Below are 72089 nucleotides of genomic sequence, written 5' to 3' on the forward strand. Positions count from 1 at the left end.
ACTCTTTGATAGAGCCTCAGCCACTGCAACAGGTCACGTGGGACCTGAAGGGTCTTCAGAGTGTTCCTAGAATCCGTCTCTGAAGCAGAGAGTTGCCATAGAGACTGCTTTTGCTTTAGGGTTGTCTGTGAGGAAAAGGACGGGAGAAATGGTGAACATGTTTGTGAGAAAGTTTCTCTCCACCCCTTGAGAGGGGCCCAATGTCTACACTTATCTGGGAACTTGACTTGCTGTCTCTGCTGGCTCAGGCGCTAAGGAAATAAGAGATCAGCCTTGCGCTTCTCCAGTCCTGTAGCTGTGACCCAAGTCCATAGAGAAATGGAAACAGATGCCCTAATGCATAACCCACTCAAGGCAGCTGAAGACAGAGATTCAGCCCAGTTAGCCATGGAGCACTTACTGGGCACGTCCTGAACGCCTGGTGTGATGTCAGATACCATGGGGACTTGTCACACTAGGATAACAGCTGACATCTGTGGAGTCCCTACTGAGCACAAGGCACCAGGTTGGGCTCTTCGCAAACAGGAACCTCTCAAGGGGGCATGGGTACCTCTTGATCGATGAGGCACAGAGAAGTTAAGTTCCTTGCCCAAGGCCACACGGTAGCAGGTGGGACCCGAAAGCACCTCTGTCTGTAGCCGTCTGTGCTCACCACCACCACTCTGTGGGCACGTAACAAGTACCCTCCAGCCTCTAGGAATTAAAAAGCCAGGAGATGAAACACATAGCTGCAAACGCGGAAATAAGGATGCAGATACCAAAGAACCCAGAAAAGAAACACAAAGAAGGAGAGGCAGTCAGGGGTGACTTCATGGAGGAGGCAGTGTCGGCATGGGATCAGAGAATGTCTGGGGAATGGGAAGGCAGCAGCAGGAAAGCAAGTGGAGAAAGGGAGAAGGGGCAAACCTCAAGGAGACTGGACTCAGTGTGGTGGCACGTGGGCTCCTCAGAGGCCACTTCGGGTTGCCTTGGAAGTGGGGACAGAAGGCCACTGGCCTGGCCCTTGGGTGTCTCTGTCACCTGCTGGATTCAGGGTTGTGGGAGTCTGACCATCCTGCTCCTTCCAGTTTGGCTGGTGGGGTTTGATGAGGGTGTCTGGGGGTCTGATGGTTATCTGGGCAGCTTCCAAGCAGAAGGGCCAGGCCCCCGTCCTGATTGGCCGTGGTGCTTGCTGCACTGCTAGTGAATTATCTACATCACCCCTGTGGACACTGGCCTTGCAGCAGGGCTTTCCAGTCTGCTGAACCAGGTAGGTCAGGTTGGAGCAGTGGGCGCTGCAGAGGAGAGAGGGAGTGGGAAGGGGGCTGATCTGCTCCCTTCCTGCCCCATGCACCCTGGAGGGGTGAGGGCCAGCAGAGGTTGGGCACAAGTGGCCCAGGGGTGGGGGTGGGCACACCCTCTGCTCTTGTGGAACGGGCATCACCCAGGCTCCCCAAGGACTGGCAGCCTCGGCAGGGGTCAGGGCCCAACCTTACAGGGCCATGGGCCTTCCCCGGGGCGGGGGGGGCGCTGTCCCAGCAGCAGCACTGAGAGCCCCTGCAAGCTGCTTCAGGGCTACAGAAGTCCACAGTGGGGACAGAGCAGGAGAGGGAAACGCTTGGCTTCCTCCAACCTGTTCTTCCTCCCATCTGGCCCCATCTCAAGCAGCGGAGGCTCAGGGGCACAGCTCAAAGTCTTATCCCGTCCACCTCCAAAATGACCCTCAACTGCCCACTTTCCTGCAGGGCCACGGCCAGATGATTTCTCAGCCTCAGCCACTGCAGTGGCCTCCTACCCTGTCCACCTCTCCATTGCCATGGTTGGTTGTTTCCAAGCCATTCCGCCCCAAACAGCCAGATGACCAGTGGTAAAAAAAATCAAATCACTGTCTCGCGTGCTTCTCTGCCTCCCGGGCATCAGGGCACAAGGGGCCTCCCTGACTGCCCTATTCTTTCTGACTCATTCATTCATCCATTCATTCATTCAACACACATTGATGCAGCCTGATCACATACTGTTTATGGACACTGGGGACAGTGACAAAACACAAAACCTCTGATCTCATGGAACAAAGTATTTGTGGAGGGGAGGGTAGACAGTCAGTAAACCAGTAGGAGGGTAAATAATGAATCTGTGGAGAAAACAGAGTAAGGCCAGGAAGTAGGGAGAGCGGAGGATGGGGGTGGGCGTCGGGGAAGGCGTCTTCAGGAAGGTGACATTTGAACAAAGACTTGAAGGAAGTGAGGGAGTGAGTCATGGGGATTGTAGGGGAAAACTTGTTCCTGCAGAAAGAACAGCAGCTGTGCCCTGAAGTGGGAACACCCTCGGCTGCTCAGGATATTTTCAAGGAATACCCTATCTCCTGTTGGTCACTACCAGGTTTTTATCTTTAACAAAGCATTTGCACAATTTGTAATTTGTGTGTTTTCTGCAACAAGCTGTCAGCTCTCTATGGTAACGATGTGTCTGTCTCGCTGACACCTGAATCATTCATGTCTGGCAAGGGGTCTTGAAGGTGCTCAGCAAATGTGTTAAATGAGGTGACGAAGCGGGCAGCTGGCATACCGCCAAGGGCACCTGTGAAGGGTCCCTTTGGGGCTTCTGGGAAATGGCTGGGGCACTCTGAAGGAAGTGCCGTTCTACTTCAGGTGGTGTTCTGGGGGGGGTGGGGTGGGGTGGGGGTGAGTCACTGTGACCTGGGCATCAGCGCGACCCTACTGTGTGTCCAGGCTTGTGACCTCTGGGGTTCCTGGCCGTTGGGCTAGTTTATTCAATAAAAAACGAAGGCATGCCTCCATCTTACTCTGATACCTTGTTTTGAAGAGCTGTCTTCCCCTCCTCCCACTGTTCCTCTCCCTGGGGATGGGATAAAGCCTAGCAGAGCAGATGACTCTTCTCACAAACGTCATTCTCATTCCAACAGCTCTTCCACCTGGGGCTGTGGGGGCAGTTCTTGTATATTTACAACACTCTTGCTCTCCCAGCCAGTGGTATGGAAAACTTGAGAAGCAAATTCTACCTTTAATAAGAATTTCTTGCAGACACTGGAGACTCGCTGATTCTTTTTCACTGTGACTGGCCAGCTCTGGTTGTCGGAATGTTAAATACTGATAAGGAGAAGATAAAATTCTGTTACCCTCCCAGGCCCAGAACTTCCCCCATTCCTGAGCCCAGCCTTCCTTGTCTGAGAGAGACTGCCGGTAGCCTACTCTGTACCCAATTTCCCCTCTGCCTTACCGAAAAGTACCTAATTGGAGGAGGGGCAGCAACATAGCCAGCTAAAGGTCTACATTTCCCAGTGCTCTTGAAACTATGGATAGCCTATGAGGTACATGGGTGGGGCTTCCTAAAAGCTTCTTAAAGGGAGCTGGGAAATGTGCGCTCAACTGTCTGCTCCCTGTCCCTGGAAAACTACTATGATTGCTGGTGCTCCAGCAACCATATTGGACCACGAGACAACCTTGAAAAAGGAAGCCACACTCTAAAACACTGACTCTCGGTCTTTAATGTTGCGAAAGGAGAAAGCAGCTCCTGACATCTGGGAATTGGCCTGATACTTTCAGCTAGGCCTTAGCTTGTCTGAAGCTGGCCTAGATGTTTTCTGGTTGGACATAAACGATCTCACAGAATGCCATCAGTCAAGGTCACTCTGCAACTGTGATGAAGTGAGTCAAAATGGACTGCCTCATAATTTTATTTAAGCACAGACAAAAACAACCACAAACTCCTAAATGTCTTCCTTTCCTTGCTCATAGGAGTGGTGGCTGCCTCTTTACCAATTACACATTTAGCTTGGATCTGATCTAACCCTCCTTATCGATAAGATTTACTAAGATACTCAGTGACAGAACTGTCCCATTTCCTGACAAAACCCAATCCAGAGCAAATGCCGGCTTTCTTGGGCCCTCCCGAAATTCACCCAACCAAATGCCAGGTTCTGCAAGTCCTGTCAAACCCCTTCCTACTGAGAGGGTCCACCGTTGCCCAAGGTGTGTCGTCTCCCTCACTGCAGTGAGGATAAGCCCAACTTATTCAACCACAGGTGTTTAAATCCCCTGGGGATTGATTATAATGCAGGCTGTGGTTCAGTAGGTCTGGAACAGGCCCTTTTCATTTTTCTAATAAGTTCTCACACTCTGAGTAGCGATGTAGTCAAGGATAATGGATTCAAACGCCAGAAGGGCCTGAGTTTGACCACGGCCCCCATATGAATCCTGGACTGGTTTTTGGAGAAAATATGACTGGTTTTCAATGAACTCACTGCTGTTTGGTTCTTTATAAACTAGTAACCCAACCCAACCCATTGTCCTTGCTCTTAGGCAGACATGTGGTTTCAGCCATAGGAGCCACTGGTGAGAACTTGTGGCGGCTAGGTATGTGCAGGCCTCAATGAGGCTTGGGCAATTATTGACCAAACTTGGTGCCTTTGAGGTGAAATTATAAGCGATAAGAGAAACCAAGTCTTTCCACTTAGTGGATTGGTTGAAAATCCTCCAATAGTCTTACGCTGGCTCCATGTCAGGCTCTTGGGCTGGAGGACCAGAGATATGGGAGGTTCTGAAATGTCCTTTCAGCTCAGGGGGTCTACATCTGGTCCACTTCACCCCCCAGCTCCATTTCTCACCATCCCATATCTGACAGCACCAGGATGTCTCGGGCCCCCTGGCTTTCACTGTTCCTTTTGCTATGGATGCCCTTCCTATGTTCCTTCACTGGCTAACCGCAAACTTCTACCTGGCTCAGCTTCCCCCTCCCATAAGGCCAGCTGAGTGCCCTTTCTCTGTGCTCCCAGGGAACACTGCCTTCCTCTGCCCTGCTCTTTCTCAGGTTATGAGCATTGATTTATTTTGTGTTTACCTCCCCATCATCCATCAGCTCCTAGAGGACAGGGACCACATTTCATTTACTTTTGTATCTCCTTGACACCGTCTCCAACACTCAATAAATATGAAACTGACCTGAGGCTCCAATCCCCCACAGCCTGCCCCTTCATCTCTAACCAACTGGAGCAAGGTTATAAGAGAACAGTGAAAGAAACCCTCACATAACCCTCCCTTTTTAGGTTATGTGAAATTGGGGGTTCCCGGGGGCTTTAGGTGTGAAGTTGTAGGTCCTACCCCACCCGGAAACTTGGCCCCCAAGAAAAAGGTAGGCTTCTGAAAAACCACAGAGGCATGAGTTAGTGTTTAGTAAGTGACTCTTATTGAAAGTTAGGGCATGTCTCTATCTCAGCTTCTCTAACTTGAATGGGCCTACGGGTCACCTGAATAGCAAATGCATTTTAGCTCCCAGGAGAGTCTTGCACATTGAGACCTGCAGCATTAGTATCATCTGGCAACTGCTCAGAAATACAACTTCTTAGAACCCACCTCAGAGCTACTGAAGCAGATGGTCTAGGGGTGCGACCCAGGCATCAGTGTCAAACTCCAGCTGAGGAGAGCCGGACTCCCGGAAAGAGTTACAGGAACAGCCCCTACCTGAACAAGAGGGTTCACCTTGTTCTAGGTGAGCTCCTGACTTTCCAGTCTCACAGCTGGACCTTTGAGAAGCGGAGCTGTTGAAAACAGAGACGTTGAAAAACCACAAAGAGAGAAATGCACCGACGACAGCAGGCTGCTGCTGGCTGGGTGCGCTCTGGGTGCACTAGGGCTACAACTATGTCATGTGTATTGGGGAAACATTTGCAAGGAAATAAGCTAAAATCCTCATAGCAGCTGCAATATGAACAACTTCCCCCTTTTCTCTAATTAAAACAATAAGTTCTTGTATAATAGAAAGATAGATGTATTCAGTTTTAAAAATACATTCTCACTTTATGCCGTAGGGGACAAAAGGGGCTGTGGGTTGGACCATGGGATGGTTCCCACAGTAGCCCTGTGGCACCTGAGAAAAACCAGAGTTAGAGCCTTTCTCAGTGTTGTGGGGGGAGGGGAAGGGGGAAGGGGAGGAGGAGGCACGGGCAGGCATGTGAGGTGGCAATGCCGTTAGGGTATTTGTGAGGAGGAGGAGGAGGAGGAGGAGGAGGAGGAGGAGGAGGAGGAGGAGGAGGAGGAGGAGGAGGAGGAGGAGGAGGAGGAGGAGGAGAAGGAGAAGGAGAGGGTGGGAGGGAGGGAGGAAAGGAGGAAAGAAATTTGCCTCGTCTGTAACTGAAAAGACCAGCTGGGGCCAGGTGCTCCTAGGAGGCTGTGGTCAGAAGTCTGTCCACCCCTTAGCTTTCCTTCCTGCGGCATCAGCTCCGTCCTCAAGCAGGCTCTGCCCTGGACTCCAGCCTAGCAGTACCTGCCCAAGGCTCTGACTGGCTCAGCCTGTGCCCATCCCTGCAGCCTGGGCCTGCGGAAGCACATGGACGGGAGAGAAGAGCCGCTACCCCAAAGGAAAACCCAAGGGCTGCAGTCAGAAGAAAGAGATGCTGGGCAGGAAGAACTTTAGCATATCTGCTCCTATCAATGGGGTTATCGGTGCTTTTGAGCTCACCCCCAGGTCTGTCCTGGGCATTTTTCAGACTTCCACAGAGGGTTTGGATAAGACCTAGAGGTTTTGGATAAGACCTAGAGGCTTCCGAAGAGAGAAGCGGCCATTGGGGTCGCGGGGGGCAGGGGGATTCTTACCCACCAAGGTTAACACTGTGCACACTATTCTTGGGAGGAAGCGGGAATTTCCACAGGGTAAGTTCCCTTCCCTGTACAATGAATTACTATCTTGATGAGAAACCCGTGGGCAGCTGGTTGAGAAGAGAGAGGCATTCTCTGAATGAGAGGGAATTTACCACCTTCCTTCACGGTGGCGGTGCTTCTGCTGTCACGGCAGGGTATGGATTGATTCATCTACAAATACATGTATCTGTTAGACACTGTACTGCTAGCCTCTGCAAAATAGAAGCCTGGAGATAACTTCTGCAGCCCAGAATACGTCACCTCTTGTCACAACCACTCTCTCCACCACCCCAACACCCTGTGGGCAAAGGCATGTGGGCCTGGGGTTCCCCAGTTGGAGGCCAGATGAGAGTCTCTGTGTGCAGGGATTGGGGGGTGGGGGTGGGGAAACGGGGCTGGTGCACTGGCTGGCAGTGGCCCCAGTCCCTTCCAGGGCCTGTTGGGCCTCTCTCCTAGGGTGTCTCTTCCACCACCGAGTTTCTAACCTGAACCTCCAAGGTTTTTCAATCTCATCTCCCCCCCCCTTCCTGGGGTGCTCAGACTTGGCTCTTCTTGGAGCCCCCCGCCAGGGCTTAGAGCTTTGGCTACTGTCCTCAGAGCTCTGTCCTCCCAATGAGGGGACGGAAGAAACAGAGCCCACTGTTCTGGATTCTGAGTTGGAGCCAAGCAGCTCCACCTGCTTCTTCCTTCCCCTAGAATTCTCCCCCTCAGTCACCATCAGCCCCCAGAGTCCCGTTGAGAGGGCTCCAGCTGCCACAGCTTCCCATGACAGACGTCTGGCTCCTTCCTACCCAAGGGAAACATGGGCTCTTCCCCAGTTCTGGAGTTCCCCATTCTGCCCAGGCTTCTGTGGGCTGAGGAGGGAGACAGTAGGAAGGGTGAAGGCTGGGGTGAGGGGCCATCCTTTCACAAGCACCAAGGAGTTCTGCTGGAAGAACAGACCTGACACATAGGCCATCTATGAAAACTCTGCCCTGACCTCCACAGGTCCTCTGACTTCCAATGAGGCCTACGGAAACTGAATTATGGGTAAAAGTGATGTTTAAAATGACACGAGAAAAGACCCAGTGGAAACTCCAACAGTGAAAAAAATTGTCAACATTTGCTGAAAAAACTAAAGAACTTGTGATATTTTGTTTTCTATTGGATCATTCCCACCAACATACAAATGTGCTGTTATTTTCCCATTTTTTTAAAACAAAGTTTTCTCTGTAATAAATGATTCAACAAAGTAATCAATGAAGGAGAAGGGGAAATCTCCCCCAGAAAAGAATTACAGGTAACACATGTAGATGCTACCCACTCCAGGAGGTGGGACTTGAATCCCCTCTCCTTGAGGGTAGGCTGGACTCAGTGACTGGCTTCCAGAAAGTAGAGTATGTAAGGGGAAGGACACCCGGCGGACACCATGCTAACCAAGTGATGAGGGTAATGTCACCAGTGATAAGCCATGTTGCTGTCACGTGCCCCCTGATGCGAACCACAGAGAAGGGCACTTCAGCTCTGGGGCATTCTTCTCCCAAACCATCACCTCAGACAAATCATCAGAAAACCTCTGATAAACTCAAACTGATGGACATTCCAGGAAATACCTGACCAGTACTCTTCAATACTGCCAAGGTCACAAAAACCAAGGAAAGACAGAGAAAGGGGCACAGACTGGAGACACTAAGGCCTGACCCAATGTGGTCTCCTGAGCCAGAGGAAGGTCATTGGTATGAAAACTGGTGAGATGTGGGTAGAGACCATAATGGGGCTACTTGAATTGTGCCAATGTCAGTTTTGACAAATACAGTATGGCTTTTTTTTTTTTTTTTTTAATACTATGGCTTTATAAGAAGGTAACATTGGGTAAAGCTGGGCAAAGGGTGTACCAGAACTCTCTGTTCTGTCTTTGTAACTTGTCTATGAACCTAAAGCTATTCTAAAATCATAAGTCTATTAAAAAAAAAACAAAAAAACAAAAAAACTTCACCTACAATTTAAAGACTGACAATACCAAGTGTTTGTAAATCTGTGAAGCAACTGGAACTCATACACTGCTGGTGAGAATGTAAAATTATATAGTCATTTTTGAAAACATTTTTGTAGTTTCTTATAAAATTAAACACACATTACTATATGACCCAGCAATTCTACTCCTAGATATCTATCTACCCAAAAGAAGTGAAATTCATGTTTGCACAAAGACTTGTATACAAATATTCTTGGCATCTTTAATCATAGTAGCCCCAAACTAGAAACAACTAAATGTCCAACAACAAGTGAATGGATGGTCAAATTGTGGTATATCTATCTGTACAACAGGAGACTACTCAATGATCTAAAGGAAGGAACTACTGATACATGCTGAGCAAAAGAAGCCAGGCACAGGAGTACATCCTGTATGATTCAAGTTATATGAAAAGGTGAAACAAAGCTCAGCAACAAAAAGCAGAACAGTGGTTGCGTGGGGCTGGGGATTGGGAGGAGGGGGTGGGAGAGTTTGACTATAAAGGGGCACGAGGGAATTTCTGGGGTGGTGGAAGTGTTATATATCTTGATTGTTGTGGTGGTTACATGGGTATATACATCTGTCAAAACTCATTGACCTGTATACTTCATACATAAATTTAAATTATGCCTCAATAAAGTTGATTTTTAAAAAAGCTTTCTCTTGCTCCCAATCACCCTGCCAGCTGTTTTGCAAGGCTCCTGAGTTGGCTGCAGTTCTGCCCCACAGATTTTCTCTTATGTCCACACCCATCTCGTTCCATCACACATGGAACTGCTTCATCAGGACTGCCATGACCTCCATGTTGCTAGATCCAATGGTCAGTTCTCATTTCTCACATCTGACCTGACCTGTCAGGACATCCCATCCGGTTTGCCATTTCTTCCTTGAAGCTCTCTTTTCCTGTGGTTTCCAGGACACAACAGTCTCTTGGTCTTCCTTCCATCTCTAGTCACTCTTCCTCAGTACTCTTCCCTGGTTCTCCTGATCGTCCCCACCATCGACTGCTAGGAGTGCCTCAGCGCGCTCTCTTCCTGTACTTACTCAGATGATTTGATTTCATTGAATCTCAGGGCTTTAAATTCTATGTATATGCTGAGAACTCCCAAATCTATATCTTAAGTCCAGGCTTCTCTCCCAAATTCTAGCTTTGTAATTCCAACTGCCTACTTGACATTTCTATTTGGATGTTGAACAGACACGTCACACTAAACACATTTAAAACTGAACTCCTGATCTTCTCCCATAAGCCTGCGCCCCCTGCAGCTTTTTCTATCTCCATAGATGGCCCTGACAGATTATCATTTATGCAAACCAAAAACCTAGGAGGCATCCTGGACTATTCTTTTTCTTACACTTCATTGGCTCTACCTTGAAAATTTATCCATAAGGCATGTATTCTTTGTCTTTTCACTACTACCTTGGTCCAACTGCTCTCATCTTGGAATAAACTCCTAACTGGTCCTCCTACTTCCACTCTTGCCCTCCTACGCTGTATTCTCAACACAGCAACCAGAGTGACCTTGTTCAAATTAAAGTCAGATTACGTCATTCAAAATTCTATAGTGATTCTCTCTCAGAATAAAAGCCAATATCCTTGCAATGGCCTGGACGGCCTGACATGATCTTACCGTCTTACCTCTGTGATTTCATCTCCCAATACTCTCCCCCCTGCTCATTCCTCTCCAGACACACTGGTCTTTCTGCTCTTTCTCAAACATGCCGGGTGTATGCCCGCTCACCCGAGGGCCTTTGCTCTAGCTGTTCTGTCGGGATGCTCTACTGGCCAACGTCTTCATTTCCTTCAACTCTCAGCATACAGACTTGCTCAAATCTCACCTTCTTGGAGACCTACTCTCTTTAATACTACAACCTGACCCACCCCAGCACTGATTTCCTAACCTTGCTCTATTTTTCCTTTGTTCCCATAGCACTTACTTTCTAATGGACTCCTGCATTGCTTTTGGTTGTGCCCTATGATCTCTGACAGACGCAGGCCTCTGTTTTGATGGGCTGCAGCTGTGTTCTCAGAGCCACTGCCCACTCGCCAGGATCATCTCCCACAGGGAACTTTCCCAGGAGAGATGGCAGTTGCCTCTAATTGCACCGGCCAGCACAGCAGCCGCTAGCCCCATGTGGCTACTGAGTGCTGGAAAAACGGCCAGTCCAAAATGAGGTATGTTGAAAGGGTAAAGTTTCAAAGACTAGTACCAAAAAGAATATATCATATCTCATTAATAATTTTTAAAATTGACTCCATGTTGCTGTTTTGTATATATTGGGTTAAATAAAATATACTGAAGTTCACCTGTTTCTTACTGCTTTTTAAAAATGTGGCTACTAGATGATTAAAGATTACTCAGTTGGCTTGCTTTCTATTTCTGTGGGGCAATACTGATCTATGACGTAAAACTAGTCATGTCTAGAAATCAAATCCCAGGAGTTTAAAATCCACATTTCCTAAACGTGAATTGGTATGTTTTGGTTTTTTTTTTTTTTAATTTCAAGTACTATTGAGATATAGTCAAATTCCATTAAGACAAAAGCCCCTTCAGGATTTGACTAATTGGGTTAATGGGGACTTTTTTTTTTAAAGATTGTGTTTATTTATTTGATAGACAGTGAAAGAGGGAACATAAGCAGGGGGAGTGGGAGAGGGAGAAGCAGGCTTCCCGCTGAGCAGGGAGCCTGATGTGGGGCTTGATCCCAGGACCCTGGGATCATGACCTGAGCTGAAGGCAGATGCTTAACGACTGAGCCACCCAGGCACCCCTAATGGGGACTTTTTAAGAAGCTTTGGCTTTGTTTTTATTCTTCTATCATTTGGTGATGCTGTGCCCCCCCGAAAGACACATGCGGCCTCCTCCCAAGGTTCCTCTGACACTGTACTTGCACCTCCTCCAGGAACTGGACTCTCCAAGGGCCTGAACCTGTGGCCTGGCGGCGAGTCACTGAGGCTCACAGGGTGGAGGCAGGAACCGGGTTGTGCCTGCCACACCTGGGGCAGTGTCTGCACCACGATGGCTCAGCTCAGACCTGCAGATGGGCAGCTGGTGGGGCTGCGGGTATTTGGGGGCAGACCTGTGTGGGAGGCACCCAGGCTAAGGGCCAAAGGGAAGGGATTCCTCTTCTCAGGACTAAACACAAGGGGCTCACTGTCTCCAGGAACCAATTTGGGGATGGAAATCAGAAGCTGTGGGTGAGTTTCTGGAAAAACCAGCTCCCATAGTCTGGGAACACCATGGACTTCTTGGAGGCCAGGCCCCAAGAGAAGGGCACCCCAAAGCTGGGGGCTGTGGGAACAGGGAAGACAGAATAAGGGGCTCGGTGACCTAGGGACCTGGCACCAGGAAGACACAATGATGGAGGGACAGGCTGGAATAGGAAAACTTTCTCTGATTCCCCCAAATTCTCTAATCTTGCCATATTGTTTTTATATTATTGAGGCAGGGGGAGGGAAGGGGATGAAACATCTCTTGAAAACTTACCCCCAGTTCTAAGCTCTCTGCCTCTGGTCTTTCCTGGCAGTGGTTATTCCTTCCTGACTCAGGCCTGAGGATCTGGACTAGGAATTATACTCTTAAATTTCTTATGAAAAGCAAAATGGAATTTCATCCTCTGTTTTCTCCCTCTTTCTTACTGTGCCAACTGTAGGAGAAAGAGAAAAGAATATGCAAAGTGAAAAAGATTCAAAGAGACTGCAAGGCTAGAAAGTGAATAAGAAATGAAAACAACAAAACAAAATGTTATTTTTAATTTGCTTTCGAGCTCAGAAATGCAGGTCAACCATTTAGGGCAGGGAGGTGGACACAACTGTGCCAGATGCTCCAGGGATGAACCGGGCAGGAGGCAATTTAGGATGAGAACCAGGGAAAATCTGTCCATAGCCAACTTGCCACTGGGGTATGGAGTCTCCTCAGCTGATGGAGCGATTGCTCTCGATCTTGCCAGAAGTTCGGGAGAAGCAGGGCCGCTGCTGGCTGGGGGTGGAGGGGGGTGGGGGGGTGCGGGGGGGTGAAGGGCTTGGCCTCTTGAGAGGGCTCTTCTTCCATCCCAAAGCCATTGTCTGCCTGTGAATGTGCTTTCATCAGCTGCAAACTGTATTTATGGCTTCTCGGAATTTTCCGAATGAAGTAACTTTTTTCCCCAGACCATCTTTCTTCACAACTGAAATCAGATCCCCACAGTCCATGGAGACAAAACAGCATGACATCACCCGCCGGGGAGTTGTCATTTCAGACACGGTCGCAGCCTTTGTTCAGGATCAAATGGCTGTGATCTGCCTTGTGGAGGTCGCATCCTGCCCCAGCAGAGGGGACGGTCCTCTGGGCTCAGCTTGAGGAACTGGGAGGGCAGCAGGTGTGCCAGGCGGACTGCAGGGCAGGACTGGACAGGAGGGGCCTGGTGGCAAGATCTCTCTGCTTCTCTAACTCCAGAGCTTTGGAGATGCAGCTCCATAACACAGTCATGATGGGGACATGGGCACAGGGATACTGATGTCTGTGTCCCTCCTTTCTTTGCCTCCCATGCTCAGGTGGTAACAGCCAGGTACAGAAAGCACTGACCTGGAGGTTAGATGGACTGGACTCGGCTTCTGTCTTGTCTTGCAAAGCTTTCGGCTTCAGCTTCCTCCTCTGTAGAAGTGGGGAGGGTAAAAAATCCCAGTTCTGCTACCCTACAGAGATGTACTGGGACTAAATAAGAGAATGAATGTCTGGACCTGGCAAGCACAGGCCCTGCTTCTCCAGTTCTTGCCCTTAGATCTCTTAACATTTAGAGGGATGTGCTCTGTAGCTCCTCAAATGTCCTGGGCTTCCTGCAGGGAAGGTTTGGGGAGATTGGCAGTGACTGTGGTCAACCTCCTCTTGAGCTAATAATTAAGGTATTAAAGAAAGCTCAAAGAAGAGAGGAAGCCATCCAGTCATCAGGGAATCCAATCAGCTAGTGCCTGAGGGCCTGACCAATTACAAGAGAACAGAAGTTGTCCTTTCTGCAAATAAATGCTTCCTAAAGTATAGCGTGGGGGGCTGGCACAGTTCTAGGTAGTGATTGGCCTACAGGGAAGTAATCCTATAAATACACGAATAACTGAGAGTTACCAGACCCTGCATCCAGCATTTTACACACTTGATCTCATTTGAGCCTCTGGTTAGTGTTACTATTTTCATCTAACAGATGGTGAAGCTGACGCTAGGGGGACGAGTAGGTAACCTGCTCAAGGCCACTCCACTACTGTGGGAGGCTTGGGATGCAAAGCCAGGTCTGACTCCAAGGCCCGTGTGCTTACCCACTAAGCCATTTTGTCTCCCAGTCATAGACAGAGGGTGTCTGTGGAAAGGTGTGCCTCATTATTTTCTTTTCATATAAACCTGGCAAAGAGTGAGGCAGAGAGACCATGTTGTGTGTGTGTGTGTACTTCCCTTGGAATGCTGAAGGTGGGGCATCTTAGCTCATTCCTTCATATCCGTTCTTGCAACTCAGAAGCCCCAGAAGCAACAGACGGTCTGTTAAAATTTATTTTATCCAAATCATCAAGAAACATCACACATCCGTACGTATTTTTAAAGGCTGACATGTGAAATAAGTTGACTGCCTATATTTATGACACAACTGCAAATGTTATTTGAGCAGTTGTAAGCCAGCGGACCAAGGCTAGGCCCCAGTGTGAGCAATAGGGCTCTATGAACGACAACGAAGAATCTCCATCAGCGGAGAAACGGGGCTTAGCCATTTAACTCTGGAATTGAAATGATTTCTTTCTAATAAAACTTCTGATTAAATAGAAGCTATATTCTGAGGAGGGTCAGATGTTTAGTCTGTCCAAAGAGAATCATAATTTTGTGGGATGGGAGCTCCAAGCCCCTTCCATTTATAGCATTCTTTGAGTCAGGACCAAAAGAACAAGAGCTCCTTGCTTTTCAAGTCTCTCTTCCAACTGCAGCTCAAGACTAGGGCAGGGCAGGCCCTGGAAAGTTATAGGGTTTGTCAAAGGGGAAATAAGATAGGGCAGAGCCCCTGTGTTGTGGCCTGGGACTGCCCCTTTCCAGAACGGGGATTCCAGTATGGCTGAAGGTTTAATTGAAGATCTAGTGCATTCCCAGTTCATGTGACCAACATATACCTTTTGAAGATCATAAGAAGTGTAGTGGGTTTCTAAGCTCAGCCATTAAAACATTTTTGTAATTAGGCAAGATGATGTCACCAATCTCTGGGGATCTGACACGGCCAACATAATCACAGATAACAAAAATCATGAGAGAAAAGTATCATGTTTCTCAAACAGAAAAAAGAGCTCAACTAGAAAGAAAATATAAGCTTCCATAATTCTCATTTACTGTTATCTTCAAAAGAAGTTCCATTAGAAGAGCCCCTTTTCAAAGAATATAGTCAATGTGGCTACCCCCATCCACTCAATGGAAATCATCCTCTACAGTCTTTAACATGGTGTGCGTTTGGCATTTTACAACTTCGCGATTGGTTTAAAAGGAACACTTCCCTTTCCAGTGTCAGCTTGAGATTGGTCAGTCCAGCAGTCACGAGCCTGAGCATCTTCCTTTTCCCTGTCACTGGAGAGATCTCTGGACTTCCTCTTGGTGGCTGAGAAGTTCCTTTATCGAAAAGGGGCAGCCAGAGCTAATGAGATGATGCCTGGGAGGTTCTCGAGCTCTTACAAGGTTGCAGGTATGAAAGACCATGGACAGGAGTTTTAATGAATAAAGCAGTTATTAAAGCTTCCTCAGCGAATCAAAAATTGTGTGATAATGTGTAGATCATTTGCGCATAAAAAGCGAGGATTCAGTCAATAAACCACACAATTTATTCTAATGAGAGAAAAGGAGAACTTATATTGAGTCCCTATATTGAGTATCAAGTACTTTCAGATGTGGTGACTCACTTAATGGGAGAAGCACCGTGTTCTAACGGCTACACACAAAACTGCCACAATTAGACTCCTGGTTTGGTCTACTCCATGACCTCAGGAAACATACTAAAATTTTTAAGCCTTGTTTTCTTTATGGGATTAACAACACTATCAACACTTAAAGGGCCAGGCACATATACCTGCAGGCACACAGCCCTCAAAATAAGTTTTTTTTAAATCACTGTTAAGTCTGTGAGGTAGGTATTGTTTTACAGATAAGGACAGAGGCTTAGAAAGCTTACATTATTTGATCAAGGTCAGTCCACACTAAGTGCAGCTGAGATCTATCGCCTCCCAGGTCTGCATGCTTTTCAGTATAACCAGAGCCTCCACTGTCTGATCCAGAACTGGGACATAAGCTAAAATAACAGATGAATTGCGAATAGTTCAATAAGGTGAAATATACAACTGACATCTGATCAAATACATCTCCACCCCCCAGGTCAGGGGTTCTACTAGAATACAGGAGAATCCAAGCCTAAACGTTCACTACAGAGTAAGAATTTGGGGATCCCTCCATTTTATTTTCTCCTAAACTTGAGTCACAGGCTAAAAGAACAGCCTGTACTGATGGAATTGTACTAACTAGGACTATCCAAAGTAAGTTACAGCTTTTTGCCAGCTTTCTGTGCCAGTGACCTAGAAACTATTCCAAAACCTATTTTTGTTTCTTAGGGGCTGAAATTTCAGTGAAACAGCCCAACCAACTCTGACCCAGAGTCTTCAAATTTAGAAATTAATCCCCAAAGAAAGGGAATATTAATTTTTATTGTGACAGAGAATAACCTTCTCCTAGCCCAGTTATAGGAATAACGAACGCTGCAATGCCACACTTCTAAATACTTGCCATTTACACCATAATGAGGCAAGAGAAGTAGGCTGACCATTATTCTTTCACCTCCAAAAAGGTTTTCTGGCTTATGGACACATACAAAAACGCACAAGTACTCTGTAGAGCTAACATTGCATGCCATATGATTTTAAAAGCACATAAAAGAATACTGTAAAAAAGAGGGGCACCTGGGTGGCACAGTGGTTAAGCGTCTCCCTTCGGCTCAGGGCGTGATCCCGGCATTATGGGATCGGGCCCCACATCAGGCTCCTCCGCTACGAGGCTGCTTCTTCCTCTCCCACTCCCCCTGCTTGTGTTCCCTCTCTCGCTGGCTGTCTCTATCTCTGTCATACAAATAAATAAAATCTTAAAAAAAAAAATACTGTAAAAAAGAGAAACAACTGAAATTTGCTGAAATAGATTTGTTCATAAAATAATATATGCACACATTAACTTGTGATGATTCCTACAAACAAAAAATTTATCCATTTAGTATTTTTTTTCTTCTCAAGAATAGATTAACTACTGTACATCTCAAATTGGAATTACCTTACGTCAGAGCTTATAATTAAACTGATCCTTAGACTAATTTGGACATGAACAAATAACCCAGATTAAAAACAAAACCTTTAAGAAGGAAAAGGGGGCAAGAAGAATCTACTGAACACCCCTAAGTGAGTGATTCCTAAGCAGATAAGTAATAGTTTTCTTCTGACTGTGGGTTATTCTCCTATCTTCACTCATTTCTCACTATTTTTTAAAAAATACTACCAGAGGTGTGGGAAAGGACACACGGGAACACGTACCGAACAGCTCACTTGACACGCATAAGACACGTCTGATACAGGAGAACGAAGCAGTGAACAGCCGTGTGAAGAACCACCGAGCAGGGCATTTTATAACTCGGGGCTTACATTACCAGTCCTGCTGCCATCAACCCACTACCTTGAATTAGAACTATACAGCAGACAACAGGATTGAAGAGACAGTTGTTCTAATAGAAAAAGTACTGTGGCTGACCAGCGAAAAATTGGCAACACTGTGCCTCCGATGGAAACTCTGGGGCCTTCTGCTTAGCTTCCCCACAGCATTTCCACGGTGTAAGGTGCTTTACAGAGAACGTACATTATCTGATGTGGAATTTTTTTTTTTTTTTTTGAGAAGAGAAAGATTTCTCAAAGTGTTTATCAAGAGCAGATGATAGGTTTATGGTGATTGTCCCATAAACAAATAGACTGGGGTTACAGAAAAATACATTCTTGGCTTATGACATGATCAATTTACTGATTAGATCAGTATTTTGGTTAACTATTGAAGTACACAAAACATCATGGCAAGAAAGTTTATATTTATGTATGTAACATCAGATACTTGTATTTTTAAATAACACTTCCAACAGCCTGTGGGGAGGCTGGAGATGTGGATAAGGGCAGGTGTGGTAGGAGTAACACACTAGATCTGGATTCACATAACCGTTCTGCCCCTTTCTTACTTGTGGGACCAGTCATTCCATCCTTTTTGGTCTTTTTCCCCTCCCTAGATGACTCCTAATGTCCCTTCATCTCTAAAATTTTGTGATTATAACTTGTTATAATGTTCATTTTTCAGGCTTCACGCACATGATTCATCAGAATGCTAGAAGAGAACCAAGACATTCGATTTCCATAATTTAGAATAATACCTGCTTATTCAGCAGAACTTAAATCCTTTTTTGGAACAGAGAGACATATGAATAAGGTAAACTGACAACTGCAGCTATGCCAGAAACCATAATTATATTTTGAATAGGAGGCAACAAACTATTGTTTCCCATTGCAAAAGGTCAGTGCATTTTCTGCTGTTAGTTTCCAGAAACTGACAGTTTTGCTGTGGTCCTATCAATTCATACTAATAAAAATATCTATGTAATTAACTATCATCCCCTATCATGATCCAAAAATAAATTAAGGGGCTTAAATAATACAGAATTGCATAAATAAAAAGTGAGGGAATTAGAAAAGGGAAGTAAGACTAAAGATAAGCATACAAAATAAGCCAGGAATGAAGTTCTAATAAACCACCATTAATGGCCTACATTACAACTGCTTCTAGTGGAACCCAAACCTGGCATTAAGCATTCCAGCATCCAGTGTGGAAGAGGAGGTCTACCTGATCAATTACATAATTCATAGAGAAAATAAGATGAAAGCAAAGCTCAGCGGAAATGCAGTTGCTTGCAGTTGAAGAAGCAAAAGCTCCTCTTCGGGGAGTCTTCATAAAGAATCGGGCCAACAGCATCCTCAGTAGATACAGTGGGCGGTACACAGGGCTAGTTCTCAAGACAATTCTTCCTTGAAAATGATGGCATCACAGCCATGCAGAGGGAGGCATCACAGCATGACAGTTAGGAGACCCCAGCCCTACACTGTCTGAGTGCAAATCCCAGCTCCGCTGTGTGACCTTGGGCACGTTATTCCTGCCTTAGTCTCTTTAATTGTGAGGTGGTGATAACAGCAGCAATTTGCAAAGATTAAGCAAGTTAACAAGCATTGTAGAGTGTTACTACTTCTTAATGAAGAGCTTAGTAAAAGTAAGTGGGGTGGGCACTGCCATAACACAATTCAGGATCTAGCTCTACACTAATCTGACTGGACCCCATAGCTTTTAGAACAGTGCTGCCCAAAAACCTGCGCTAGTCACTGCAACAGCCTCTTGAGGCTACTGAGCATTAGAAATGTGGCTAGTTTTGCTTTCAAATGTAAAATGGAGCTCGGTTTTAGGCTCATATAAATGTGCTAATGAAGAACTGAATTTCTAACTTAATTTAAATAACCACGAGTAACAACTAGTTACTGCACCAGATAGCACAGGATACAGAAATTTCAGAAAGTTTGAATATTACTGATCTACAAACATCTTCCAAGTAATATTCTCTAAATACCATTATAAGTTTTTGATGAGTATTTGGCAACAAGGACTCCGGATTATAGTCCTTGACATCTAACTGGAGTGTGGCCACCTCCGCCGCCAGGTAAACACAGCACCTACGCCTTGGGCTGTGGACCTATTTTTGATGTGCAAAGTCTAAGATGACTGAACAGAATGCCCACCTATCTGTGCTGTGAGGGAAGCTAAGGAGGTATCCACAGCAAGACCAAGATCATCCCTAGAAAACTGCTTTGAAGCTACTGCAGAGCACAAAGGAATGGGTTTGATCCCAAAGTTCTACTTCGAGCAGCACAGTTGGAACTGTTTGGACTTGACAATTTATTTTTATGTTCTTTAAAGATTTTATTTATTTATTCAAGAGAGAGTGACAGAGCACAAGTAGGGAGAGGGGCAAAAGGAGAGGGAGAAGCAGCTCCCTGCTAAGCAGGGAGCCCAACGTGGGGCTCGATCCCAGGACCCCAGGACCATGGTCTGAGCCGAAGGCAGACACTTAACCGATTGAGCCACCCAGGCACCCTGGATCTGAACAATTTTAAAGGGTAGTCTAACCAGATGCTGGCCTCATTTTCCCCCCAGTGTTCTATTAACTTTGAGAAATGCTATTTCCTGGTGTACCCTCTAAGATAAACTATTCGGAAAAGGTACATCAAGATGACTAAATGAGAGAAAGTATATATGAATAGAGTCCCAGATAAAAGTAACAATTGCTGAAATCAATAAAATGATTTCATATAAGTCACATAACATAAAGGCAAAATAAAGGGAAAGTAATTGATAATAAAACGTGTATTTCAATATATAAATGCTTAGGCACAGCCACATAAGAGGCAATAAAGTTATGAGCACCTATACACAGAATTGTGTTGGTGACTCAATTATCACCAGTAGCATTGGTAACAAGATTTTTTGAGACGGGTACAGTTCTTGGTCAAGTTTTAACAAAATAAAGTAGAATCTTCCCTCACTGATCTCATGGTTGTATTCCTGGAAAATTCAGTGGTTGTTAAAATTCTATAAAAAAATGGAGTTGGGTTTAAGGCTCAGGTAAGTTTTTTTTTTTTTTTTTAATGTTCAACAGAACATTCAAGAATCATAACATATGGAACAACTCTTTGTTGTGCTAAACCTTCCCATGTACTGTGGGACATGAAACATCTCTGGCCCCTGCCTACTAATTGCCAGCAGTACCTCCAATCATTTCTAAAACCATTGCTCCAAGCCAATCAGAGGAGTTCTATCACTCCTGCCCTCACCAATAACTGGCTCATCAATCCAGGCTTCACTGTCCAGTGCATGGCTGTGGCTGGTTTGAGAATAGGGAACATGACATAATGTCAGCCAATGAAACACAGAGGAAGTTTGCTGGGGGCCTGGCAGGAAGTCTTCTAGGAGAAAACCACAGGAAAGACAGTCTCTTTCTTTTTCTCTTCATGGTTACAAATGGATGTGAGGCCTGAACATTCTAAACTCATCTCAGAACCAGCTGGAGGATGAAGTGAACAAGCAGGAAGGCAGAGCCAGAAGCACAGGAAAACTGAGGTAAAGTTCGACTGTCACCCTTGGGGATCTACTCTACCTCTAGACTTCCAGTTACATATATCAGTAATTTCCTATGGTTTAAACCACTTTTAATTTGGATTTTGGTTTCCTGCAGCTGAAAGCACTTTGATACATACACGAACAACTTCACAAGACAAAGAATAAGGCCTGGTTTAAAAAAAAAAAAAAAAAGCCAAACCAAAACAACAACAGGTGAATATTGTTCCTGGACTTCTATACCAAGTATACTTTTTTTTTTTTTTTTAACCTGTGGTAAATGAGCCTGCATGCTCTTATGTAAAAGGAGTTACACCGTTCACGAATGTGCAGTTCTTCTATCAAGCGACAGGCATACTGTGGAAGAAGAATGACCAACACAGTTCACAGATGTAGCCTGTTAGAACACGAGAAAGGTAAAAAGCTATTTAATCTGAAAAGAGAAAATATAGCTACAGGTAAAAAAGTAACGCTGTCAGCATGTAGGTACAAAAAGTTCTACACAACATAGGAGGCACCGTTGACAAATGGGCAGTAACATGGATTAAGCCCCTGCTCTCAAGAAGCTTGTAACGAGAGACAAATGAAACAAACAAACAAGCAAACATGTTTATTCAGTATGGTAAGTCATGAGGAAATAAGAGGCAGAGAAGTGGGCTGTCAAGGTGAACTTTCTTCTGAACATGCCAGAGTTAGACCTTTAATTTTAAAGGCTGGTAATACTGAGAGGATGTGGGCAATGGCACAGTATAGAAGGAGCAAAAGTTTTAAGAATGTGGGTGGAAAATTTAGTAATGTACTCCTGTGATGGCAGCAGGCAAGGTTCTAGATGACTCCACTGTCAGGTGCATGACAGAGAGTGGGGCAGAAGGAAAAAAGAAGCTTATAATCGGGACAGAGCCTCAGATTGGAATCCCTGTTCCACTATGTCCTATCTGTCTGACTTTGGACAAGTCACAACCCTCCCTGTGTCAGTTTTCTCACTTTACAAAATGGAAAAACATAGCTTGGGTCGGGGGACCAACCGATGGCATGAGATGAGGCACGTTAAGTAAAATACGCAATAGAAAGGTGCTTGATCATGGTAGTTATTATCACTTTTGAATCCACAAGCAATTCACCCAAATTAGTTTCAGAGCACTTACTAGGCAAACATATGTGAAATTCAATATACCTGCTACATCAGGTTTGAAAAAAACTTTTTTTTTAACAGGCACTTGCAACCTATTACAAAGAGCCCTAAATTAAAACAATGACACACTAAGGAAATGGGTTGTGATTAAGAGACTATAAATGCATTTATTGGTAGTATTACTGAATGCTGAATGCAGACATTAAAATACAAAGAAATCAGCACTTAAAATCTTTAAAAAATGCAGTATCTTTACATATATGTTAACCGATTCTGCTTATCTATTTAGATTTACAAACATAAAGCGAATCCCAAAGCTTTCATTCTGAATATACTCTGATTTTGAGTTCTAGTATTCTCCATTCTAAAGTTGCCTTTTACTTTGCTGTATTTTACCAAGTATGATTTATTTTCTTTCTACCCTAAAAACAAGACTCTGTGAGCTGATCCTGAAGCAGTCAGTTAAATCAGGAATTTTTAAACAGCTCTTTTAGAGAGGATAAAGCCACATGAAAGAAAACACCTCAATCCTACATATATAAATACAAGAGAAAATATCAAGAAGCAACAAGAATCACAGAAATGCCAATCCTACTCTAAACTATAATTTCTAACTCTAGCAACAATTCAATTAGTAGTAGCTTAGGTGCCTTTGTTCTAAAAAATAAAACCATTAGTTCTTTTCGCTACAATTTTCTGACTATACCCTGAATAATTATCAACTCTTCATGTACTTTTTAAAAACTCAAGAGTATGATTTATACATAACAGAATCATTAACAAAAGAGGCCTTCAAACATACTGCTGAAAGCTGCAATATAGTCTGGGGACCAGATTTCAATTTACATAGTATCACCATCCGCAAAGAGTTTACGGCACCCAGGACAGCAGTGCTCAGCACAGTAACCTTAGGAATGCTCCATCCGTTATTGCATCAGAGAATTCCTGACACGGATGAGACTGTTAGGACAACTCTAAAGGGGCCTCTAAACAGGATTGCATGTAAAATGAAATAATTATGAACTATGCTACAGTTGTGACAACACAGTTAGCCTGCAGAACTGAATTTTTCACAACAACAGCACTACAGAATTACAGTGACAGATGTCAGAATTATCTCTCCCTGCTAACTACTGAGTAGAAAAAGAGTTTTCTGACTATATTTTTGATGAACGGGAGATCTCTGATATAAACATTAGGGGAAACAGGAAAGTGAACAAAATGAACTCAAGTTCTTTTTTCACAGATATTAACAACAAGCAAAGCAGTTAACAAAAAAGAAAGCCAAAATTAGCCTATAAACAAATAAATATAAGATCAAATCAATCATTTTTGAAGAAAATACAGCTCATTTTCAAAAGTTCTGTTCAGTTTGTCACTAGACTTGAAAATATTTAAATAAACCAAACACATTCCCACAATACTGATTTGCTATACGGGATGTAAAAAAAGCACTTCAAGTTTTAAGCTTAATGTTTCATTCTCTCCCCCTATTCCCAGAAAAGAAGAAGAAAAAGAAAAAAAGGGGCTCTTGCAAAAATAAACAAAACTCAAATCCACCAACTAACAAAAAGTAATCACAGAAAACCTTTCTCTTTTTGAATACTGCACTTTAGTTGGTCCCATATTAGGATAAGGTTTCTGTAGCAAGGACTCCCTAGTCTCTTCCTTTATCTTTCATTCTTCAGTCACCTCCATGTTTTTATCAAACAAGGCTATGTGAAGGCTTTCCTAACAAGTCGGGCTGAGTCAGAGGTAGCTTTAGGATGAAGTATACTTGACTACGGTATGTGGTTAGTTCAAATGAACACGTCGTTTGAAAAGGATTACAATACATAAAAATGCACAAAGACTGTACAGCCCTCACTGCCTTGCACTAAGAGAAAACGTTTGAGAAACTCAGAAGGAATAGCGGAAGCCAGGAAAGAGGCACCGGCCCCATCCCCATGGGCTCCTTTAATGCACCAGTTCAGGCTGGTTCTCCACAAAGGGGAGCACCCCGCTCACGTAGTACGCAATGCCAAGAGATAGCAAAGCAATGACAAAGATTAAGAGCAACACCCTCCAGAAGCCCAGGTCCTCGACAAACTCCTGCCATGTGGTTCGGAAGCTGGATAGGACTCCTTCCCCTTGCTGCAGGTTGGGATTGAGGAGAGAATGGCTTTCCATGGCACTGTGAAAGGAGCAAAGACAAAGGAAAGGGGCATGAACAACACATTCTACCCATTTCAGAAAGATACAACAGCAACCGCGTTACTTAGAAAAGACAAGACTCAACACTTACAAGAAGAAAACCAACAATATGTGCTCTCATACATCCATGTACTGATGTATGTATCTGCATATATCTGGACAGTCTTCAACTGTCAATTAAGCCACAATGATTATGTTTCTTGGTTTAGTATGCAGCAGAGTCAGAGTTAAAAATCCTTTTCTAATGAAAAGGTCCCAAGCAGAAGTCTTGACTGTAGGTCAAATGAGTTGTTTCAAACTCCTAGTATCTAAGTAACCAAATTTTGGTTACTTTAAATTTAGAAGAATTCAAAACAAAGATTCATATTTTAAGAATTTATGTTAACGAAAATAAGCAAAGATGGGTAAATCTAAAAATGATTTTTAGATTCACTTTTATACAGTGTGTGAATCTTAAAGTTAAAAAGGGAATTTTCATTAACTTAAGTTCAATTATCTGACCAATGAAGGAATTACTTCTTTTAACTATAATCCTCTAAACACGGACACTTAGCTCAGTCTGTTGTACATCTGAACAGGCCCAGTCATTAGGAATTCTTCTTACTAGCTTCCTCCCCCTGGTTGTAGTTCTATCTTTTACAATAATACAAAACAAGTTTATTTCGCTTCTGCATAAAGGCTAAATCTAGTTGAAAATAAGGTTGCACAAGCACCATAAAAACAATGATTCTTGATTCTGGTTTTCAGAACTCTAGCAAGGAAAAATATGACCCTTACAAGTAGAAAACAGGACATCTGACTTTGGTATGTGGACGACCACACTGTGATGAATTCAAAGCTCGGAGGGATTAGCACCTACAATTATGTCACAACATGTAGGTCCAATAACAGGGTATCATTTAGATTAAAGCCACAATGACCATAATCCTATGTATCAAGTATCTATTGCTTATAAAAGGTCATTTACCACCCTTCCTAACCCCCTTCTCTTCATATTCTTCCAACCATCTGGGCACAGAACAATGGAAACAGAATAAAACAGTGTCTTACAGTCTGGTTTATCACGCAAAAACTGGCATTTTTATTTAACCTACAATTTTACTTTACTTCTTGACACTTAGCCAGACGTCCTGCAGCATTTACTAGTATTAGAGGTCTTCTCTAATCATAGGATGCTGAGTTCCTAAATGGGCCACTCTGCATGACATCCAAGCTTTTCTTCCTTCTATATTAAAATGTTTATTCTCTAAATAAGAAAAGACATTTTCAGTGGGAGTCTACATGAATACAAAAATTTTAGAAAACTGAAGCAAGTTGAAAAATAAGATTGGAACTTTGAGAAGGTTTAAACACATAATACCATGAACAGATAAAGAAGTCCAGGAGAGGTGAATTTTGACTTGTATGAAATGTGTTGACTATGTCCGAGTTGATGTGATCTCATATTCAAAGATGTTAGATATAAAATCAGAATTCAGCTGAGCAATCTCTAGCTCACGAAGCTCTGCCGATCATAATTTTCTATAATGACCTTACCCAGTGAAATGTTTTCTACTGGACGTGCGTGTGCAATATTTTTTTTGTACATGTGTCATCTATGCAGTCTTTGTCATTCTATACCCACAAATTTAAAAATAACTAAATTAAATTTAGGATATATGGGGGAGTGGGAAAATATTTTTCATCATCTTGATTTATAGGCCCTTAAGTTATGCTATGTCTCAGAGAATCCTAAGAGTGATGGAAAATACTAAGTACATTCAAAACTTGCTTTATGTTCTGGTAATCATCACACAGCTTTGCCACAATGCCACGTACTAGCCAATCCCATTAAGATTTATTCCCTAACTTTTTCTATTGGCATAATTCACATATAAAATTCATCTTGTACAATTCAGTGGGTTTTTTTTTAGTATATTGACAAAGTTATGCAACCATCTCCACTGATTTCAGAACATTTTAATCACCTCTATAATCAACTCTGTATTCTTTAGCAGTCACTTCCCATTGCCCCTTCCACCAGCTCCTGGCAACCACTAACCTACTTTCTTTTTGCCAATTCTGAACACTTCATATAAACGGAATTACACAATATATGGCTTTTTTGACCAGCTTCTTTCATGGAGGATGCTTTTAAAGCTCATCCACGTTGTAGCACATATCAGTAGTTCATTCCTTTTTATGGTGGAATATTCCACTAGATGCACGGATGACATTTTGTTTATCCATTTATCAGTTGATGGACTTTTGGGTGGTTACCACCTTTGGGCTATTATAAATAATACTGCTATAAACGTTCGTGTACAATTTTTGCGTGAACCCATGTTTTCAATTTTCTTGGGTACATACCTGAAGTGGAATTGTTGGGTCATATGGTAACTTTGTGTGGCTTTTTGAGAACTATTGTTTTCCTAAGCAGCTACTCTACATTCCCACCAGCACTGTACGAGGGTTCCAGTTTCTCCACATCCTTTCCAATACTTGTTGTCGTTCCATCTTTTTGATTACAGCCATCCTACTGGTATGAAGTGGTAACTCGCTATGGCTTTGCTATGCATTTCTCTAACGACCAACGATGCTGTCTTTAAGTTTTTAAATTTAAACTTCAACTACCACATGTCTACCATGATATTGAGAGGCAGGAGTAAGATAGGGCAACCAGGTAGTACAAGTATTAGTAATTCAATTTTTTAAGAACTGGCTTTACACAATGCTATAAATACAAATTCTTATGCTGAAGGACATGACAGGTATGTGAAAGAAGCAGGATTAATATTTCATACGGAGCAGCTCAAACGACTATTTCTCCTACTTAGTAAGTAATCACAACCTAGGCAAAATAAAAGTTAAAAGTATGTTTCTGATAAGGAGGTGCCAAGAAACTGGGTATTCACAAAATATAGCAAGCAAGGTCCCCAGAACATACCAAGCAAAAACACATTCTTGGACATTTTTCATGGTAAAGAAGCTTAAAGTATTTATGAAAACAAATTTCAAGTTATTTTGGAAGAACACGATCTTTAACAAATAACAGAAAACTCAATGTTATCATATTGCTTATGGCATTCTGTCAATTGAGAGTACACAGGTGAAAGAAAAAGGGCTTGCAATATATCTCGGACTTCTTGCTTATTTTATCTACTTGTCAGCTTTTAGTGATAACTCATGAGGAGCAAGCACTGTTCTAGAAGTAAAACTTTAATTTCTTTGGGCAGTAGTAAGTTCTTGAAAGTATCTAAACAAATAGTTCTAAGCTTGAGAATGGAATTCATGGTTCCCAAAGAGTACACTGGCCAACACATGAAGAGAAAGGAAAGCAATCACCGGTACAAAGGAATCAAATTAAGGGTCAACTATAAAAAAAACAGACGACTTCAATTAGAACTCACAGAAACACTGATCCCAGCAGTCTAAGTGGACCATATGATCCTATTTCCAAGTCCTAATCAGTCAAGCTACTAGGTCAACAGCTAATGAGGGCCCTTGAAATATATTCCACTGAAAATTTTGGGAGGAGACAATAGTAGGTTCATCATCTGTCCTACCTTGTAATTATCTGTAATGCTGAATCTCTGTTGCAAACAACCAGACTCCACGCTAGTACAACTCAGTCTGGACTACGGACTTCGCCTGTTGAGCTAGTGAGGCCAGGAGAAAAGACGATTTGTCACCTTTTCAGAGCTCCCTGAACCATGCTATAAACTGTTTCTGGATGAGAAATGATGAGATACTGAAGGCCCCATCTGTCACTCCATCTTAGCTCTAGTTACTTACAGGAGCCCAAATTTCATTTGTTCCAACTCATGGGGAAGTTAGTTTCACTTTCACATTCCTGAATTGTGTGTTAAATATTCATTTCTCTCCTCCTATTTTACTTTTCCTCAGTACTCCACTTTCCTGCCTTTGAAATGGTCTTTTCGGTCTTTTCTAATGTTGTCTATGTTTCTAGCCTTACTTATCCTTCTCCTCCTTTCCACAATTCTGTTTGTGGCCGGCACTTAAAATTCTCAAACTCCTGCTTCCTTCCCTCATATTCACCTCTTAACCACCTCTTCTCCCTTCTGCTGACAATACTGCAGGCTTCCTTGCACAGGGACTAAGCATGTGGGCATGTAGAACTTTCTGTTAACAGCTTCTCAATTGTAATCTGGAGCCATACGGACCTATATAAAGTTCAAATAAAGTATCAAAGCTCTGTACTTGAAAGCAAATAAATAGAAAGCTCACAAAGTTGCCATAAAAGATCCAAAGACTTAAAGTGACTTGCCCTTTAAAAAATTACATTGTTAGGTACCTTTCACTCTCAGCTGTCTGCATGGTCTCCAGTTTTGAGTGAGTTCCTCTGTTAAATCCTTTTACCTCTTGTTCTTCCAAAGACTCCAGCAATCGGATAACATCTTTATTCACTCCTCTGCGCTTTGCCAGAACCAAGGGTGTAGCACCTTGATGATTGCTAAAACAAGTTCATAAACACAAAGAGGTCATCATAACAGTTGGATTACAGCATTAGTACACACTTGTGTAGATCTCAGTGACAAAGGCATGGGCCGAGTTAACTCGAAGCCCAGAGCAGAACCAATGGTTGAACTGGAACTTGAATTTTGAGTTAAGCTATTTTTTTCCTTACAGGGAAAAAGGAAAAAGAATATATATGCAAAAGAGTAAGTAAATGAGAATAAATAAAAGAAAAAGAGGGCATTTTCTTAGAAATTAACTGCAAAGTTCTAGATTCTAGATTCATTCTTACCTGACATTTACATTTTATGGCAACAGAGCATATTTTAAAAAAAACAAAAAACAGAAACAAAGTCTAATTAAAAACAAATAAAAGCCCAAAGAACCAAATAAGCTACTTTGGTTCACCTGGCTATTTAACACTAATAAGAGAAGACAGCCAAGTAACATCGAATCCCATAGCCAATTCCCACCACATTTGTCTATCACATTTGCTGTCTTTTTCAGATTTAGTGACAGTAGAGCATCAATAAATCAAGGCAACAAGTGTAGTTTAAAGGTCAAGCTCAGTTTTAAAGATGGTCTCACATCTTTCCCACTCTAGAGACAAGGTATCATTAAAACAAACACTACTTCTACAAACTGTTCAGTATAAAAAGGACTCTGAGCCCCAGAGAGATTATGAAGCTAGCATGGTGTATTATATGACAAGACAAACAATTTGGAATCAGGCAGAACTAGGTTCAAATTCCAGCTGTGTGACCTCTGTCTTTTTTTAAACCCTTCTTGTCTCAACTACTGCATCTGTAAAATGAAGATAACACCAACCTCAAGAAATATTCATTCTAAGGATGAAATGAGCTAATGTAAGTAAACACAGCACCTGGTCCATAACAGATTTTCAACAGATGTTAGTTCTTTTCTTCTTTTTCCCTTATCTGACAATACACAATCATTGGTAGCAGAACCTCACCACTGTTTTCATAGAAAAACTTGCACTGCTTCAGCATAAATTTAAAGTCAGCCTCTTGTTTCCTCACTCCCCTAATAAGATTACCTTATCCTCCATGCCTTGTTGAACTTGTCACTGCAGCTGATCAACAAGAAAGCAGAATCGATAAACTCTGAGATTGGACCATTGGTTGATAAACTAATGGGAAGAAATGGCTAGACTTCAAAAACCACAGCAGACTTACCAAATATCAATTTTGAGTCCATTGGAAACTAAGAATTGAATAGTATCCACATGGCCACAGAGATGCAGAGCTGTGTTTCCTTGATAATCTGTGGCCAGGAGATCAGCACCGAATTTATGCAACAGCTGGCAGATGTCTACATTCCCTCTGGCTGCCGCGAGGTGAAGGCCTGTTCTGCCCCTGCTGTCACGAATATTTGGGTCAAAGCCGCTTTCCAAAAGCCGCTTGGAATAGTTAAAGTCTCCATCAATACAGGCTTGCAGCAAGGGCACATTAGTCTGAGACGAGTCATTTACAAAAACATAGGACATTATTCTGATGGAGTGGATGGACTATGCCTGTAATGAAATATGAGGTGAGTGAGATTCGGTGAAGCCAAACTAAATCAAGACAATGAAGTCATTAGACACTATTTCTTATCCTTCTTGGCCTCCTGCCTCTAATAAATTACCTCACCAAACAGAAACAACAACAAAGTTATCAATTATATTTTATTTCTCATTAAAATGTCTTATTTTCTTCATATCCACTTGATCAAAATTTCAATTAAATTACTATAAAGATCTATTTTGTTTTTCATTAAGCAAAAAGATTGAGAGATTTTTTTTAAGGTAAATAAGATATAATCGTTTAGATTTAAGTTTATTGCACTGTCAGAAGACATATATAACATGATCCCTAAACTTCAAACGCATGCTAATGCTGGTAGAGATTCTTTCTTAAAACAAAGTAACTCTCTTTCACATATTTGCCTTTTATCATATTTGAGATATTCTACATAGTAAACAGAAGTATCTACTCAAAAGTTAACTAAATCAGCAAGAAAACAACAATGAAATGACTTAATTCATATTCGATCAAGACCTGCTGAATGTTTTGTCTATAGCACAAACTTCAATTTCATAGAAACTCCCATTGTCTGAAGGCTGAGAGATGAAGAAAAACAGGTCTGGGAACACAGAGGCAGGACAAAGGCAGCAATCCCAACTGTGTCCACTCCACAAATTTCACCTAAATGAGTACTCCAGCCTCTCCAGTGTGTCCACACCTCTTTCACTGATACTTCCCTGCCCCAGCAGTCTCTTGGTGTGTGTGTGTGTGTGTGTGTGTGTGTGTGTGTGTGTTTATGTCTCCCTGACCTCCTCTTGGTTCATTTAAGGAAAGTTAAAGTCTGACAAAAGAAACCTTACTAAGAAACTGAATAGAAAACAAACCAAAAGAAGAAATCACAAAAGCAGAGACCAATGTATTTACAGAGATGACTCCCTCACTCTACAGTTACAAAAGCTGAGTCACAGACAGGGTTGTCTTGTAATTTGTCAGACAAAGTCTTTCTTTCTGGAACACTGATGGAACTGGATGTTAGACCCATCTATTCTTGTGGCTAACCTCAATGGGATTCAGGAACACACACTGAGGGCCTGTTCCAAGCCAGGCATCACACCAAGGGTGCCTAATGAGTTTTATTTAATCTTCCTAACAACTCTATGGTAAGGGTTATTATACTGAATTTTAATAAGGAGTCACTGAAAGATTTCAAGCCAAGGAAATGGGATGGTCTTTCAGAAAGATTACTCTGTCAGAGGGAAAGGTTAGATTAGAGGGGGTCAAGGCCGGAGACTGGGAGACCAATCAGCTGGTCACTGTAGAAACCCAGCCAAGAAATGATGACAGCCTGATCTGAGGCAGTGGCACAGAGAAGGGAGCGCACTGGAGAGGGATAGAGAAGATAGAATTAGTACAACTTAATGACGTGCTGCATATAACAGGTGAGAAGGAGTTGTTAAGGATAATTTTAAATATGGGAAAAATCTGCTAAGGATTAAGAATTAGATCAAGATAAAATAACTTCAGATTATGATACTATATAATGCTTTTTAAAGAAATTAACCCATTGAGAAGAAATTACTCATTAAAATAATCAAGAATTCTCTTTTCAGGGTAACCTCCCTATTTTCCCCTACAGTATTCACTGGATTAGATCATAAAAAAGGACAAAACTATCAAAAGCATTTGAAAAAATAAAATACCACATATCAAGAGCTTTTCAAGCGATAATGTGTTTTGGTTAAATTCTGTAAGAATAGATAATGAAAAACAAGTTACTTGGTATTTTTGGTTCTAACACAGTAAGAATTCTTGTGGTTTGAAGACTTGGGATTCTTTTGAATGTTGGCTCAGTGGGGAAAAAAAAAAGCCTTCCTTGTTTATTTTTTAAGTGAGAATAAGTGTGGTGTACTTTGTGATTTTTCTTTCTGTCCTTGAGAAACTAACTTTACCCCCAAATTTAATAAGGCCAATGATAACATTTTTCATCTTGATCACAGGACTGAATCTGCCATAAAGCAAGGCATCGAAGCTTTCACACACTGTGAGGAAGTTGACAGCAGAAAAATACTCACGTAAGCCTGAAGATTAGATCTTTCTTTCAGTGGTCACCCAGCAATTTCTCTGAATTCTTAAGAAGGTTCAACAGAATATCCAGAAATGTGACAGCAAGGATCTACAGTAAATAGAAACTTTGGTTATAACAAGGGTGTGACATGAAGTCTAGCTGTTCTATTAAACACAGAGGAGCTGGTGGGGTCTGTGAATATTCTCTGGAAAATCTATGGGTAAGGCATTAATTTGCAAGGCCAGTAGTAACTGACAAGTAATAAAGTAGTGAAAAGGGAGAACAGAAGGCCTCCTAAGGAGTGGTTCTGTTGCCCACAAACAAGAAAGCATGGTCAAAAAGATAAAAAGAATCAAATTATGTGCCATCAGTAGAGGACAAACTGGACTCTGACTATTCATTCTAAGTTACTGGAATTCAGAATGCCTATTTTTCACATTATAAATGGTGGCTAGAACTCAGAGTAGCCCACAAAAGCACTTTTAGAAATAAAATGCTATTTGCATGGGGAGGGGAGTAAAAACAACCAATATTTACATTTAAACCAAACCGGATACATTTAAGGAAAAATATTTCTAATCCATTCTCAATTCTGGTACTTAAATCTCCCCCATGAGATTGATCCCCCGCCCCTTTTGCTTTTCAATGTGAAAGAAAAATTGGCCCAAATCTATCTGCACTTTTCCACAAGCCAGACCCTGCTCCTCCTGAAAGGTGCTGCTGCCCCACCTTCATGCTCTTGCTGGGACCCCCTCAGGTTTCCCCTCTGCACTCAGAGACATCTCAAGGACCTTGTCTGCCCCACTGTACCCTTCTTGTAAGGGATCGTGGAAGTAGGGTCATGCACAGACAGTAGGCACCACAAAAAATCAGTATTAATTCCTGAAACTAACATTTACTATGTGCTCAAAATATGGCAGATACTATGCTAAGTGGTAGGATATAAAGACTAAATCCCGAATTTGTAGCTCAGGCTGAGATTCAGATTAAGCTTTTACTGGTCATTCATGCTCAATATTATCAAATCCCTTTAAATAAACTTGTATGAGAAACAATGGTATTTTATGAAGCTCCATTTAAATACATAAGTCATGCTGTATCGTAAGGGTTATCAGGGCTAGACCAGAAGATGAGGGCTGACAAATTACATGTACCAATTTAGACAAACTTCAAATTACTGAACCACTTAATTTCCTTGCACAAATATTCTGAGTTCACCCAAAGTATTGTACCTTTACTTTTTTATCCTGACCATTGGGGGCTGAATCTTCATGACTAAAGCCTACCTCTAATATATGATTTTCAATGTTGAAATGGTGCAGGTGTTATTCTGAAGACAGCAGGGTTCACATTATGAAAAGGACAAATTCTGCTTTTCATTTGGAGACAGAATTATAGATTATATAGTTACCCCTTCAAATGACCTGTTAAAAATTCACAAGAAAGTTCCTAAACTTGGTGACCAGAAGGGGAGTGGGTGGGGGGGGGGATGGATTATACAGGTGATCAGGATTAAGGAGTGTACTTGTTGTGATGAGCATTGGGTGTTGTATAGAAGTGTTGAATCACTACATTGTACACCTGAAATTAATACTACACTGTATGTTACCTAACTGGAATTTAAATAAAAACTTAAAAAGTTTCTTTAAGTTCACAAGATAATGCTTCTGACATTTTCTTCTGATGACAAGCTCCATAAGAAAGTACATTTGATCAAACTATAGATTAATGTGATTTCAAACTTAATATTACACAAATGCATTAGACCTAATTGTACTTAAAACCCGCTAAGAAAATGTCTAAGACCCCATTTAGAACTTACTCACTAGCAATCTATTAATAGCTTCTCAAGAAGTTATGAAAGTGAGTAAAACTCAGAACACATATTAACTATGGTTCAAGGAGTGAAAAGGACTAAAGATTTAATTAAACTTTTTGAGATAATTGTAGATTCACACGAAGTTCAAAGAAATAGTACAAAGGAATCCTGTGTACTTTTACCCAGTTTCCCCTGATGTTAATATCTCACAAAACTATAATATCACAACTAGGATACTGACACTGATAATCAAAATCTAGAACATTTCCATCACCAAACTCTCTCATATTGCCCTTTTACAGCCACACCTACTTCCCTCCCACCCTCACCCCACCTTATCCCCTGGAAACCACTATCCTGTCTTCCATTTCTAGAATTCTGTCATTTCAAGAATGTTATATAAATGGAACCATACAGTATGTAACCTTTTGGGGTTGGTTTGTTTTTTTTTTTTTTTTTACTCAACATAATTCTCTGAAGATTCATTCAGGTTGTGTGTATCAATAGTATCATTCTTCTCTATTGCATAGTGTTCCGTGGTATGGATGTACCACAGCTTATTTAGCCTTTGACCTTTTGAAGGACATCTGGTTGTCTCCAGTTTGGGTGTGTTATTTTAAAGCTTCTAAAACATTCGGGTACATGTTTTTATGTGAATGAACATCTTTGTTTCTCTAAAACAAATGGCCAGGGGTGCAACTGCTGGTCTGGAGGCTTAAAGATTTGGACTAAAAGACAGTTGATGGGACGCCTGGGTGGCTCAGTAGGTTACATCATCAGCTCTGGTCCTGATCCCAGGGTGCTGGGATTGAGCCCTGCATGGCTCCCTGCTCAGCAGGGAGTCTGCTTCTCCCTCTGCCCTTCCCTCTCCTTGTGCGCTCCCATGCTCTCTCTCTAAAATAAATAAATAAAATCTTAAAAAAAAAAAACAGTCAAGTCTGAAGGTGCCTACTGTTCCCATGCAAAAAAAGAAAAAAAGAATGTAAGGTCTTCTTTGGGATCATCTGTTTGGATGGCTCAGGCAACCAGGACAGTGAGAGGTTATTTACAGAAGAGTTTGTTGGATTAAGCATTAATAAGGGCCCTAGTATTTACCAAAGATAGTGTGTAGTAAGAACCATTCCACAAGTAAGAGTTAGAAACATGAATGTGCGAGTGTGAACCCTGAACTAGTATCTTTCAAGATTCACAGAGGGCTGAGTCTGTTCCCCTGTAAATGAATATAAAAGCTAGACATAGTGAAGACTGCTTTTCAAGGTAGGAAGAGGAGGGAGAGAGGTAAGATATGGTCTGACTTTCCTGAGGGACTACTTTCAGGAGTATCCAATACTCTAGAGAGGCAGTTTTTCTAGTGTCAGAAGATGTTAAAAGAGCTTGGCTACCTCACCCAGAATGTATCTGGAGCTAGACTCCTAGGATTTGAACCCCAGTTCAGATACTTACTAGTTGTGTGACTTAAGTACTCAAAAATCAATAGTTTCTAGCTTCGTGAGGAAGGGCACAGCTCTGGGGCGACAGTTCTCTACTGCACCGAAGACAGCCTGCACGGAACATTGAGCATTGATCCCCTGGTAGCAGCATCTAGCAATGGGGTGACCTCTAGTGGGGAGTAAAGACATCCAAGAAAGGAAAAGAGAACTGGTTCCTGGAAGAGGAAAACCCACAAGAACAGTCAAGCCCTAGAAAATCCTCCCCTTGTTCACCATAGCCTGGTTCCTAAGGGACAGTGTCCATGAGGGACAGTGACTAGTTCAGAGGCCAATTCCCTGGGATTGTTAAAAGGAGGACTCGGGGGGTCACATCTTGGAGGCCTGGCACTGCCTAAGAGACTTCATAAGGATGGAGCCACTCATCCTTTAGGATGAAGCAGTCACCTAGATACCAGTAACAAGAGCTCCTAATACCACACAGCGCTTGTCTCAATACAACTGACAAAACAACAAGGAGGTTTTAGTGGAAGCATGTGAGTTACTGACTTGATTGGAAGTTCTAGTTAATATTCCTTTTCTTTTCTATTTTTCTTTTATGTTAATATTGGGTCACATCTACATAACTTCAAGATAATATTCTTGATGGTTAAGAACTAATGGAGAAAACCTGTCGTATTTTAATATATACTCATTAAACCTAACTTTAAATTGGTCTTCTATATCCAATATCACCAACCATACATAATGTATTGATTTATTTTTCATTTTGAAAGGCCACTGGGAAAGGCAAAACTAAGTGCTACATTCTTGGTTCAAATGGACTGACGTTATGCCTACATAGCAACTTTGATCAGAGATCAAAGCACCAGACACTTCAGCAAAATGCAAGGGAAAAATGGCATACCTGGAGAGACACATTATCAAATCGGACTGCCTACATTTTCTAATATCATAGAAAAGTACTAAAACTGAGAGTGATATACAGTAAATGGAAACCCAAATCTGGACTCTCTATACCTCATGTGGTTATTCTTAGCCTTTTAAAAGGATACAGCTGTTTTTAAAATATAAAAATAACCTTAAAGAACCATAAAATAAGAACTTCCAATGAAGTCATTAAATCCTAACTGCTAGCACTTTAGAATTACTGTTCTTAAAATCCAAGTGCTGTACAGATCCACAGACATTAGGCAAAAGGAAAAAAAGCCACATCTAAAAGAAATCTAGCTCTGCACGAGTAAACATTTTAACAATTTAATTCCTTCTCAAAATGTTAATAATATATTTTTTCAGCCTGCTTATCTTCAATAGCCATATTTCTCTAATAGAGTGATTTCCAAGGCTCAGAGAGGTTAATGAGTCTAAGGTTAATGAGTCTAAGGCCACATTGCTGTTAAGTGGCAGAATGGGCTTCAAATTTAGTCTACAATATTTCTAATATGCCATGCCACCTCTATACAGTTATCAAGATAATTAGTAGGAAATGGTTCATACAAAGCTCAGGTGCTTGTTCACAATTGTTTGCAAAAATTCCTGCCAGACCTTGTGCCTAAAATGCAAGAAATGGGTTTGAGATGTGTATCCTTGCAGATTACATAGTGCCTGGCACATTTTTTAAAAATCTAGAGATAGGAGAATCCAATAATTCTTTGTGGATTACACACTCAATTAAGTTCATCTTAACAAGATTATATTTTATTTCTTTAAAGATTTTATTTATTTATTTGAGAAAGAGAGAAGAGCACGAGCAGGCTGAGGGGTAAAGGGAGAAGCAGACTCCCCACTGAGCAGGGAGCCCAATGCGGGGCTCGATCCTGAGACTCCAGGATCATGACCTGTGCCGAAGGCAGACGCTTAACTGACTGAGCCACCCAGGCACCCCCATCTTAACAAAATTTTAAGGTAACATTTTTATGACTAATTCTATAATTTATTAGAAATTTATTACAAAAATAAATATGAGCAAAGAAAAGAAGTTACCCATAATCCTACCAACTAGAAGTAACTATTCTTACTATTTTGGTGCTAGTCCTATAGCCTTTTTTCTCTGTATGAATATATATTTAATTCATACTATACACAAATGTTAAACTTTTTACTTACCATATCATGAATATCCTTCCATGTTACCAGTCTTCCAAAAACAATTTTTAATGGTTGCATTCTGTAATATTCTATAATTTTCCATAATTTTCTTATTAAATTCTTTACCACATTAAAGAAATTTGCTTTGCATTTTTCCTCTTACCCGAATTTAAATTCATTGACATTTTAAGCCAATCAAAACATAGTCTAAGAGGGGCACCTGAGCGGCTCAGTTAGTTAAGGGACCACCTCCTGGTTTCAGCTCAGGTCATGATCTCAGGGTCCTGGGATCAAGCACTGGGAGTCTGCTTGCCCCTCCCCCGCCCCTCCCCCTGCTCTCTTTCTAAAATAAGTAAATCTTAAAAAAACAAAAACATAGTCTAAGAGACTTTTAAAATAGTATTTTTGGTTTCAAAATCTGACTACCATAATGGATTCTCAGGCGATGTATCTAAAAGATGTGACACGGATGCATCCAGCTATAATGTGGAATTAGACTTCTTTTTTTCTTCTTTTTTCAAAGATTTATTTATTTGAGAGAGAGAGAACGTGGGGGTGGGGGACGGACAGAGAGAGTGTGAGAGGAATCTCAAGCAGACTTGATCCCACAACCCTGAGATTGTGACCTGAGCTGAAACAAAGAGTCCGACGGGTGCTCAACCAACTGAGCCCCCAGGTCCCCCGAGGCTTATTTCTTTACGGACAATAGTTTTACTTTGACAGCAATCCTGATGCAATGCTTGCTTTGCTCATGATAAAACGTCAAAGATTCTGGTGTATGGTTCATCTTAAACTACAGTTCACTTTAATTTGAATCCCTTTTAGAATCCCTATTTATTGATTTTTTGAAAGACTGTCTTAGAAGGGTCTGGGAAATAAATTCTCAAAGATTGTCCGGCTAGAATCTCAATTCTTAACCTTTGAGGTATCTGTCCAAAATAGAGGCAAAATAGTGGATCTTTGTTTTGAGTTCTTAAAAAAGGAAAAAGGTAGCCCCCTTTTTGAAAGCATGGAAGTAACTTAAAAAAAAAATTGAGAATATTATCCTTTCAGGATATTCCAGCACCATGAAGAACACGTGAAGGAGGATGTTTATAAGTAGAACCTTCTGGATTTTACTTCCAAGTCTCAAAAATAATTAACAGAAGTTCAAAAAGAAAAATTTTTAGACAGATCTGGATCTACTACAGATACATTTTTACTTTACATTTAATTCTGTTGTATTTCCAAGTCTAACTTGATTTGTTTAAAATTCTTAATTTTGTGACTTCTTCAATGCCAAGCTATCAATTACTTTATAATTAAAACTTTATTAAAGCAATAAAGGTGAGGTTATTTTGAAATGTGTGAATTACAGAATGCTACAAAGTCCAGTTCATTACGTTTAAGTTCATATAATAATTAAAAGTAGGCTAATCAGGTATTACTTAGTAAACATTCTTAGGAAAGAAAGCTTAATGAAAAAAGGAACAAGGATTTATTTATATGTCTGCTATTACTATGCAACAACTGCTTAGCAACATGAGATACATAACATTTAACATTCATTAAGTTATTATATTCCAGGCACTATTTAAGTGTTTTTCCTGGAACGACTTATTTAATCCCCATATAAGCCTTATATATAAGGTAAATATTATCCTCATTTTATGGGCAAAAAACTAATGGCACTAAGTTTGCTTTCATAAGATTCTTCTTCATATAATGAATTAGTTTAGGAAACTTTTCATCCAAGATTACATAAAGGGAAACATTAGTCTAGCCCACACACTCTGAATTAACTCCTTATCATTTCATTCAAAGTAAATTTTTCTGCAAAAAAACAATAAATATCTGGAAATGTTTCTTACTTTACAGGAAACATCGGTCACATGTTTACAGGAAATATTCAGTCATATATTCTGAATTAACTCTTTGCAATCTTCTCAAAGTAATCTTTTCTAAGTGTGAGAAAACAACAATAAAATATTTGGAAATATTTGCTACTTTACAGGAAGTGACTAAATTTCTGGAGTCGTTATTCTCATGTATTTCTTACTCATTGGCATAGTGAGAAAACACCTGTCTAAATTTTTCTTTCTCCATCAGAAAATCAAAAAAACAAAACAAAAAAAAAATCAAAAAATTTCTGATATATATTTCCTCCAACATCTGTCTTACTTATATTTTTGCATTATTAAAATTTAGTTCAGGGGCGCGTGGGTAGCGCAGTCGTTAAGCGTCTGCCATCAGCTCAGGGCGTGATCCCCGCGTAGTGGGATCGAGTCCCACATCGGGCTCCTCCGCTGGGAGCCTGCTTCTTCCTCTCCCACTCCCCCTGCTGTGTTCCTTCTCTCTCTGGCTGTCTCTGTCACATAAATAAATAAAATCTTTAAAAAAAAAAATAAATAAAATAAAACAAAATAAAATTTAGTTCAACTTTTGTAAAAATATTGGCTTAAAATAAAAATTATTTGTTCACATATGGAGTACTGGTACCATGGATATTTTATTTATTCTAATACCTTTCGGCATCTTCCAAAATCTTCACTGTGTAATTTTAGCATGTTTAAAATTCTTAGCAAGGGGCTTTCCTCCATAGGAAGTCTTCAGTTTATAATTCGTAATTATATAATAAAGATATTAAATAAGCACTGGAAGGTCAATCTGAAGTCTTCCATGCGTATGTATTGCTTTTGCAATCAAGTGCTTTTAAAAAATCAGTTTTCTGCACTAGTAGCATTTTATTTATGACCCAATGGTGCCACCTTGTGGCCTATCTGGGCTTCAAGTGCAACTTTAGCATCTAGGACAAGGATAAAGCAAGAGGAGGGAGCGAGCACCTTCCAAGTTTTTGTTTCATTTCTTTTTTTTTTGTTTTTCGTTTTTAAAGTTTAGTAACTTACTTATTTTAGTAATCTCTACACCCAATGTGGGGCTTGAACTCACAATCCTGATATCAAGAGACCAATGCTCTACTGAATGAACTAGCCAGCGCTCCTCTCTGCTTTATTTTAGTTACTTACCATTATCATTCTCAATAATTCTTAATTAGTGAAAATTCAGAGTTGAGATGAAGCTCAATTTTTCTTAAAAAAAAAATGTACCTAACATATTGTTGTATGTTGATTATACCTCAATTAAAAAAAGATTTACAAAGCAAATTAATAGCATAAATATGATCCCAGGACTATTCGGAGATCTAAATCTCATTAAATACACCTTAGCAGACTTCATTTATACAAAATTAAAGTCCTAAAAAAAAATGACATTCCTGGGGCACCTGGGTGGATCAGTCAGTTAAGCATCCAACTCTTGATTTCGGCTCAGGTCATGATTTCAGGGTTGTGAAATTGAGATTCTCCCTCTCCCTCTGCCCCTCCCCCCTAAAAAATGACATTCCTACTTATTCATTTATTTGGTGTTGTTTAAAAATACAGGAACTACAACTTTTGTAAATTACTCATTTTCTAAATAGTTCACAAAATGTAAACCAGATTCACCTCAAATAGTCTGAAGGCACAAGACTCTGTTCTTAGGAGAAACTTGAATACTTCCATGAAGTTTTTACGACCAGGAAGGCCATTCAGGATTATCCAACCCAATCTCCTTATTTTACATAGAAGGATACTGAGAATCAGAAAGGCTATAACTTAACCTGCTACTTTACAAGCAAGCTACCCCTTATCCTCAAGATTCTAACTCCATTCATGATTCACGGTGGAAATATAAGGTACATCATCCTCAACATAACAGTTTGTCACAATTCTATTGTGATCTGTCCCCATCTAATGCTTTAAATGGTGCACCAGATGGATGCTAGCACGTACGGCATGCTTCACACAAAACACCCATCCTAGTGACTTGGTGGACGAGGGCCCTCCCTAGGCTATACGAGCCCACAGAAGATCTAGTAGACTTCTTTGAGGTGTGCTCTGATTGCATGTGAAGCTATGTGGATCACCGCGGTCTAGAGCTCCATACTGCTTAGTGATGGCCTACATAGACCCTTAAAAGTCAAGAACTCCTGACACATCATTATTAGACCCACATCCTACCTCACTTATTCCAAACTCTAGGGGCCCTGGTAAATAAGGATATACGATGAAAAAACGACTGAAGAGAGGACTAAGGAACCAACTTAACCAAATAGCCTCTAAAAATGGCATGGTTACGTATAGCCACAAAAGGACCACCATTTGGGGTGTGAGACAGGTCCTCTTTTTTCCTTAATTCCCTAAGAATTAAGGATAAAATCTTTGGTAGGAATCAAGTAAAGGATGAAGAGTAGATGTCTGAGACTTTAAGGGAAGCCTTTGTTTCCTTGCCTGCTCCCCCCCCCTTTGGACTAGGGGGCAACCTATTTTGGGGAGGCATCTTCTGATACCCAGAGAAAAGAAAATAGGGAGTGACATACAAATGACTCTAGGTTCAAGAAAAGAGAAATAGGGATTTCCCCCCCTAAATTTTTTAGTCCATTTTAGGAGGATAAAAATAAGAATTACAGAGAGAAGTTGTATTTTTTGGCTGGTGCTTTCCTCATGCTGCCACTTAGGAACCTAAAATGTGGGGCACAAAGTGGGAAATGCTAGTATTCCAAGGCAGAGCTGAATCAGCAGTCCTGATAGCTTCGTCAATAGAACAGTAATTCCAAGTGAAAAGGACAATGAATTACAGCAATCTTCTTTCCGACTGAGACCTGGCCCCCACAAAGCCTCTCCTGTTAAAATGGCAGATCCGTGAGTTTGCTCAGTTTAAGTGTATGTACTCTGAGTTCTAGGGACTCTTTCAGAAATGGGAGTAGGGCTGGCAAATCCCTACATCATTTTCCCAAGGAACTATTTTTAGAGACTGCCCAGAGACCTACCAGGTCATTGTGACCAACAAGAGAAAAAGTGGTTAGTGACTAAGGACTTCAAGTTTTTAGCTACATGGCTCTTCATATAATAATTCCCTTGGTAAGTCCCAAGACATAAATTCTTAAAGTTATAAAAATACCCCTAAGCCCCACAATATATCATCAAAAATACTTAAAAGCAGCACTAAATACTAGCACACCAGAATGCTGAGAACTAGTACTGCAGTTATTATGCTAGGCACTTTACATTTAAAATTTAAATAGCCACAATACTGGATAATGTAACTCTAATATACAATAAATTTCTATCTATATATGTCTGTTTCTGGCTCTCTACTCTGTTCTAATAGTCTATGGGATATATATGTGCCAATATCACACTGTCTTAATTACTTTGGCTTCATCATAGTTCTTGATATCTTCTATGGCACGTCTCCCAACACTGTTCATCAAAATCATTATAACAATTATTTGCAATCTTCTATCCCATCTGAGTGTCAGGATTATTTTGACATGTCCCACGGAAAGCCTATTGGAAATCTGTTTACTATGCCAAGTCATACCCTTGAACATGAACTATCTGGATATTCTCTGCTATCTTTTTAGACATTTTTATAATTTTCCCCATGAAGGTCTTGTACATTTTTATATGTTTTATTTTTTAAAAACTTACTGTTTTTATTTCTGCTGTGATTGAGGTCCTTTTTTTACTACAGTTTTAATTTGTTATTACCAGTACAAAGAATGAAACTGATGCAAATGTGCTGACTCATATCCGCAACCCTGCTGAATTCTTACTAATTCTATTAATACATCTATAGGTTCTCCTGAATTTTCTATGTATTACCGTATCACTTACATTAAGTACACTGTGTTAGTTTAAAAACATGCCTGCAAAATCTTCACTACATCTTTCTTCAAGAGGTTGAGTTAAAATGCCCTCCCCTCGAGTATGGGCTTACTAACGCACTACTAACAAACAGGATACAGTAGAAGTGGTTTGTAAGATAGGTCATAAATTAGACAATGCAGCTTCCTCCTTACTCTCTCACGGATTACTCACTCTGAAACAAGCCAGCTGCCATGTCATGAGGACACCCAAGCAGTACTAGAGAGGTTCCTGTGATGAAGCACTGCCAGCAGACAGCAAGGAACTGAAGCTTTTTGCCAAGTCTTGTGAGTGAGCCACCTTGGGAAAAATCCTCCAGATCCAGCCACGCCTTCAAATGGCTAACCCTGGCTGAAATCTTCACTGAAATACTCTGAGCCTGAACCATTCAGCTGAGCCACTTTCAAATTCCTGACCCACAGACATCATTATTTTAAACTTTTTAGTTTTCAAATTTATTGGCATAAAAGTTATTCATCACATACTTTCATGACTAAAAAACAAATCTCTATTATATCTGCATTGTTTCCTTTTTTGTTTCCGATGCTGTTTATTTGTGCTTTTTCTTGTTTTGCTTTTCCTTCCTAGATCATTACTGGTAGAAGTTTGTGTATTTAGTTTTTCAAAGAATCAGTTCTGGGATGCCTGAGTAGCTCAGTCGGTTAAGCGGCCAACTCTATTTCGGCTCAGGTCATGATCTCACAGTCCTGGCGCTGAGCCCCGCATCCCCATCTGGCTCCAAGCTCAGTGGGGAGTCTGCCGCTTCCCCTGCATGTGTGCGCTGGCTCGCTCTCAAATAAATAATCTTTAAAAAAAAAAAGAGAGAGAAAGAACCAGCTCCGCTGTTTTACTGCTTCTGGTTTGTCCTGTTAATTTCTTCTACTTTAAGTTTTATATGTGGTTTCTTTTTTTTTACCTTCTTGATTTGTATCCTTAACTCACTTTTAATCTTATCTTTTAACAAATTTACTTAAATCTATATAATCTTTTTAAAAAAAGAAAGATAAAAATCTATAAATTTACATTGAAGTGTCAACTAGACCCCACTGGTTTTCACATGCAGTATTTCACATTGTTGCTTAAATGTTATATAATTTCTGTGATGGCCTCTTTAAACCTATTAATTATACAGAAATCATTTTAAATACCCAAGCATGGGATTTGAAAACCTTTTTATTAATTTCTAGTTTATTTGCATTGTGGTAAAAGAAAATGGTCTTTGGGGCAAGAATTTATTAAAATTTACAGACTTTCTTTTGGTTAATGTGCCATGTGTATCTGAAAAGAATGTATGAAGCATTAGTTGAAGACAGGATTCAACTCTCTATATACATACATTTGATCAATCTTGTTAATTTTATTGTGGAAGTATTCTTATTTTTCCAATTTTTTTGCCATCTGATATATTGGTTTCTGAAAGTAGTGCTACAGTTTTTCCCCACGACTGTGAATTTATCGATTTTTTCTGTAATCCCACCTAATTTGGGGTTACATTTTGAGACTATGTTTCGGTACATGGATCACTGCTCTATCTTCCCAGAAGACTGTTTATTAGTGTGCTTCTTTATTCCTATTAATGTTTCTTGCCTCAACATTTAACATTAATGATATTAACATTATGTTATTACTATGGTTATATTCTATTCTACAGTTATAACTTTGGGGGGATAGTTTCCTATTTCAACCTTTACGGATAGTTTTGTTTTAGATGTATGTCTGGTAAACAGGAAACTAGATTGCTTTTTAACAGTTCTGAAGGTTTTTTTTCCCACGGTGAGTTCAGTCAACTTATATTTTTTATGATTTCTATGATTTTCTATGATTTTCTATCATTTTTCTATGATTTCTAACCTATTTGGACTGATTTCCACCTATTTTGTGTTTTCTGTTTACCATCTATTTTGTGTTTTCTACTTATTTTTTTCTTCTTTGTGTCTTCTGTTTATCATCTTTTTTTCCTTCTCTATTCCTTTTCTTCGACTAGTTATTCAAAAATTTTGACATGCATGCTAACAATGTTTCTTAAAGTCTAAAATTATCTAGAATTTTATTCTGAACACAATGACCAGAATGCACTATAACCACCACAGACCACTCCATGATTGCTGTCTAATAGTTTTAGCTTTATCTTTATTTTTTTTTTATTTTTTAAAGATTTTATTTGTTTATTTGACAGAGATAGAGACAGCCAGCGAGAGAGGGAACACAAGCAGGGGGAGTGGGAGAGGAAGAGGCAGGCTCATAGCGGAGGAGCCTGATGTGGGGCTCGATCCCATAACGCCGGGATCACGCCCTGAGCCGAAGGCAGATGCTTAACCGCTGTGCCACCCAGGCGCCCCTTTAGCTTTATCTTTAAAAAATACCAAACCCCAAACCCCTAAAACTTAAAAAAAAAAAAAAAAGTTAACTAAATTTATCAACATTTTATCAATCAGTTCACTCTTTTTCAAAAAATCCCATGCCTCCCCTCTGGATTCACTCTTCTGGCTGAAGTTCACTTTCCACTTCTTTTAGTGAGATTCTGTGAGAAGTAGCTTCTTTCAGTCTTCACAAATTTGCAGATGACTTGTTTTGACTTTATTCTTGACTAACAGTTCAGGTGATCGTGAGGTTGTAGTTGCCAGTTACTTTCCCTCAGTCCCCTGAAGCTCTCGCTCTGATCCTTCCAGGCATCTTATTGCCAGGAGATGTCTGCTTCCGTTCAGTTGTTCTTGTGTAGGAATGTCTTTGTCTTCGTTTGGTTTAAAATTTTTCACTTTATCCCTAATGCTCTACAGTTTTATTGGGATCTATTTAGGAGGACTATTTATCCTGGTGGGAATTCAGAACGTATCTGTAATCTAAGTACTCATGCTTTTCTTAAATTCTATCAAATTCTCTTCAACTAGTGCTTTTCAACCATATCTTCCTATTAATGTTGGAAACTCAACAATCAATATATCCTTTAAAAAAAAAAAGTTTTTCTGTGCTACATTCTAGGTCCAGTTCTCAGCTCCATCTTCTAATTCACTTATGCTCAGGCTGATCTGAGTCTAAAAGTTTATTACACTTAAAAAAAACCTCAACTACTGTAATTTTTCATTTCTAAGAGTTCTAATTAATTCTTCATATCCACCTGTTGTTACTTTTTGTTTCATAATTTATGGTTCATTTTTTTTTTAATATTTTATTTATTTATTTGACAGAGAGAGAGACAGCCAGCGAGAGAGGGAACAACAAGCAGGGGTAGTGGGAGAGGAAGAAGCAGGCTCCCAGAGAAGCAGGGAGCCCGATGCAGGGCTCGATCCCAGGACCCTGGGATCACGCCCTGGGCCAAAGGCAGACGCTTAACGACTGAGCCACCCAGGCGCCCCATGGTTCATTTTTAATAAATATGAGTCCTTTTTCTCTTTGAGCATATAGACACTTAAAAATCTTTGCTGGATGGTTTCCTAAAATTTTTTACAGCAGGCCTGAATTTGTGTTCCAATGCTCGTATTATTGGATGAGTTCTTCTTAGCACTTAGCATCTTCTTCATTCCTTTTGGAATTTGTGCTGCAAGCTTATTTTGGGAGAAAGGTTTGTTTGTTTTTGTTCTCCATTCCTTCTCCCCCATGCTTACTCCTTCTGAGAGCTGCCTCCACTTCGCCTCCTGGGAATGCAGTTCAGAACCACGTCTTATAAAAGGTAGGTATGAGCTCCTGTCTCTCAGTGAGAGTGGGGCTATTACAGATTTAGTCGCTGAGCTGAAGTCCAGTTCAGTTCCTGGCTGTGAGACTGCCATGTCCTTCTGCCTTGCTAGGTCCAGCTTCTTTAAGCCATTTGATTCTAGCAGCCGTCAAGAACAGTTTTATTTGGACTCTTTTCCTGCTTGGGGAATTTCTACTCAAAGCCTTGACTTCAAGCCATAACCTTACTCCATTCCTGTCCTGTGTGAAGCACTTTTAATCCTTATCACCCAGCAGGAGCCAAATATCTGCCCTGCCCCCCCACCGCCCACTTCCAGAACAGCTGCAGCTCCACTCATCGCACTGTGCTTCTACTCTATAGAGATGTTTAATTTATGTATTGTTCTGCTACATCTTTCTGGTTCCCTCTTTTCAAGTTTGATTAATTATGGCCATGTACTGAAACATGAACTTAATGTACCATTTTGATCTAAAACCAACTATGTGTGTTTGTTTTATCCTCAGAAGCCTACTCCCACTGTAGTGGACATATTGGCTGCCTACTTAGTATCTATTCCTACGTTTTTCTGCCCCATAGTACCCAACAGTATAACTCTTCACTGCCCACATGCCTTGAAGGGGTTAGTCCTGATTATATTGAGCCATGTAGTAATTACATTCCCCTAGCTATAGTGGTTTATGTAGAGGTAGACATGGGACCAGTCCAATAAGACTCTGCTTGAAATGCTACAGTGACACATTCTCTTTTTTCCCCCCTAAAAATACAGTGTGTAAATAACACCTAAAATTGCTTTATTTTGACATATATTTTATATACATGTGCACACATACACACACATATATGCATGCGTCCACACACATATAGGAAGCACACAGGGTAGAGAGAAAAAGGGAGTCAAGCCTTGATTAAACCTCATTTGAAGCACATATTAGCTCTGGATTTTTTAAATACATGCATCAGTAAAGTCCCTTTTTTATTAAGACAGTTTAAATCAGGTTTTCTGTTACTTAGAGCCAAATATTTAACACAGAACCTAAAGTGGTCATTGCTACTTGATAACTAACCTACTGCTATATGTGCCTGTCACACATGCTGTATGTGCTTTCTAAGAAGGAAAAAATATTGTTTTTGTTACATGTTTCAGAGAAAGACAAAGGTCCAAGGAAGGGTGGGGTGTGATGATATCTAACTCGCTTCAAGAATGAGATGAATTAAAGCCTAAGAAATCCCGCATTTAAATGGAACAAACAGCACAAGGAATTGGATGCTGACTGAGAGCTGAGTAAATTCTAGGAACTGACCACGGAGATAACCCAGAGAACAAGTTGAAAAGATACTCTGATTTTGCTTTTTAAGAAAAAAATCAACATAACAGTCAACAGGCAAAACACAGAAAAAGATGGGGAAGGGGCAGAGAAAGACTTTAATGAAAGAAGCAGTACTATTTGGCAATTGGGATAAAAAGTGACTGACTTAACTTTAGGACTAAAAATGCCACCAAAGTTACAAATGACCAAACTCTTCCAACAATGTCACACTCGGAACATTTTAACATTAAACTTAATTTGGGGCGCCTGGATGCCTCAGTCGGTTAAGTGTCTGACTCTTGATCTCAAGGTTCTGAATTCAGGCCCCACACTGGGCACCATGCTGGGTGTGGAGCCTACTTAAAAAACAAAATGAAACTTAGAGTAAAGGAAAAAAAGACATTGTAATTAGTAAGAGAAAATACATAGGTTATTTGGCTAATTTTAATATATTTAGTTTAAAAAGTAAAATACAGCCAAGTAGTCTCATAAAGACCCAACGTGGAAAAGGTAGCTAAATAAACTGTATTCTTGGAGTTATTTCTGACTGACTTGCTACCATCCCTAAATAACATTGTGCACATATCTTTTAAGTGATTATATTCAGAAATTTATGAAAAGTACTACTTATTAGTACTTAGCAACATATTTATGGATATGTCTCCTCAGGCAGGGGAAACAAAAAAGAAAAATAAGCTATTGGGATTACATCAAAATAAAAAGCTTTTGCACAGGAAACCATCAACAAAACAAAAGGCAACCTACTGAATGGGAGAGGGTATTTGCAAATGATATACCCAATACTGGGTTAATATCCAGAATATATATAGAACTTACAGAACTCAACACCAAAGACAAATAATCCAGTTTAAAAATGGGCAAAGAAGCTGAACAGACATTTTTCCAAAGACTACAGACGGCCAGAGACAGATCATGAAAAGCTGCTCAACAACACTAATCATCAGCGAAATGTAAATCAAAACAATGAGCTATGACCTCACACCAGTCAAAATAGCTAGTCACAAAAAGACAAGCGATAACAAGTGTTGGCAAGGACACAGAGAAAAGGGAACCCTCCGGCACTGCTGGGGGGAATGGGAATTGGTGCAGCCACCATGGAAAACAGTATGGCAGTTCCTCAAAAAATTAAAAGTAGGAATACCATACAATCCAGGGATTTCACTACTAGGTATTTAACCAAAGAAAAGAAAGACACTAATTTGAAAAGATAATATGCACCCCTATGTTTATTAAAGCATTATTTACATTATTTACAACAGCTAAGATATGGAAGCAACACAAGTGTTTATCCATAGATAAATGGATAAACACACACACACACACAGTTCCTTTGTCACTGATTTATTTTTATAAATAAAGTTTTATACACACACACACACACACACACACACACAGAGGAATATTACTTGGCTATTAAAAAGAATGAGATCTTGTCATTTGCAACAACATGGATAGACCTAGAGGGTATTATGCTAAGTGAAATAAATCAGACAAAGAAAGACAAATACCATATGATTTCACTTATATGCGGAATCTAAAACAAACAGAAACAGATTCATAAATACAGAAAACAAACTGTTAGTTGCCTGTGGGGATGGGGAAAGGGGAAATGGGCAAATTAGGTGAAGGAGATTAAGAGGCACAAACTTTCAGGGGAAAAAAAAGTACTACTTATTGGATAGCTTATCGAATACATACAAATACCAGTATTTCTTTGGTATATATGTGTTTATGGTTACATGAAAGAGCTAGAGACAACAAATTGTCCATTTTTTAATCAAATGGGTATATTTCTACTATTTATTTGACATGTTTTAGTCTTAGAATTGTTTTGTTTCTCTAATGATTACTGACGATAAAGATAATAAGTATTTAAGGTTTCTATTTTTTTTTTAAAGATTTTATTTATTTATTCAACAGAGATAGAGACAGCCAGCGAGAGAGGGAACACAAGCAGGGGGACAGGGAGAGGAAGAAGCAGGCTCATAGCGGAGGAGCCTGATGTGGGGCTCGATCCCATAACGCCGGGATCACGCCCTGAGCAGAAGGCAGACGCTTAACCGCTGTGCCACCCAGGCGCCCCAGTATTTAAGGTTTCTAAACACTGTCTTGGAGGAATTGCAAACGATCTTAGTGAACAAAGAGAAGCTTCAGAAAACCTGAACAGCACTAAAACTAGAACAAGTTCCCAATTCTGGGTATGTCACCAAAGGAAATAAAATCACTCTCTCAAAGAGATATCTGCATGTTCATTGTAGCATTATTCACAACAGCCAAAATTTGGAAATAACCTAAGTGTCAGCTGACAGCTAAATAATACAGAAGATGAAGATGTGGTGTGTGTGTGTGTATATGTATGTGTGTGTGTGTGTGTGCGTGTGTGTGTATATATAATGGAATACTATTTAGATATAAAAAAGGAGGAAATCCTGCTATTTACAATACCATAATTAAACATGGAGGACATTATGCTAAGTGAAATAAGCCAGACACAAAAAGACAAATATTGTATGATCTTATTTATATGTGGAATTTTAAAAAGCCTAATTCATAGAACCAGAAAACAGAATGGCGGTTGCCTGGGACTGAAGGGTGGAGGAAGTGAAGTTGGTCAAAATGTACGAACTTTCAGTTAGATGACTAAGCTCTGAAGTTCTAATGAACAGTACAGTGATTATAGTAATACTGTATTGTATACTTGAAATTTGCTGAGTAGATCTTAAGTGTTGCAACACACACACACAAAGGTAACTATGTGAGGTCATGGATGTGCTAATTAACCTGATTGTGGTAAACATTACACAGTGTATAAGAATACTAAATCATCACATTGTACCCCTTAAAAAATCATGTTGTGCAACCTAAATATATACAATTTTATTTGTCACTAATACCTCAATAAAGCTGGAAGAAAAAGGAACAAGCATCCCTTAATCTGGAAATTAGCTGTTCCTTTGTCACTGATTCTATTTTTATACATAAAGTTTAAGTTGATTATTCTCACGTCTACTTCTTGGTTCATAAAAAAGGGACTTTATTACAAAGACATAACTATAAACTTAAGTTTTAATAATAGCAAAAATTATTTTAAATAGGTAAATCCTTTGTCAACACCACAACAGAGTTCTTTATGGAATGCCTGCATATAGTCCAATTCTCTAATTATTTTCCTTGTAAGAAATCTAGAAAAAGTCTTTAGTAGAACGGTACTAAGCAAATTTGGCATGACAATTCAATAGTATAGTGACAATCTCAAAAGTTCTTTCATTTTTAAAGGATGAATAATAAAACAAAGTCAATATGGAGTCAATGAAAAATTCTGCACCAGAAGAGAAGAGGTTCTCTCCGTGAAGAAAAGCATACCACTGAAAATTATTTACAATAAGATTGAAAAAGAAATCCAGAAAAAAATGCGCTTTAGGAATATACAAAAAATTAAGAACTCAGGGTGAGGAAAAAAATAGTATTAGAAGGAGACTGGGATAAAACAAAACTGTAAATTAAGTAAAAACATAAAAGAAATTTAAAATCCAAATTGTAAGCAGTAAGAAACAGAACAAATGACTGCAGAAAATAAAATCTGGGACAGAAAGGCCTGCTTAAGAAGCGATGCAAAAGAAAAGAAAAAAGTTCAGGATGTGTGACACAATTAATACAACTAGAAACCAGAGCCAACCCATGAAAAATCCCCACAGGAAAAAAATGAAAAAACAAAACAAAAAAAGGCACAAACTTAAGAAAACACTTCCCTCAAGTGAAAAAAAAAGATTGAAGGACCTGTCATCTTCCAGATAAAATTAATGGATTAAAAAATTAGTAGCTATAACACTAAACTTTGAAATATTTTAATCACTCTAAATCTTTACAACACAGAGCTGTACCTACTATGGAAACAGTACACAGGATCATGGAAAGAGCTTATATCCACAGCTAAGATGGTGTAAATCGGCCACATGCTGTGTATCTCACTGATTAGTTTGTATTTGTATTTGGGCATTAACCTACTCCGGGTAAACACAAGAACCTAAGCTTATGTCCCTAAATAAAAATTGCACTCTCTTTGTTTTTGCTTTTTGTTTTTACATTTAACCCCCTTTTTAAACCACGCCGTCTTCTATTATTTATTTGCAATGAGGTATTAGTCTTCACACTTTATAAGTAACAGAAGTGTAGTTTTGCACTTATGAATTAATTCTTTTAACAGAAATGATGTATATCAGCACAGTCAGTTCTTACTACTACTGAGATAGCATACTTCAAAATAAATCCTAGTTCTCAATTTCTGGAGTGTATTTTTGTTTCTAAATGCACAGCTTGTAACGCTTGTAAGTTTAATTTTTTAACCTGAGGTAAGAACAAAGTGGCAAAAGAACACACTCCATTCAAGCACTTTCATGAGTCCTGAAATACGTTATATAAAGGACAAGCTTCCTGGTGTATTGGTTTTGAAGGTTAATAATACATTATCAGTACTAGTAGTATAATTATTTACTTCACCAGTCATTGATAAAATAATCCAAGTCTAGTTGCTAAGCAGGTGAAGCTGGAAATAAAATTAGTCACTATGAAAATGACTACAGTGCTTTTAAATAATTCATATATGAAAAATTTACAGCTAACTTTTTCTGAAGAGTTGTCTATACTTGTAGATTCCAATTCCTCTCCTACTCGCTCTGTAAAACCAGGTTTTAGCCCAGGTTTTCTCACCCAATATTCTCCTGAAAGTGCTCTTGCATGGTTACCGAGGACCTTCACATTGCTAAATCCAATGGCCATTTCACAGTCCTCATCTTACATGACTTGTCAACTGAGCAGGAGCAGACACAGATGATCACTTTCTCCTTCCTGAAACACTCTCTTCACTTGGCTTCCAGCACTCCACATTACTACCTTCAAAGGCTTTTTTTCCTCCTCAGACTTTGAGGTTCTTAATCTCTCCAACCATTGAACATGGAAAGCCTAGAATTCAATCCTTGATCCTTTAGACCAGATCTCATAAAATCTCATGGTTTTAAATACTATCTACTTGTTAATAATTCCCAAATTTCTATTTGAAGTTGGAATCTTTCCCATCAATTCCAGTCTCATATAACCCCACGTGAACAGGCATCTCAAACCTGACACACCTAGAACTAACTCATAATACCCACTCCACCCACCTCCCCTTATCTCTCCATCCTTAAATCTTCCCCATCTCAGTAAATAACAAATCCATCCTTCCAACAGCAGACAAAAGGCCTTGGAGTCATGCTTCATGCTTTTACCCCTACACTCCACATCCAATCCATCAGTAAATCCTGGCAGCTACAAGCTGGTCTAAGCCTCCATCACCTTTTACTTGGGATTCCTGAACCAACCTCCTAACCAGTCTCCCCTCTTCCATCCTTGCCCCCACAGTTGATTCTGAACGCAGCAGCCAGAGCGACTCCTTAAAAATGTTAAGTCAGATCCCCCAACTCCTCTGCTCAAAACCTTCCACCCACCCAGAGAAAAAGCCAAGGTCTTTACCAGGACCAGTCAGCTCTCAGACTCCCACTCTGCCCTCCCTTACTCTGCTCAAACCTGCTGGCCTCCTTGCTGGTCCTCCAGTAAGACTGGCAGTCTCTGGGCTTCTGCACCTGCCTGGTATACTCTTCCCCTAGATAGCTCCATGACTGTCCTTCACTCCCTCCAGCTTTGTTCAAGAATCTTCTTCATGACACTGTTCCTTATTTTAAAACCACATCCCCCTTAGCTGCTTTATTTTTCTTCTTAGCAACAGTTACCATCTGACTGGATATATTTTAATTTTTTCAAATTATTTTGTTTATTGTACCCACTCTCACATTCTTCCAGTGGAAAGTTTGCTCCATGAAGACAAAGATTTTTTTCCCCCACCCTTCCATCCCCAGTGTGTAGAACAGTGCCTGGCCATGGCAGGCAATATACATTTGCTACAAGAATGTTGAATATGCTAACTCTTATACCCTGATAAGGCTAAGAAATTTGGGAGACTCTAGTATCCAACCTCTTTCTCCTGGGAAATAGGACTTCCCTTATGATGTTCATAGGAACCATGGAAATTCTTTATGCTTCACAGTAACTCAATTTGCTCTAAACAACAGGCCAAAAATCTCTTCATTCCTTTTTACTTCAGTCTCTCTCCAGGGCCTTTCCTACATCCAGTAAGATACTAATTTACTGTCATTGAAAAATCTTTCATTTCCCTTTAGCACTACTGTCTTAATATTGTAAAGGCAAAGTGAACTCAATAACAATGGTATCAAAACACAAATAATGAAGAATAGTGATGAAGCATACAAACAACCAGATAAACCCAACTCTATTTCAAATCAAACTGCATTGGTAGTGGTGAGGGCCTTAGTCCAAGCTTACTTTATAATCCACTATAATCTGTAATGAGCAAACATTTTTCTCATTAAACTCCTTAAAAACGAAAAAGGAGTTGGTATAGGGCTCTTGCATATAGCCATGAAAATTAAGCCTGAGAGAAATCAGTTCAGGCTACAAATCAAATTAAACAAACAAAAATCTCTAGAACACGTATGGACAGGTAAAAGAACCAAGAACACTGAAGTAAGGCAGATGCTGCTCAAATCCCAGCTCACCCTCCGCTAGCTGTCTGACCTTCGACAAGTTAAAACTCAGACTCTCCGTGCTCAGTTTCCTTGTCTGTAAAATGGCAATGGTACCTCACAGGGTTGCTGTAAGAATTAAATAGAGGTATTAGGTATTTCAAACACTCAGCACCATGTCTGACACAGAGTAAGCACTGAAAATAGTTATTACTATAATTCCTATACCACTAATATTACAGCTGTTTAAACTAGGAGCTTCTTGGTACCACTGCTATTTTTTTTAAGAGTGAGAGGTGTCATTATTCAATGGTATAGTACCCCCCCCCAGTTGTGTTCAGTAGCCAATTTTAAAGAATAAATGTATCTTTTCCTCGAGGCAGGGCTCTGTATTGGAAAACCTAACCACCCGTTTCCTAGCATTGCACATTAAGAGGCAAATGGCTATTTAAACACGGGGCTATGTGCCATTCTGGACTGTTCAGTCGCACCGCAACAGCTGTTTACACCTAGACTGCGGGTTCCTTACGATCCGCCACGTACAGCGGTGTTCCTGCCGCGAAAGCACACACTCGGTCCGGGCGCTACAACCAAATGCCAGCGGAGGGCTGCGGCTCAGACCTCCCGATTAACCGCGAGCGCGCCCCGCCCCGTTCCGCCCTGGGCCCGCCCGCGGCGGCCCGCAAACCCGGGCTGGCCCACTCCTGCGGACGACCACGGCCTTTACCCGCAAAAACAAACAAGAACCCTCGCAGGTCTTTTCCTAGCCCTGACGAACGGCACAGCCCTAGGGGGAAGCCACTCCGCACGCGCGACGCCCGATCGGGCTCCCTCCGGCCGCCGAGTAGGTGCGGGGGCTCCGGGCGGCCTCTCCCCCCGACCCCTGGCCCCTCGGCCAGGCTCCGGCCCGGGCCTCTCCGGTGCGTCAGGGCCGTTAGGGGAGGTGTCAGCGGTTCAGTCCTGGGGCCACCCACGGGCCCCGGCCCAGGTACCTTCGATACGGCCGAGCAGAGAAGGCAGCGGCGACGGCAGCAGGCTGAGAGAAGGAGAAGGGCGGGCCATAGAGACAGGCGGCTCTCCCCCTGGGCTAGAGCGGCCTCACGCCGCGTTGGACAGCACTCCCCCTGGAGGCGGGAGGCCCGCGCGGCTGCTCGGCTTGCCCAGAGCTGGAAGCAGAATGAACCTGCTCTGAATTTGGGAAAGGACCGAACCTGCGCGTGGGGAGAAGAGAATGACAGCCTAGGAAGAGGTTTTTCCGACTTGAGTCCAGGAGCATTTTGCACTATTCACATCCTTTTCTAAATATACATCCCACCCCCTCAGCTAAATGAAGGCTTCAAAGCAAGAACCATTTTATTAAAAGCTGTAGGCATCAATTAATAGTCACTGGCCTCGAGGTAAGGCTAATATATAACCTACACGGACACATTCATAATGGTAACTGACTGCTCTAATTCTAAAATATGATGCAAAGTTTTTTTTTTAATGGTTTGGATATTTACATCCCATTTTTTAGGATTTCTGGACTAAATGCTGCATGTATCCCCAGCCAAAACTCACTAAAAGTGTGGTGGGTAGTGGGGTGGTGGAAGTTACAGAAAATTAATTAATTAGCTAATTAATTATATATATATTTACTAGCTCTGTTTCTACAGACTTCCTCTGCACAGTGATCATCCCTTCTCTGAATTCTAGCACCACTTGCCTAACCAGGCCATCCTCCGGGATGTCTCGTGCCCATCCACTCAAGAGCTATTATTCAGTCTAACAGTTTGTTCTTCGTAAAGCCATGTGAGTGTTTAGGATGATTGTCAAATTCAAGAGAATCTCTCTCAAATTTCTTTCACATAAGAATTATGATTTCAGGGGGCGCCCGGGTGGCTCGGTCGGTGAGGCATCTAACACCTCATCTCAGGGTCATTAGTTAAAGACATTGGACATGGAGCCTACTTGAAAAGAAAAAAAGAATTATGATTTCAGGGCATTTCACATTTTCTGGTGAAGTGGCTAATCATAAGTATTAAGAACTCTCTGAATGAATGACTTTTATTAACCAATTTGTCATGGATGTCTTCCTTGTGGTTTGGGTTGAGTTTATAATATCTTCATTGACGCCCATAAATTGTGTCAAATCTACAAAGAATCTAAGCCTTTTCCAGATGTGCTGGTAGGATGCACTTCTCTTCATTAATTGGCTTACCAAACAATCTAGGAGCCTATTTATTACTTCTATTCAAACATATTTCTTACCCTTTGTGAATTACTGCTTTTGTTTGATATGAAAAAATGCAGGCACTCTGCAGACAGCTTTGTTCTCCGACGAGATTAAGGGAGTGAGATGTACTCTACACATGTTCTGTGACTCTTCCGTGTCAGCGCACCTGGGGACTTCAGCACATCGGTCGTTAGGAGTGCAGGAGAAGCCATTCCTGCACGTCAGCAGTAATGCTGCATGTGACCGAGAACCACATGAACGTATCCCATTAAATGCAAACCAGAGTATTCCCAACTGCATTTCTGCTAGCAAGAGCCCCCAAAAATCTGTATTAACTCCAATGCTACTCAACCAGAGAAGAGAGCCTTGGGAAATCTGAGCAGAAAGAGACGGCAGTCTTTATTGTAGTTAAAATATATTAATTCTGCAAGCTTTACAGAAACATTTGACCATGTGAACATACTTCCAGGGTCTTGGAAGCAACTGTACAAGAGAGAGGTGGGCTGTATTAGTTCCCTATTGTCCCTGTAACAAATTACCACAGACTTAATGACCTAAAACAACACTAATTCGTCATTTTATAGTTCAGGAGGTCAGAAGTCCAAAATCAGTTTCACCGGGCTACAGTCAAAATGTCGGCAAGACTGCGTTCTTCTGGAGGCTCTAGAGAGAATCCATTTCCTTCCCCTCTCCAGCTTCCAGAGGCTGCCCATTTTGTGTGGCTCGTAGCCCCTTCCTCCAGCCTCAAAACCATCAATGTAGCATCATTTCTCCTTCTGACCTTTGCTTTCACTCTTGCATCTTCTCTAACTTTGACCCTCTTGCCTCATTATAAGGAAACTTGGATTGTACTGGGCACACCTTGATAACCCTGAATCTCTCCATCTCAAGGTCTTTAACTTAATCACATCTGCAAAGTCCTTTTTACCATGCAAGGTAACATAGTCACAGGTTCTGGGGATTAAGACATGGACATCTTTGAGGGGATGTTATTCAGCCCACTACAGGGCATCCTGAAGCTCAAACTCCATTCCCTTCAGGGATATCTGCCTCTTCTTCCTCAATACCAAAATCTGTTTGGTCCCAGGTTCTGATTGCGAGCCTTCCATTGGGGAGGAATACCTGTAATTACAACTGGGATAAGTGTTATGAAGGAAGAGAGAAGAGACGCTACATAAAAGCAAATAATGTGGGACCTAATTTAGGTAGAAGGGCAGCAATGCCTTTGAAGAAGTGATATTGTATCTGAGACGCAAAGGATGAGGAAGAGTCATTTATGCAATGAGCAAGGGCAGTGTTCCAGATGAGGGGATAGTATGTGTAGCCTGGGAATGGTGATGTCAGAAGGTCAGTGTGGGGGCGCCCGGCTGGCTCAGTCAGTAGAGCATGCGACTCTTGATCTCAAGGTCCTGAGTTCAAGGCCCACATTGGGCATGGAGCCTACCGGAGAAGGAGGAGGAGGAGAAGAGGAGAAAGAGAAGGAGGAGGTCAGTGTGGCCCAGTTGTGTCCCTACCATCGAATCCTTTGTACTACCACAACGAATAGCATGTACTAGGTGCTCAAGAATATTACCTTAGTAGTTGTCAGCCCTGGCAGTACATTAGTCACCACAGGAGCCTAAAAATATCAACACCCAGGTCCTAGTCAACACCAAGTAAGAATTGTTTTGAAGTACGGCCCCGGCATCCGTATTTTTTTTTTTTGGATTTTATTTATTTATTTATTTATTTATTTATTTATTTATTTATTTTTAAAGATTTTATTTATTTATTTGACAGAGACAGAGACAGCCAGCGAGAGAGGGAACACAAGCAGGGGGAGTGGGAGAGGAAGAAGCAGGCTCATAGCGGAAGAGCCTGATGTGGGGCTCGATCCCAGAACGCCGGGATCACGCCCTGAGCCGAAGGCAGACGCTTAACTGCTGTGCCACCCAGGCGCCCCTGGATTTTATTTATTTATTAGAGAGAGACAGCCAGTGAGAGAGGGAACACAAGCTGGGGGAGTGGGAGAGGAAGAAGCAGGCTCCCAGCAGAGGAGCCCGATGTGGGGCTCGATCCCAGAACCCCGGGATCACGCCCTGAGCCAAAGGCAGACGCTTAACGACTGCGCCACCCAGGCGCCCCTGGCATCTGTATTTTTAAAAGCTGCTCAGGGAATTCCAATATGCAGCCGACGTGCAGGATTGAGAACCCCTGTGTCAGATACAACTGAGCGAGTGAATGAATGAATGGATGGTAGAAAACATTTGCTTGGGGTAGGATTTTCTTTTAGGTGGTTTTTTTTCTGGTTAGGGAAAAAAGGAGTTTGGGCTAGACTGATTATATATTACTATCCTGTCTTAAAGAATGCAGAAAGGGTTTTCAAAAACAGAATTGAACATTTATCAGAAGGGACTCAGAGTGATCCAGCAACCATCCCAGTGTAACCAATGTCCCTGTAGAAAAGGGATGTGTTGGAATGGGAAAGCGCTTTAAAAACACACCATACCGGGGTGCCTGGGTGGTTAAGTGTCTGACTCTTGATTTCGGCTCAGGTCATGATCTCGGGGTTGTGAGACTGAGCCCCGCGTTGGGCTCCATGCTGGGTGTGGAGCCTGCTTAAGATTCTCTCCCCCTCCCTCTCTAAACAACAACAACAACAACAACAACAACAACAAAAAACACCATACCTACAAAGGACGAGGGATTTCTACCCGTTTTTGAGCTTTACTACTGTTCCAGGTTGGTTTTTGTAGTACCAACAAATGACCATCAGAGGGAGACATGCTCCCGGAAGTGTTGCTTCCGTGGGCGTCCCATCTCTCACCCCGGGTAGGCAGAATCAGGTGTTTTTTAACAACACTGCAGGTTCCCAAGGCTTAACCATGGAATGAATAAGTTGCAGGGTATAAGACAAGTAGCGTATATTTATCTAAACCAGAGTTAGATTTATTTCGGTTCCCCAACAGTTTAAACATTTAAACCACCAGAAAAAAAATGAAGCGTGCATGTGTGCCAGGCATCGTATCTGCAACACTGAGGAAAAAATTTGGAGTCTAGGAGGATAATCTGTCCCTCCACCAACCAACACAACTAGAAATTAAGTATGCAAGCAAAACCTTCAGAAAGGGGTCTCTCTCCCTTTATTAATTGCAAAGTAAACGTTTGTCTTAGATCTTGAATTTCGAGAGTTACTAAGAGATCCCTGGAAAGAAGAGAACTTGGCTCCTCACTGCAACACTCATTTGTTGTTTTTCTTTGCACTTACCCGCACATGCCAGAACCACACGGATTTTCACACATGTATTAGGCTAACTAAAGTATGTGATGGGAACATATATAGTGCTTAGCCCTGACTGAGCCTCCCTTCCAAAAGTTAAGGAAGGGATCCTTAGTAAGGAAATACCTTTTGCAAAGGTTTAAGCAAATGCATTGTTTTGCAAAGCCTTTAAAAGCGATTGGTGAGACCCGTGACCACCAGGCTTCAGTCATTGAGTAATGAGATAGGAGCTCTTAGGCATGTGGAAGCCATATCTTACTTGGCATATAGGGATTATGGGGGGAACCTAAGAAACGATCTCCCAAAGAACACTGCTGTATGTCATTCGCAAAGTCAATAAAAACTCTCCAGAACGCATAAGAAATGGTAATGTCCACATATCGATCATTTATTTTATACTTCAAAACAAGCACTAGAAACTAGAAGTCAATAGGTTTATAATTTCTCTTTCTTTTTTTTTCTTTCAGAAGCGAGCAAGGAAAGCCAAGAGGAGATAATACGGAAAAGCGCATAGTCCAGGCTATCCTGACCTTTTCTCCTTTCCTTTCTGGCCCTAAATTTCCTTCCCAACCTACTAATATTGCCACTCCTTAGAGACCATACTAGTTCAGGGTTTGTTCAGTGTGTGGGCAAAGGAGAAGCTAAGGAAGGGTTCATGCCGGTCCCAGAGGACTCTGTAATGTCTGCTCGGTCCAGAAAATGAGCAGCTGGTTCCAGCAACCTGTGTTGTTAAAGGGTTCGCTTCAACCCTGGAATGGCGCTTAGCTCACTCCAGGGGCTCGCTCTGAACAGACATTTTCAGCTTAGAGGGATCTTGACTCTCATATTAGTCTCAAAATAAACTCCTAGCGGTCATTCCAACAGAAGCAAAGCTCCTCTCCTTCTCGGTCCTGAAACATACTCCAGGGAAAGAGCTTCATCAGAACTTGCCTCAGTTCTGCTCTTGTCCTCTCAAAACACGGAGCCTTTGCTTTCATTTCCACCTTTACAAGCCTATGACACCCAAGTCGGGAGAAAGCCCGAGGCTATTTTACTGTGACAACTATTTTCTGCCAATACAACTGGACCAATACATCTTTTTTACTTAAACTCCTGACCAACAAGAAAGGAAACTTGTGACATTTTTATAGGGGAAAAAAGGGGGGTGTGGATAAGTAATGCCAATTGCTCTTAGCCTATGCATTTGTTTTAAGGCAAACAGAATCAGAAAACACAAATGATTTTTATTTTTTATAAATCTCAAAAATATATTTTATGTGCCCGTCTTCCACGCTCACGAATAAACGGCGTTAGTTGCCTTTTGTGTTTGTTTTTGTCACATCACCCAGCAGGATTTTGTAACGAGTCCCAGGTAACAAGTCCTTACCACACTGGAACAGGAAGGTTCTAGGATTTCCTTTTTCCTACAGTGAATTCACTAAGATCTCAGCCCATCTTCATCATCACACCTAGCCCACATGTCACTTCCGTTTTAATTTTAACCAATGAAAAGGGAAAAGAGGATATAAGAGAAGAAAAACAAAGGAAAAGAAGACATCTTGACACAAACGACCCACAATTAATTGCAAAAGAGAAACTAATACCGACATACGTAATTGATACAAACCCAGTTACCTGTAAGAAACCTTCGATTTAACTGCTATGATACGTATTCAACCCTTACATGAAAAAAAAAAAAAGCCCCTGATATGCAGTCTTCCTATTTGCTCCCTTAACATGGTGCCTATCAGTCCTGGGGCGGATGCCTCTGGAAAGCATCATGCCCCACCAGCTGTTGTGAAGCAAAAGCGCGGCAGTTGAGTTTTGACTAGAACCCGTCTCCACGTGGTTGACTGTGCCACAGGTATGTTTCGTAACTGCCATTGCACTTGTTGTGCTCAGCATTTTGCAGAAAATCAAATTCTAACTTCCCCTGATGGGGGACCCAGAGGCAGTAGGTTTCCATCACCTCTTCCTCTGCACATTAGACCCAATACAAAGACGGGGACCTCCCCAGACATTCTGTGGGGACTAGTTTTCAGTGCGAATAAGAAAGAGCACGCCTGTGCACAGAAAAGCCAGCTCACACTCCCAGCTTCAGCCTGTCGCTCCAGGCGCCTCCACCCCAGACAATGGCTGCACCGCAGAACCCATCAAATAAGAGCTCATGTGGACAGATGGAAAAGCCATTAGGAAGTTCAGCCAACTCTGTGTTCCCACATTTCTGGGACAGAAACCACATTCAGTGCAGGAGTGGTGCAAATTCACCAGGGTCAGTGCCTTTAAATCAACTGAGTGTCTAACCTCTTCCAAGATGTTACACAACCAAAGCCCATTTGGCGAGCTGAGGACTTTGCCCTACAGAAAAGTACACGGGTTACAGGGCTAGACCAAAGAGCCAAGCCCACCATGGACTTTTTCCATAGCTCTAATTTTTCTTATATGGAAAACTGTTCAACATATGACTTCTTAAGCATACAACAAATAGCTATTATAATGTAACTTATAAGCAAAGTAGAATTATACCTCAATAAAGTGGGGGGAGAGTACAATGGTAAGGCTGAAAACCATCTTCTAAGGGATTATTGGTGTTAGGTATACACTTCCTTTTTTTTTTTTTTTAAGACTTTTTATTTCAGGGGGGCGGGCAGAGGGAGAGAGAATCCTGAAGCAGACTCCCCACTAAGCATGGAGCCCAGTGAGGGGCTGATCCCAGGACCCTGAGATGGTGACCTGAGCCGAAATCAAGAGTCAGCCGCCCAACCAACTGAGCCACACAGGCGCCCCAGCCATACATTTTCTAGGCTAACTCAGCATGCTTTATTTTGGGGTGATAAAAGCCACCAAAATATGTCTAACTTTTTCTTGACTTTTTTTCTGGGATCCCCGAGGACAGGATTGAGACCACCCTAAAGAAGGAGAGAAGTACCTGGCACTCCGTCTCCTACAGTCCAGAGTCCAAATGGGCCCCTGGCCTCAGTCCTCCCGGTGAGCCTCGGTCCACACACGGCAGGGGGAGGACTAAAAAGCACCCGGAGAAGAAGAGTTGCCTGCGTTGCTGAGTGTTCCTTTGTTTTGTATCGTAAGATTACTTTGGCCATTATTTTCCCACTGAGGCTTGGAGTCTGTTTGTTTTTCCACAAATCAGGACTACTCAGCTCTTCTCAAATTCACTTTGAGGGCAAACTTAAGGTAATTTCTCACTTAGATATGTAGCATCAAGTTTGCTTCCCAAGTGTCCACATGGGGATGCGTGCAAGCTACGAGCTCACCACATACGGACCTAGACCAAGACCTGGCTTTAGGGAGCACGTCAGTCCTTCAGACAAAGCCTGCACGTGATTCCCTCCTGAGCACCCACAGGGGTTCAGACCCTGGGGGCCTAATCACAATTGAATCAGCTCTGCCCTTTTTTCTTCTATTTTGTGAACTTTTCACACTCGTGGGTTGGCCTGTGAGCCGGGTGCTTATGCCTAATTTTAGGAGCATGAACAGCAATAGAAACACATACATATGTCTAGAAGTGGGGAGAAGTGGTGTTGGTGAGAGCAGATGCCGCAGGAGAAAATCTGGCTGACCGGGGGCCGGTTTTGCAGATATAAATGGAGTGAATCTGTAGCCTAGAGCACACACTGGTGGTTTCCGAAGCCATGTCACACCACTAAGAAGTTACCTGAAGGGTTTCAGTAGCTGCCTACCTTTACAAAGTTCATACACTGGCTCATGTCTTGTCCCGGGCTGAGGGGCTAGGCTGCTGGGAAGGTCCCACCCTGCAGCACCACACAAGAGTGAGGTCATCACCCCCGGGACAGACGGGGGCCCACTTCTGACCTCTCTCGGAGCCTGCAGTAGGGAAGGCCACTCTGGCAGTCGGAGTTTAGACTTTTTAACCACTGATGAAGTGTTTTGATCCAGAAGTCATTCAAACCCGCAACTTCTTCTAAATAAAGATAGGCCCGATAATCCCCAAAGGGGCTAATCGTTCTTTCTTCTCCCACGTAACTGCTAAGGAATGTGTCATTTTACAAAGTAAGTTTTGAGTTTTGTCTTCCGCTATCCCAGTTCCTTTCTTCTTCATGGTATAAACTATGGAATGCACGCCATCACTTGTTTCTTCTCGTATTCTGATATCGATGATAATCTCTATGTCTTGGAAAAAAAACTACTAAATACAATCCTTCTGTTTTTGCCATCTTAAAATAAGGGACAAACTGCTCTGTTCATTTTATAGGAATGTTGCATTTGTGGGGTGCCTGGGTGGTTCAGTCGGTTAAGTGTCTGCCTTCGGCTCAGGTCATGATCTTGGGGTCCTGGGATTGAAGCCCACATCGGGCTCCCTGCTCAGCGGGGAGTCTGCTTCTCCCTCTCCTGATCCCCCTACTTGTGCTTCTGCTGTTTTCTCTTTCTCTCTCTGTCAAATAAATAAATAAAATCCTAAAAATAAAAAAAGGAATGCTGCATTTGTGTATACGTAGGTACTGATCCCTCATCTCTCTTAGCTTTATCTCCTAACTACTCCCCAATCTAAAACTTTGCCAGCACACAGTGGGTTTGCTCATCATTTCCCACTCATTGTTCCATTGGGGCATATCCTAGCCGTTCACATGTGTGTCCCCATCTCTTCTCCACTTGGCTCCACTCCTTCTTCAAAGTCTCACTTCCCCATGGGCCTTTCTGACGATCCCCAACTTCCGCCGACACACAGGTCCACACTACACATTGGATACCCACCATGTGTTGTCTGGGATTACTAGCTCTCAGGTATCAAGTTGAAACATATGAAACCGACAACATTCAACTATTTTTGACCTACAAAACAGCAATTGGGTATGTTTCAATCTCATATATGCACCTTCTCACCCCAAATACAAGTTCTCTTTGCATCCCTAGTGTCTCCAACAGGCCCTTACACAGTTTAAGTGTTTGCAATTAAAAAGAAATTGACGGACTATTCTTAAATTGGCAAAATAGTAGATAAACTTCTATTTTAATCTGAAAATGTATCCTAATCCATTAATACCATCACCATGGATGATTTGGGATGTTTACTATACCACCCCCACCCCGCAAAAACATCCTACCACTGCCTAAAATATAAATATAAAACTTTATGGCACTAGAAGTTATGTCTGGAGGCATTGCTTTATAAACATTACAGGGCTTTAATAGATTCTACACTTCAGAAAGATCATTCTCAGAATTTTCATCAGTAAACTTTATATTCACCAGAATGTGTTTCATATTTATTACATAATTAGTTACACAATCCAGTAAGAAAAGAACATTAGAATATTGCACTATATCTAATTACATTACATAGATTCCTCTGTCCCTCTCCATTACTGCAGTCTTAATTCCATATATAATTACATTCATTATCATGATAAACTGAAACTAGATAAGGAAAAATCTAGAGAAAAAAATATCCATGGTTTTAAAGCTAAGAGACTTATATAGTATCTGATTTTGAGTGCAGGGCCCCATTGCTTTCCAAAATAAAAATATTCAAAATAGCATGTGATTATTGAGCTGAATTTCATATTCTGAAGAGAAAATACAATTACATCAGTGGAGAAACAGAGAACTGGGCAGCCCGTTACTTTGAGTCCACCCCTACTGGTAGGCTCAGAATTATGTAAGGAAAGAAATTAGTATTTCATCACCTCCTTGCTCGGTGCTGCAGATGGGTCAGCGAAGTCCCGATTTCTTTTTCAATGATTCCGTTTCTCAGAGCCGCGTTATCCGCAGGTGATGAGTCATGCCTTCAGAACTTAACCCCAAGTACATTTATAGTGTTTTATGCTGAGCCTGTTATTCGTGTCGTATCAGAACACATCGAAGACTTCATCCAGCCAGGTAAACATCTACTAGACTGGGGGGGGGGGGAGAGAACAAACTTATACTAATTGATTTGGATTTGCCACTTGTCATTTATGAGTCACTAAAAGCAAACTGTATAACTTTGGTTCATATTTCTTTTTAATCTTAAGATTCACAGAGTTCTGAAGTACCCTTGGTGAATACGGTCCATCTTAATGTCAAGAGAAAATGGGAAGGGGTCAAATTTCTTCCACTGGTGGTGGGCAGCCCACTTTCAATCCCCAAGCTCTTTCACTGTGGAGACAACTCAAGAGGACATTTAAAAACGTGAGAGTTTCTCGTCAAAGGTCTTCTTCCTTTATGGTCCCAAATACACAGTCAACTTTGGCCATCTCAATCTTGCTTTTTCTTGGCAGAAAACGAGAAGAGTCTTTCTGTTGTGAAATAAACAGAGGTCAGAAATGTATGTGAGAGGAAATAATTTCCATAACAACAATAATAATTACGAAGTCAGGAATGTTAAAATAATGTTAAAAAGGCAACAGAAAGGTTACATTGATTTAAGCAATGGTTATTTCAAGTGTTTTTTTCCCCATAGAAGCTTTAGTTTGGGGTAGGTGTCTGTGTTAGGGCTGAGAGCGCCTCCTGCTGGTGAGCCGAGGGCCTGTGCAGAGGGCCTTTCCAGGCACTGTGTTGTCAGAGGTAACATTTGGGTCCTGCCTCTCCCATCCTTCCCCCCCCTCCTCTTAAGTTCCATACAACTTTCCATTTTTAACTCTACCTCAAATCTTTAGTGCACGCCCCACACAAATACAAATTTTTAACAGGTTTTCTATTTTAAAACATTGTAAGAGGTTATGGTTGCTATAAACCTTCAGTGAGTGTATAGTTGGCCTTCGGTATTTATGAAATCTCAAAGACTAGGCCATGGCTTTGTCCCTGGTGAAATAAATGTGCCTCAATGGGCAGATAAGCTAAAAAAATTTTTTTCTATGAGGGATCTGTCTTGATAGACAGGCCCCATGGCAAAGTGGTTAAAGGAACAAAAAACTTTATTGGGTAAACAACGAATAAAGACTGTTTCAGTTCCAATACTGGCTCTGTCATTTACTTGCTGTGTGACCTTGAGCAAGTTACTTAACCTTTCTGTGTTTTCAGTTCCTTTGGCTATAAACCAAGAAAATAATAATAGCTGGGTTGTTATGGGGATTAAATGAGTTATAAGTGGAATGCAATTAGAACAGTTCTTGGCTCAGGACAAGCTCTATATAAAGGTTTGCTAAATAAGTTGGAACTCAGTATACTTGGGCAGCTTCTGACATGCTGGACCTGCTTAGAGCATGAGGGAGGCTGGCCTATTTCAGCATTGCCGCTCATCTGAGAGGACATCTGAATTAGTTATGATGTTGATCATAGTTGTGCTATGTGTTATCTGTTGTTCTAGAACAGTGGCTCTCAAATTTGGACATGCATCAGACTCGTCTGGAGGGCTTGCTAAACACAGATTACTAGCCCCTATCCCTGGGGTTTCTGAAGAAGTAGGTTTGGGGCCTGAGAATTTGAATTTCTAATAAGTTCCCAAGGTATGCGGACGGTGTTGCTCTAGGAACCACACTTTGAGAACCACTGTTCTAGGATAATAGCTCCAGTCCTGCTGTACAGTAGACCCCCAGAGGCGCTTTTAAAAATTCCGTTGCCAGGCCCCTAGACCAATTAAGTCAGAGTCTTGGAGGGTGGGGCCCGGCCATGATTTGTTTTTAGAGCTCCCCAGGTGAGTCCAATGCGCCACCAAGGTTGAGAACCACAGCTCTGTGCTAATCACTATGCCGCTGATGAATCTGAGGGATGCAGTGATTACTACCTACGCTTTACAGGTAACGAAATTGAAGCTTGGTGCAGTGTTCCCCACTGGGATGCCTGCTGTAAATGCTGATCTGCTAAATCAATCTTTTGGAGTGGGGCCCGGGAATTTACATTTTAATAAGCACCTCAGGAGTCCCTTAAACATTTGGTTTTTTATCTGCCTGAGGACACATCGCCAGTACATGGTGGAGTTCTTATCTCCCGTCTCTGATCTAAGCAGCCAGAAATGCTGCTATTATGAAAGAGAGTAAGCTTTGCATTTAGTCTGTTTTTAAATTTTTTTACTCAGCTTAGTCACTCAAGAAAGGGCCTTATATTTTCATAAGTACTGTACTTATATACTTAGTACCTTTAAATACACAGCCAGCTATGTAACAGGGGTAGACCCATAAATTCCATTCAAATGCTACTTGGAGGTCACCTTTATTTCACTTACATACACGAGGATTTGAACCTAGAAAGAAAGAGTTAGTTAAGGGCACAGCTCTGGAGTCAGAGCGTCTGCTTTCTTCCAGCATTGATTACTGTGCAACCTGGGCAAGTCACCTAACCTCTCTGAGCCCATTTCCTCCAATGATTTATAGGACTTTGGTGAGAATGAATGTGGTAATCCCCATTAAAGTGCTTAGAACAGTGCCTGGCAATAAGTACCTACTAATGCTTTCTAATAGGACATTTATTGTTATTGTTATCTGCCCAACAGACCTAAATGCTCCAAACAGTAGGTAATAAACTTAGAGACTGTTTTCTACAGAGTACACTGCAGAGAATTCATGAAAAGAAAATGTAAACCAGAAAGAGGATTTAAAAAAAAAATGCATGGAGTGTAGAAGAAAATCACTAAAGAATTTTATGTTCTTCTTGGAAATTTTCTATGTAAAAATTCAGGAGAGCATGTCTCCTGGCCCTACCGGGTTCTACAGTAAAAATATCATACTTCTGTGATGGTCCTCCAATTGGCCCAATCCTATGTGGAGGAGCTTCTGAGAAAGAAAATTCTGGCTTACTCTTAAAAGTAGAATGACTCCGGTTACTTAATGGGGGAAAAGGACAGATTTATCAAAATTATAATGTATCAATTACATAATTTTACTCACAGACCTGGCTTTGTTGAATGTGGTGTTTTTTACTTTTGCCTTGTTCTGGAACTTCTATCTGCTAAATAGATGAGTAAAATGTCAGTCAGCACAGCCTGGAGAAGCAAGCACACAAATAATCTATTTAACTAGCACATTTTCCCTTCCACCATAATCCTCTTAATGGTCTCGAAGGCTGCCAGTCAGCCGGCACACCTGCTTCCCGTCCGCACATCCCCCTTCATTTACAAACGCACAAACGGTGCAGAAATTGAGCCCCTAAAAGTGAAGTGAAGCTTCATGTTTAACAGTGGTGGTTGCCTATAGATTTTGGGATTTAACACAGCTTCTAAAAGGACTTCACGTGAAATGAACTCCAAAATCCTGAAATAATCCGCAGAGCCCCAATCCATACGCTGAATCAAAGCCAAATGGGGCTTTGATTAATCAAAAGACACCAAGGATCAAGTGAAGATCAAACGGGAGCTCGAGACGCTTGAATACACCTCACGTACATCAGGTAAACTTAACATAACAGTCAGGGTCCTGGCAGAAAACAGATGGCACACTCCTGAGGAGCGTTCTTTAAAAAAAGGAACGATTTAATGGAGGTGTGGACAGGATTAAAGTGAGTCAATGGGGCTAGCCGTGAGGGGCTGGAGGGTAATTTTTACCACTCCTAGGCCTGAAGGGGCCTGGGGAGCAGCTGGTATTGGAGGGGTGAGAGCTGCGGAGAGGAGAGGCCACCTCCAGGAGCTTGGCCCTCAGCAGAAGGCTGTGTCGACTACAGAGACCCAGCAGGGACAGAACTGGAGAAATAAATCCCTCAATCTCACTTTTCTTCCATGCTCCATCCAGTCTCGCTGGGTTTTCCCATGGGTGACCCCAGTGGGAGTCCTGAGAGCAAGATGGCAGCACACAGAGCTGAGTGTCCAGAGCACAGAGCGGGGTGGAAGAAAGTGGACAGGGAACCGGGAAAGGCAAGCAGCGTCTGGCACGCCAGGAAATATGACGTAGGCAGGGCTCAGGAGGAAGAGTTCCTAGACTCTTCTTCGAGGAAAAGAACACTCTTCTTAAGCAGCTAGCATTGTGTGTGGGTCTCAGCGTATCACTCTATCCCCGTAAATATCTCCTTCCTAATTGCCTTTCTCCTCCAACAAATAAACTCCTTGACTCTGGATCCTCGAGTTTCCAACCACTGTATGGTAAACAGAGTCATTTGTAAATGAAAGAATGAGGTGTGAGTTAATTAAGTTGTTTCTTATTGCTTATTCTTCATGAGAACATAGAGAGGAACATTTCAAAATAAGTGGGATAAATAACATGACACTGCAAGAGCGTTGTCTTTTAACTACAGTTAACTTAATATTGTTATAAAATAGACTGCTTTGAGGGATGCAAAGGACTTCCTTTAGGTTGGTATTAATAGAAATGTTCATAACTTTGAAGTATCGCTTAATAATTTTTAAAAAGCAATTATTAGGGATGCCTGGGTGCCTCAATCTGTTAAGCATCTGACTCTTGGTTTTTGCTCAGGTCAGGATCGCAGGGTGGTGAGATGGAGCCCCGCATTAGCCATGTGCTCAAGGCAGAGGCTGCTTGAGATTCTCTCCCTTTCCCTCTCCCTCCCCCTCTGCCCCACTCCCAGCTCATGCTCTCTCTCTCAAATAAATAAATAAAATCTTTTAAAACATCAGTTATTAAGTCTTGGCAAATGAGAAATTAATGCTCTGTTGCCTTACGTGTTTTGCTATAGTATGACTGTTACTGCTTACAACCTTACATTATAACTCGTAAGTAGCCTTGTGCAAGCAAGTACAGAAGTTGGCAAAAACAGCTCAGAATCTTTCTCTCTCCTATTCTCCTTCACCTTCATCCCCTCCCTATGTCAAAATAAATAAAACAGAACCCACTACAAATGTTAAGCAATTTCTGATATAATCTATTTCCTTGACTTACTTGAATAAGGGCTTTAAATATTTTATATACTAGGGGGAATAAAGTTGGGAGGGGAAGAGAGCAAATCCTTTTGACATAATGCAGTATTCCTATACCCTCTTCTTTATCAACAGGTAATTTCTTTTAATAATCTAACTAATTATTCCCACATAGTAATTTCCCCTTGGTTCTCTAAAATTGTGTCCACCTGCTATGCTCAGACCATTCTCAAGTGGGCTGTAATATATCTGTACTTCTGCTGCTTTCTAGACAACAGCAACTATTTGAAGGCTGACATTCCTGGGACATCAGATAACACTGCCCTTGCTGTTTCCCCTCCTCACCTGTGACAGAAACACACTTCAAAGCATGATCTCTGAGCCCAGTGGCCTTTTACATGGTCTGATCTTGCCCAAAATGAAAGAGGAGTGGAGAGAAAAATATATATAGTGATGGTAGTTGGCATTGGGGGTGAGAGGTATGAGGCAAACAAGAATCAGAAAGCCATTTGTTCTTTGCCATTTTCCAGAAAACCAATTTAGAAATTCAGAACCACTTTTTAGTAAACTTAAGGAAAAAATATACAAACTAATAAAACAAACTAGGTATGGATTATTAAAAATATAAATTGTTTTTTAATTCAGAAAATTAGTCACTATCTTATTCATGATACCTCTCATATATTCAGATTATGGTTCAATATACAAGATAATAATAATGATATACTTTCAGAAACTCATTAGGAACACATTCATTGCATAAAATACATCTGTTTTCTTTTCTTGATGTCTTTTAGATTTCTTTCAATGGCAGAGATTGCTGGTAGCCTACTCTATTATCCATTCTGCCCTTCTTCCTTAGTAATACCACCCAAATTTATTTGGAGAGACAACATACCCTGTAAAAAGACTACCTTTATTAGACTCCCTTGCAGGTAGGTGTAGGCCTGTGGTGTGACTAACTCTTGCCAATGAGCCCTAAGCCGAAATTCTGTGGGACTTCAGAGACCCTTCCTTAAAGAAAAGAGATGAGCCATTCATACTTCCACTCATACTTGCTGCCTAGAATGTGGATGTAATGACTGGAGCTCCA

At 41.3% G+C, this 72089-nt stretch overlaps 2 protein-coding genes across 2 annotated transcripts in view; both read right to left on the minus strand.

Moving 5' to 3' along the window:
* Positions 1–22116: 22116 nt before the first annotated feature.
* Positions 22117–55947, minus strand: ANKRD46 (ankyrin repeat domain 46). The gene is made up of 5 exons (XM_008689208.2): positions 55840–55947; positions 32222–32322; positions 29820–30157; positions 28463–28621; positions 22117–24148 (listed from the first exon to the last, which is right to left on the minus strand). Exons 3-5 carry the CDS (start codon positions 30128–30130, stop codon positions 23932–23934), a joined length of 687 nt encoding a protein of 228 aa, XP_008687430.1. The 5' UTR covers positions 30131–30157; positions 32222–32322; positions 55840–55947; the 3' UTR covers positions 22117–23931.
* A 10358-nt stretch (positions 55948–66305) lies between these two features.
* Positions 66306–72089, minus strand: part of SNX31 (sorting nexin 31) — a 63103-nt gene continuing 57319 nt past the window's right edge. The window contains exons 13-15 of the mRNA XM_040625536.1: positions 69085–69141; positions 67450–67452; positions 66306–66554 (exon numbers count right to left, since the gene is read on the minus strand). Coding sequence (XP_040481470.1) covers positions 66462–66554; positions 67450–67452; positions 69085–69141 — 153 coding nt within the window. The 3' untranslated portion in view covers positions 66306–66461. The remainder of the gene's footprint in view (positions 66555–67449; positions 67453–69084; positions 69142–72089) is intronic.

The sequence above is a fragment of the Ursus maritimus genome, unplaced genomic scaffold, assembly GCF_017311325.1.
Source record: "Ursus maritimus isolate PB19 unplaced genomic scaffold, ASM1731132v1 scaffold_9, whole genome shotgun sequence".
Classification (NCBI taxonomy): domain Eukaryota; kingdom Metazoa; phylum Chordata; class Mammalia; order Carnivora; family Ursidae; genus Ursus; species Ursus maritimus.

Excerpts from the sequence above, each read along its gene's own strand:
- ANKRD46 (XM_008689208.2), bottom strand. The coding sequence starts at position 30,130 with ATGTCCTATGTTTTTGTAAATGACTCGTCTCAGACTAATGTGCCCTTG. Across the intron at positions 28,622-29,819 it reads GGACTCAAAATTGATATTTG|CAATCATCAAGGTGCTACAC; the intron begins GTAAGTCTGCTG and ends AACTTGTTTTAG. Across the intron at positions 24,149-28,462 it reads CAGACAGCTGAGAGTGAAAG|TGCCATGGAAAGCCATTCTC; the intron begins GTACCTAACAAT and ends CTCCTTTCACAG.